A 72,089-nucleotide genomic window follows, 5' to 3' on the forward strand; every position below is an offset into this window, starting at 1 on the left:
TTAAATTATTATACAAGTCCCACACAGGCTTGATTTTGGTTGGAAGTTAAATTAGTGAAAGACAGATGTAAAGCTCCGAACCCCCAGTCAGCAATACTGACGGTTAAATGATTAAAGATACAAAAAAGTTAAATTCAACGAATAAAAATTTAATGACAATTCAATAGTCAAATGATTAAAATTTCCCAAGTACTCTCCTTCTGCTCGACCCTGTGATAGCCTATTGCATCATTTGATTAGTAGTGTGAGATAGCTTTCCACTTGTCCTTGTATTCTACTCATCTGTGTATTGTCCTTGTATTCTACTCATCTGTGTATTCTTCTCTCCTATTCCTCCAATTCTTTCTCCTCTTCCTCCCAACTTTCTCCAAATTCCTTCTCCTCCTCGACTTCTCTATATTCCTCCTCCTTCTCCACTTCGACTCCTTTTCCTCCTCCTCCTTGACTCTCTCCACTGACTAGACTTGTCAACTCCGACTGCTCTGCTAGTCTCACTTCCGTCTCCCCTCTTAGAGACTCAGGACTCAACTGAACCGGAAGTTCTGTCCCCCAAAAGCTTCCTTTACAAAGCTTTGTCTTTCCTTAGAATCTCCTAAGTTTTACCACCAAATTACGAGTGGCTTCCTTGGAGTAACCCTATTTGCTCAGCAATCTTCCTAGGGAAGACTAAATTTTCACTTGCTAGTTAGAAGTTATAATTTGGATCAAAACTGTTATCACACCCTTGATCTCAAATCTGATTGGTTGTCTTTTTGAGCCAATCGAATCAAACTTAGCGGACAATGTCCTCTCACTGTCTGTCCACGTGGGGACAGATTTAGAACATGCCCCGGTCCCTTGCAGGTTCCTCTGATCTTAGCTGTAACACATAGGTGGGAAGTCGCGTGATCCAACGCCTGTGCTGATTCAAGATGTTGGGTCTTCTCTTTAGTCACAGTAACCTTGCATAAGAGATTAACTCTAGCCTGCAGCAATGTTTAGACATCAAACCATGGCTTGTAATAATACCTTAGTTAATACACGACTTACGAACTGAGGCTGAGCAAATGTGACACGAATCTATATGGGATCACGTCTAGGGGAACGGCCATGCCATCGCTGTCCTTGAAGAGCCTTCTCGTGTCCAGGCAATTTATATATATTTCTAAGGTTGCTATGGCGGCATCAATGATTGTTTTTTTCTTTAACTGCATCGGCGCCACTAGCAGGTGGGGCATAGTGGTTTCAGGTTGTGGCAGTGGTGTCGAGGTTATTTTTTTCTCAACGCATATTGGTCACCAGCCAGGCCGTCAGACCCATGACTCTATTTGCTGCCATGTTTATGCAGCTGGCCTTGGCCACCTGGAGAACTAGCTGTTTGTCCATATACTTTGTCGCAGCAATTCAACTGATGTAGAGTTTTTTTATATTATAGCTGGTTGGTGTATATTATTATGGTTGGTGTACATTTCTGAAGCTGTGTACAATCTAACTTTGAAAATAGTTGCTGTTCAAAAGATATTGCAAACTTTTGGAACTTATTTTTATCGATGTAGTAATGCATGCGTTAATTGCATTGGCACATGTAGGAAAGAAAAGCCATGCAAAAAGAAAATCTACATTTGTATAGTAGACAATACAGTGTTTCAATTACACTCGTGAAATATTTCCTTATATCTATATTAATGAAAACGAGTTTTCCCTTTAATGCTCTCCAAGGTTTTACTAAACTAATTAAGTTTCTTATATGTTTTCTTAATTTTTCAAATTTGTGATGATGAAATCCAGTGCAGTAATGATAAATTCCGATGCACCAAGACAATTTTATTCACATTAGGCACTCATCTTGTCAAAAATATCTAAAAAAAGGGATGACATATAGCTTTTTCTGGAAATGGTTTGATTTTAAAGAAACATGTGGACTTTGTAGTGCAAGCGATCTTTCCAGAACCTGCCCAGTTATATCTGATAGCATTGTCTTCCTATGCAAATGTCAGAGAATGATATCAGCAAACATTTTATTTTTTGTTTAGGCTTTAATGCTGCTTAATACTGAAAGCATGTAACATTCATCAAAAAATATTAACGATTTTCTTAGACACTAAAGTAGAATGCAAAAACAGATGACTGATGCAATCAGTGAAGTGATCCATTCAAGGACACCAAAGAAAATGTGTCCAGATGAAAATTATGGATCAAAGTTACAGAAGAAGTTCGTAGATAATTACAGGGATAAAGAACCAACTGTAGCATAACTGTTATGTACATTGAAAAATAAGATAAATGTTAAGGTAAATGTCATTCTCTACAGAAATTAAAGTTTTATGTTGAACTAGGATATACATTTATCTTTATGAAAAACAATATTGGCTGAAATCTTACATTGAACTGAATGACTTCAGACAACAAGCTGCCAATAAATGCTGTGAACATATTCTTGTAGTTTTGTTTTTTTAAACTGATGAATAAAGTGTTTTTGGTAAACAAGGAGTACAAATATCTTTTTTTTTAAACCAGTGACATTTTTCTGCAAAGCATTTATCGTGTGCAACTTGTATTCAGCAAAACTGGATGGAGTGTAACTAACTTTCTGGGCATTAACTTCAAACTTTGCATCATATTTAGCAACTCCTTCTCCAGTTGTTTATTTCTAGCAAGTTTATCTTTTTAACAACTGAAATCTCATCTCATACACCATACTTATTATAGTACCATTCCAGATGCAGACCCAACTGATGCAATGCGAAAGTCATAAATCATTATACATCCAGGTAATGTCTCCTTTTGGTATTTTTATTGATTTTATCTTTCAGTGTTGATATTTGAATGTTTATATTTCCATCTAGTTTTGTTTTAATTGCATTAAATGAACTTGATATAAGCATCATTTAATCTAGTTGTTTCAGATGCATCTTTTTTTCTCTAAATTTTCGTTCCAAAACATTGAAATTCCAATTGGTATCCTTTTATCTAATTCATCAATATGCTTTGTACCATACAGATGCTATTAGCAACTTGTCTATTATCTGTTTTAGAGTGTTCAAACTCCCCATCTTCATCTTTTGTGTTCATGTTCAATATGTTGATTGTACTCTTCCATAATCACTTTAAATGGTCATTAACATCATGTAAATCAACCTCATCCTTCAGAGTGGTAACTGGATTGATTAGATCTGTATATGGTTTAGGTCATACTGTTATAGTTTTCGGATTCTGCTGCAGGTATTCTGCTTTACAGATGACATGTAATTTTTCTTTGGTTTGATTTTAAAAGATAAATTTGACTCTTTTGGCCTGCAAGAACTCACTTTCCTTCAGAGATGATGCACTATTTATCAAGTAACTATTCTGTCAGGTAAAAGTGTATCGGCTATTATGTAGTCAACTGGAACACTGGCCAGAAAAAAAAGTGATATGGTTACAGTTGCTTCAATATCCATGATGATGATGGGCAAACTACAAACATCAGCAATTTTCAGATACCTTAAGCTACAAACATCAGTTTTTCTAATACCTTAAGCTACAAACATCAATGTTTTTCAGATGCATTAACTAGGCCATGGTAAGAGCAGAGATTATTATTGTATGATAAATTGTGTTGATGATGTTGTTTTCTTCAATCATTAAAAATCAACAGGTAAAATCTATGGATGTTCATTAGTCAAAATTATCAAAGCATTCATAGGATTATACAAGTATTCTCCTGGTATTCAAAATATAATTGTGTTGATTTTATTTTTCTCTAACGACATGCTTTCAACAGACAATGTTTCCCCTGTTATTCTATAACTGTTTTGATCTCTAATGACTTGTTGTGTACAGACTTCGTTATCTCACCAACTTTAAAACTAAAGCAATTTAATTGGTCAAACGAACAATATGGCTAAAACAGCTACGCCATTATTTATCAGATAAAATAATTTTTATGTGAGCTTTGTCATCTTGTATCATTTATTTTCTCTTATGTTTTGTCTTGTTTTTTCTCTCTCTCTCTCTCTCTCATTCCCTCTCTTTATTATTGTGAACATTTTCCTTTTTACCAGTAATGTTCAACTCTGCATGGATCCTTTTCCTTTTGTGAAGAAACCATTTCAGGTTTCTTGTTAACTCTAGGTTCTTCCTCATTTTAGCCTTCTCTGTGTCCAAGATTAATAACTTTATTGCTAGAATACTGCATGAGCCCCTGGCATGCTTTGCCCCTGTAATCTGTCCTGTAAACATCATCAGCAACTCCTCTAATGACAACTCTTGTGATAACTATGGTTAGGGGCAGGCACACACACACGAACAACAAAGCAGACAGTACACATTATTTATTCATTATTTTCTACCTTTTTAAAATTAATATGTTTGAATGCGGTGCAAATACATTTAATCCCAGTTTGAGTGCCAAAATCCAATAAAGTATTTAACATTTGATTTCATGCTTATATCTTTAAGCTCATTCTGCAAATGCTGAAAAGATGTCAGTTGGAAGAAATCTGCTAATCAAAGATTTTCAAGTAAAACATCTGGCAATATTTTAAAAAATGTACCAGTTTCATCATCAAAAATATTTCATGTCTTCTCAATTTCCTTGTCATCTTTTCAAACTTCATTTACCATTTATCTGTGTGTGTTTCATTTGTAATTGGTAACATTTCTTGTTTAGTTTCAGTAGGTGGAGTTGTTTCTATTTTTGTCTTTCATAAAATCCTTTTCTATTCCTATTAGACTTTTGTAAATTTTAAGCTATTTAAATAAATCATAAAAGCTGAAGAAGGAGGTGATGATTTTGATAATTGAAAATTCATTGTATTCAGATGATTATGTAATACATGCACAAGTTCAAATACAAGTTGACAATATAGTTGCTCCAAGTGAAGGTCCTAGTATTTCACATCAGGTTCTCAACTTGTACAAGATGTAAATTAAGGCTTGGAATGGATGAATTAAAATATGAACTGGAAAGAAATAAGTGTAAAATAGTCTATTATGAAATCCTGATTTTTAAACAGTTTAAAACGTTGTGAATGGCAACATCAGATCAATTTTAGCTCCAAGCACTATGGCAGGCCAGACTGAAAAGTAGTTATTAGTCAGATTCAAATGGAAACACACAAGGCAATAAATGGATATTACCTTTTTATAAGAAAACAAAAACCTAAAATATCTGTTAGAACTTACTGTAAACAAAGACAACCAACAGAAGTACCAAGAAGTACGGATGGGAACAACAGATCAAGTGCAATGCTTAATTAACAGTTGAGCGAAGCAGAAAATTTATGATTGCAATGAAAGATTCCTGATAGAGAACATGCACCTACAGTGAAAATATTACTAACAACACAAGAGGAAACAAGCTTATGAGATTATGTAAATGTTGCTGAGGTTGTCAATTTAAAAATTTCATTTATGAAGTATGAAGTCAATATGTAATAAAAAGTGATTGAGAAGTTTTAATTATCAGCAAAATAAGAAATTAATTGCACATGTAACTGGGTACATAAAATTGAGTACAAGTTAATGTTCTGAATGTCAAAACACAATTAGTCGGAACAAATGTTAATGAAAACAATAAATTAAATACAAATAAAAGTGAAGAAAAAGGGAAAAAAGTATGCCTAAAGAAAAACATTTTACCAGGGCAGATGGGGTGGGGGTGGAGATGGCGTCAAGCTGGCACCCAACCCAAAATGAGTGTGAAACAAATGGAACACTTCCAAGAGTAAGTTTTGCCTAGAAACACTTAATATGCAGGAGATTCTAGTGACACCCACCAGTTTCCATTCAAGAGACCACTTGCCTACCCCTCCCTCAAAGGAACAAAATAGTTTATCTGATGAATGGTGGAAGATTTTTTTAAATTTTCAAATGTTATTTATAATTTTCCCTTGAGGTAAAACATAACTCACATCAGTTGTGACCACTCCAGTGGCCTAGTGGTAAGAGCATTTACCTCGGATTCAGGAGGTTGTGGGTTCAAACCCCAGGCAAAGACTTTTAAAAATGGTACTAACAGCTGCCTTGCTAGGTGTTCAGCATTAAGAGGTTAGTGTTAGGACTGGTCGGTCATGGAATTGTATAAATCCTTTTATTTATTAAATACATGTACTCGGGTTTCGTTTTCGTGTACAACGATACCCGAGGGTGATTTATGTATATTGTACAATATTTTGAAATAGTGAGTTCAGTTCAACCCATGCCACACGTGCGAAGTGCTTTCAATGGGAAAAACCGAAAGCTTCCAGCGCATGGACAATGTATTACGACTTCGTCAGTGTATAAATGCCTCAACGTAAGATTAAATCTTCACATTACAGAACGTCTTGTAACTGAGCGGTCTACTTTAAGGGCTTTCACATCTTCAGCTGTAAAGGTATGTGAATTATTAATTTCTTGTGTTTAAGTTACAACTATTGTACTACCACGTTTATTTTTATATGTTTGTTTTGTAGCTTCGGTTTACGCAGTGTAATGCAAATATTTTCTATTCTGGTTTGTGACTTAGCTGCATTTTTAAGAAATGTTTAGTACCAAAGGATTCTTGTCAGGCATGGTTAGATTTACTTCTGAACCTGTTTGTTGTTTTGTAATTATTGTGTTAATAATGTAATCTGTATAAATTAGCATATATAATGTCATTAAAGTTTTATTGTATATGCCCGTGTCATGCTTAATACATCGTGTTAGATGTAGTTTCAGCTAACCCGAGTTATTGGAGTCGACGTGGTACCAGCTGCAGCTGCAGTGCTAACCATTGAAGTCAACCATAGCAGCTGTGAAGCTAAACCATAGCAGCCATAGAGCTGAGTAAAAAGTGTTGCTGGTCAAGTAGCAAGTGATCGGGCGATGCTGACCGAGATTGGTGGGTGCTGATTGCTTGATTGACCAACCTGGAACACTGACGGCTTGATTGGCCAGTGTGACTGCTAGCTGAGTGTGCTGGTGATGGAGTGTCTAACTCCATACATGTAATCTTTTAGCTGTGGGCTAATTTTTGGGATTTGTAAATCCGTGTGTTTTTTGGGACTGTAAAGATATTTGCATATCTGACCCTTTTGTTTACATAATTTCACTATTTGAGTGAAAACATTTTACTATATGAGTAAAATACTACATTTGTTTTTACTATTTGAGTAAAACACATCAATCTTTTCGTTGTGAAATCACTGTGAATCATTCACCCCTTCTTCTTGTACTGTGTCAGGTCATTTATTTGTATTTTCATTAATTCATGCGTTTTATGTTAATTGATCCGATATTTGGATCATATAAACACACATATTAATCATAATGCTCATTCAAGTTGTTTGTTATTAAACATTGTGTTTGTATCACCATCAAAAGTGTTCTGTTATGAATCTGAAATCCCACCCGGTTATCTTTTAACAGTCAGCCTGGTGTCAGGATCATATGACTGGGTGGGACATTATGTTACATATCAGCGGCATGATGCCCCAGTGCTAGACATCACTATCAACTGCCTCACTGCAGACATCATAGTGATATGACTGAAAAATTGTTAAAGCTACTTTAAAAATCCAAATCACAGACACACATTTACCTCAATTTATTTAAAGAATCCTTGATCAAAATGTTGCATGCTAAATATATAATTTTTCTTTTACTGCATATGCCTTTCAGCCTAACTCTAATCGGTCAATTGGAACTATACAGTGCTACACAGTGGACCACACTGACCATCATTATGGTATTAACAGATCACATAAAAAGATCACATTTTGCCACCAATGATATCAATTTAATTCAACGTGTCAGAATTAAACGATGGCTACAAATTCTGCCATGGGTAAAGTACTGTGTATAAAATGTTCTGTCATCTCTTTTCTTTGACGAATTACAATATATCACAAGTTGGCCTGATATTACTCACTTGATTAACTGACATGTTAGTTTTTAAATGCAAATTTATGTGTATTTAAACTGGAATGGAAAGGTAACTTTGGGGTACTTATTTACAGCACTGTATATTAGTGATAATGTTCCTCTTCTTATTGTTTTAGACCAAATACAAAGGAGATTCAAACATGGCAGATTCTCTTGCTTCATGTTTGAAATTATATATATTATATATTTAAATATATTATATATTTAAATGCTTACATTTCCTTATGGGTTGTAATAAATTGGTCCAAACAAGTAATGTTGATTTTCATTCATTGTACATGTTAAGTGGTTACTCTGTGGTATGAACCAAGGAATAACTGTATATCCTCTTTGCCAGGGTTTATGCTTTATGTTTCTATGTTTCTATGTTTATGTCAACAACATCAGAAAAATTCACTCCCAAAATGGGCAATGGGAATAAATCTAAAGGACACAATACAACAAGTTCATCACAAGACTGCAATCAGTTACTCCCCAAAAACGATGCCGCATCCTAACAAACTTAGTACTGTTGAAAAGAGGTCCATGTGCAATCTACCTCCTTAAAAATCTATAGGCATTATATGTATCAGATGAGTGCTATCAAGTCCTGCCACCTACCCCCACAAAGCATCATGTAGTGTTGTTCAGTCAAGATGAGAATTAATGGTGTTCATAATTCATAGATCTACAACTGCATGGGTAGTAACAACGAAACTAGGTAAGTATACCCAGATATATGGACTAGCTTAAATCTTCAATCCTAACATCAGATATGATAAGGAAGTAGGAATATGACAGGTTGTAGATGGTGGGGGAGGAAACAAATAAAAACTTATAGAATTGAGGCACAATAACTGAGGCTGTAATTGACTGGTTTTCAAGAAACTATTTCCTACACTGGGAATATATCTCAAGACTTTGATCGCTGTAACTGGCCGAAGTGTGGAAGTCCCCAAAACAACACAGAATCCTATGTAAGGATACTGCAGACTAGCATGTCTAAATCTTTGGTCAATAACTCTTTAGATAAAAAAGAAGGTGGTTCTTCCTGGAGTTTTCCAGGTTCTTCCTCCACCAGTTATACTGGCCACCATGGTGTTAAACACACCACATCACCACTAACAGATTTGAAAGACCTTCATGCAAGGTGTTTTCTTTAAATTTGGTCAGATGCAGTTAAGGTGTTTCACAGATTCTTTCTTTCTTTTCTTTACAACAGCAGCTATATTTTGAGGTTAATCAGCATCACTTCTATAAAGTTCAAGGTCATCTATGTCAGAATGCTTTCTGGCAATTTGGTTCAATTCTTTTAAATGAATTTTGAGAAGCCATTTAAAGGATTTTATATATTTAGTAATAACAACCTAATGAGACAGATGAGAGTCAGCTGAACAAGTTAGAAGATATGTATGTAGGATGCTCTCTTTCAAATTTGGTCAGATTCTGTTCCGTGGTTTGTTTGTTTTTTTGTTGAGAAGTTGTCAAAATCAATAGCGAATGGACAACACATGATGGACAAAAGACTATACCATAAACTCACTTTGCCTTATTTCCTGGCGAGCAAAAAATTAAATATATACTGACCAAGGGGTTCATACAACTGCACCCTTAATATCTGTATCATGGGCCATTGAAATTGCTTTGATGATAAGATGACTCTTGATTTGGAGTCCAAAATCCACACTCTTTCAAAATGTGAAGCTCCACCTCATCTGCCAGTTATTTGATACAATACAAGTGTACTTTTACCTCAGTAAGGTCAGTGTCACTAAAGAGAGACAGATGGAATGAAATAGTCAAGATAAAAGCTAAAGCAGTAATTCTCCCAAAGATAAGCTATAAACCAGTTTCACTGATGTAAAGCAAATATCACCAACTCTATCATTATCCAGGTAATTAATAATAAAGAAGAATCATTTAGACATTGAGAGAGAGAGAGATGCATTAAATAATGAGACAAAAAATGAGAAAATATGATGGGTTCATTATATTTCATTTAAAAACTTCAGCTTCCATCTGAAAATCAGAACTTGTGTGTGAATCCAAAGAACTGTAACATCCTGAGTAATTGTATAACAGGAATGTACAATACTGCATTAACACTGAATCATATGCTTAACAAAATTTATATTACATTGAGCTAAAAATAGCTAAATTATTAAAAGAAACTTCTTTGTACCAGCAAGAATAAAACATCTGTAAAATTTAATAAACAAATAATATTTGATAAAATTAACTTCCAAATATCATAAACACATTTATAAATACTATGGGTTGGTGGTTCTTCTTGGGATTTTTTTTGTGTTCATCCTCAACCAGACATACTGGCCACCATGTACAGCCTATGTATTGAAACCCCAAACAACAAAAAAATCATACAGAGAACATGCACGCACATTATCCTATTTAAACTAATTCATGGGCTATGTACACTCCTAGGGTTATAGTGGATAATGCTGATGTCTCAATCATTATAAATAACATCTGCAATTATTTGTAGGAGTTTTATAGCCAAGAAATTAGCAACAGCACTGCCTGGAATTATTGTCAGTCTAATACACAATACACTATTTTTAGAAAACAGCTGGACAGGCAGGTTGTTCCTCTCCTAGCTGAATACGTTATTTATTTTGGAATTAATATTTGGTATACTGCTTACATTTTTTATAAAAAGTGTCCTTCTGACCACAAAATCAACATTTCTTTCTTACCTCAAATGCAATTAATTAACAAAATTTGGTCAAGGTATCTGGTATTTAAGTAAAATTATTGTGGGAACAGGTATTCTATTTTTCAGTCGCTGTCACCTAGACATTTGACCTTTTGAGCCTGAAATTGGTAGATTTTCTCACTGTCCCAAATACAAGCTACATACAATGTTTTATGATGGTAAATGGTGGTGGTTGTTGTTGTCATTGTAGGGTTTAATGCCATTTTTCAGATCTCATATCATGGTAGTTTTTTATGGTCTTACAGTGGGCATATAAAAACATAGAAAATCCTTTCTTAAGGATCAACTGATTGTCACTGACAACAAAGTATAATTTACTACTCTTATTACCAGACACATATTTGCAACATATATTAGTTCCATCAGTTTGTGCTAAATATAGGTTTAACTGTACAGTTGTTACTTATTGTGTTTATAAGTATCATAATGTACCTTAGTATGTTTACTTAGCCTAGTGTAAGATTACCAAAAGTAGAAAAGATAAGAAATAAATATAAGAAATAAATATGAGCAACCTTTGAGAAATCCATTTCCCTTTATAACAGTGGGTATCTGAATATTCAAATTATCTTTGCTATCAGAGTTTAATTTTTTTCACATAAGTTTTTTGTTTCAGCAGTTTAAAAATGCAGAATAATAAAAAGGTTAATGAATAGATTACAGCCTTCTGAACTTTCCTCAGCAAAAGTGAAAGTAAAGCAGTCTGTACTACCAGTCTTTCTCATTGCCAATGCAGTTCCCAAATCAACACTAAATATTTACTTTGATTTTGGTGTTGTGCTTTATGGCACATCAAAACAAGTCAGTTATTTGAGGCAATTGGAGTAAAGTGCTTGGCCCAAGAGCACACCAAGGTAGCTGAATCAGGCTGGTCCGATGGTAGGATTCAAACCTGCACCCTTCCAGTTTTTAATCCCACATCCTAATCACTGACCCCAACAGCTCCTCTAAATATTTGCTAAAAGTTGGTCCAATACATTAATTTGAATGACAAAACATAAAATGCCATTGAACAATGTTCACATTATGAGTCATCCATTGAGTATTTATGCATAGAGGAAGATTTGAAGTTTGCATATGTGTACATGGGATGGGGGATGGGAAGGGGGAGTAAGACCAAGTAGTATGTATGCGTATAATAACAAAAACTATATTATAGCTACTATGAGAAAAACCTATGTTTCTTAGCCAGCAACAAACAACCTTTAGTCTTCGCACACTTTCCTGTTTGTTTGTAGCTCCAACCGATTTTAATACTGAAAAGCATCAAGGATGCTGATCAATTAAAAAATGCAAAGAACTTCATTTCATTCATCAATTTGTAATTTTTAGCCTGATTGTTGCCAGGAGGTCCCTAACACTGTTAGCTTGTTAGCAGACAGAAGCTCTTGATGTAAGCAAGCATACAGACTGCACACCATTCTTTTCTGGTTCCAAGAACAATCTACTGCAGTCAAGACTGTGTCATCTGCATCCAATATTTGCAATGTCTGATTTTAATATGTCTAGAGAAATTGTGTGTGTGTGTGTGTGTGTGTGTGTGTGTGTGTGTATGTGGAAGGTTACTAAGCAAAAATGTGTGATGGGGGAGGAAGGTAGAAAAAGTACACCATGCAATGATGTGGAGGGGGAAGGGGGTTGAAAATGGCTGATTTTATGCATATGTACTAAATGGATGGGCCCTTAGCAATATGTTTTAAAATTATTTTCTTTTGTTACAATCCTACAATATTCCGCAGATCTGTCAGGATAAAAATACAATTTATTCTGTAGATGCTAAAATATCCAAGAAGGAGACGTATGCTACAAAATCAGCTTCATAGAAGTTGTAAAATCTGATTATAGATATCAACATTTCCTTGGTAGTTGTTATGTTCTATAGCTTTCAGTTCTGCAATGTAGTCTGCTGGAAGTCCATTTTGCTCAGCTCCACGTATGATTATGTCCAAATACTGTGGAGAAGGGCGTGCATCAAATTCATCACTTGACCGACTGAGCATGTATGTTCTGCAATGTAGGGTTTGGCCCTGTTGGGAAAAGACATCCACTTCTAATGGTTCATAGACGTCTGCATGAACTCCTTCCTGCCTAAAATATAAATAATGACTCTCTTATTACCTGAATATACAAAGAATGAGGAGAAAAATACGAATTTAAGCAAACCAGACAAAAGACTGTTGATATAAAACATGAGACCAGGGGTCAAGCTAAGACTTGAAATTTAGGGAGAAGTGACTTCTATTGGACAAAACAGGGAGAAGTGAGAGCTCATCAGGGAGAAGTGAATGCGAAGCAAGAAACGCAATATATGTGTGCGTGTGTGTTCTCTTATTTTAATTATACCCTTTATTTCTCACTGTTCATATTTGCATTTAATATATGATTTAAGCAATACTTTATTTTCAAGTAAAAAAAATTAAAGTTATTTTCACTATATGACTCTAAACGAGAATAATAGAAACTACATCTTGTAACAAATTTTAACTGAGTAACCAGATTACATTATTGTAATTGCAAGTAAATAAAAATGCTTAATCAACTACTCTTAATCAATTTTTGTTTTTGTTTTTTTTTGTGTTATTTTGCTATACTTTCTAAAAAGTTCACAATAATGGCACTTTCAAAGATTTCTAAACACATTTGAAACAACCCCTTTACCATGTACATGAGGGAAAATGCACACGTGTCTTAAGATTGTACTGTTTGTAATAATTTTGATGTTGCGGATAAAACATTACCGTAACTATTCATACATAACACACTAAACTGCATAAAATTACAAACATGGCTCCTTTATAGTAAAACTAAATCCTTCTTTCCAACCAAATCAACACATAAATGGGTCCATCTATTTTTAGAAGGAGTGGTTTTCATAATGTAATCATTCACTTTATATAGCTTCATTACAACAGTCCATTGATAGGATTGCACACTTGTGGTTTATTAATTTGTCTACATACTTTTTGGCAATGGTTAAATAGTATATGCTTTGCTGCTTTTTTTCCATATTTTCACAAATACGAGTCAAGTCAGAAAACAAGTCTGACCTTGCAACACTTTTCATGCATTCCATAACATAACATTGTCCCATATGTTTCTGACCTACATAATTGCATTTTAAAATTAAATCTTAAATATCATAATACCTAGACTTTGCTTTCTATGAATTGTACATTTTTCTTAATATATTTGCCAGATTATTTACAAAAACAGACAATCTAATAAGCATTGTCTGCAATTATTTCCTGGTTAGGCCTGGTTCACTTACAGCAGTTTCAAGCTAATTTTATGATGAAATAGTGTACAAGAGGCAGTTAAAATATCCAGATCACCGATTCAGTTCTTAAAACACAAATTTATATTTACATACTATTGTTAAAGTTCCTAAACACAAGTTTGTATGTGTTTACCATCAAAAGATAACATGCGGAAATCGGGCAGTGATAGTTGCTATATAGCTTACTCTGCAAATTTGGCAAACTTTCCATCTTTCATCCTTATACAAGTTGATGCTGAGTATAAGACAAGGCCAGATCAACACCTCTGATTGTGTTTTTCACTTTGTTCCACACAGCATCGTGATTTTTATCCTACCTGTGTATTATGTACTTTTACCTACATATAATGATGCTGGCCCGAAAATTTACTGAGTTACAGGTAGGATAAAACTTGTGATGCTGTGTGGAATTTAATTATAATAACTTTGGGTTTCCTAAATATTAAAAGTATCACTGTATGTTATTTCAGATTACCTACAATAGGGAAATTGTATCAATAATACTAAAATGCATTTTCCGAGGGTGGGGGTGGATGGGGGTGGGGGGAAGAGAGATACAGAGAGAAGGATGCATATGTATTCCATCACATTTTTCTTTTTTTGCACCTTGAGTTCAGCTCTTTGTGGATTTTTTTGTTGTTTTTTTAAACTTATTGCCCCCGTGTTGCTGAAGCTTTTGTCAAAGAGAGAAAGCATTAATAAATGAAAAATAAATGTAAACTATGAAAATAACTACGTAACCATACTCCTTCAATGTTTAAATATTCACAATAGTTATTTCCATACAGTCTCCATTAGGTTAAATTCCAAGAATGACCTGTTTGCATGAGGTCTAATTTTCTTTGCAAGTATAATGACCTCTCCATTTCCAACAATTAAGATTTTCTTTAAAGTGCATGTACTCTTCCTGTACTTAGACAGCAGTTGTTTTTTATCTTTGCTCATGCTAGATGTAATTTAAACTGGTGTCGTTCTGTCCGCAAGTTCCAAAATGTCACTGGCTGTGAAATTTACAATAGTAGCCACCTGGCATTTCCTTTAACTATATGGTACAGTATTCATAATACCCATGGGTAGCTTCATTTCATTACTGGCAGCCTTGCTAATCTGATCTGGTCTGCATAATCTTGACCTCAAATAGGTGTACGCTTGGAATGACTTAATACAGCTGTAGCATATTAACATGTAAATACCACTACATGTACAAAGCCCTGTGATTCTTTTAATAATGGAAGTGGAAACAAAAATTAGAAGGAATTGCTTAACTAGTGGTATTAATTGATAATGGAATATGGTACTGCACTTGTACACAAGTAAAATCAGTCATCATGTAAGTGAATAATACAGATTTACAATCGTGAAGACATCTCTGTCTGTCTGTCTCTCTCAATGGGGCATACAGATTATTTGATCATCAGGTGAAAGAAGAAAATTGTAATGGAATATGTCTTTGTGTCATAATTATTCATCTTCTAACAAGTAAATTCTAATGCACATATATGTAATTAAATTTAAACAATGTATATTACAAACAATGTACATTACAAGTGCATGTTCCTTTAGCACAATTACACCTGATCTATGTTAATTTTTAATACTGAATATCACATAATTGTTTAAAAAACTCCTATATTTGTTCATACACTATCTCTTCCCCAAAATGAAATATTTTTACACATTTTTCGTACTCTTGGAGAATTATTTTCTATACGAAAAATATGATAAAGCAATTTGGAAGACATAATCCATATATACGTCGATTCGGAGTATAAGACGAAGCTAAGATTTTCTGGTCAATAAGCATCATCTTGTAGGCCGGCAAATACGGTACTATCTGAATCAAATGTCACCTTTTTTTTTACATCTATGTGAGACTGAAATTTAAATTCTTATAGACAATATATTGGCCATAATTTTTCATCATTAATATCCATTGATATCCATAGTTATATTTGCACTACAGCACAGTTAACAACTTCCTAAGATGCATGAAATAGGCCATAAGGGCAGAGTTTGGTTTTTGGTCACCGCATTAACTGCTTTGTTATTCTGAGTCACACAGTCTACATTAATGTAACAGCACTGAGTTGTAGGGTTGAATATTGTTTTCCCAACACCTAAATTCATTGTGCTATTGGATATATCACATTCAATACACTCTGTGCCAAGGTATTAATTAGAGGGCATTGGTAACTTCCCCTACACATCTGTCAGAACTCAGAAATGGTACATGCATTTTGCAACTTTTAAATTACAATTAGGAACTGCGTGGTAAGCCCTTTCCATTGGAATAAATTATCTTTTGTGCAATATCTTGATGAATTTTTGCTTATTATTCAGTTTTTTGTTATCTTTTTTTCTTCAATTATGATTTACATTACTTCATGAATGCTGGTGCTTTCTTGTAAGATTGAATAATGATAAATGTTTATTCACATCCTTTGTTGGGAATCCCAGGTATGCAGATCAACTTATAAATCTTTGGGTGTGAGTCAGCTTTAGGAACTTGTATAGCACCAAAACTCTACGGCAGTAGCAGGATCTGAACATGTTTTGTTTTTTTCTCCAACAAGATTGTACTTTTCCTCCAGAAGTCTTTTATAGTGTTTTTGTGAAGCCTCCTCTACTGTTTTCTCACTTGTTACAAACTAGTTATGACAATTATTCTGTTTTGAAATAACATATCTCTTTTGAAAATTGCCTATGGTTTTCAAAGAGTGACTGCAGTGTCCAATTTGTACTCTTAGAATTATAGTCTGCACCATTTATATTATTTCTTTGCATCAAGGGGAGTTAGTATCAGCTGACAATCTGATCATAGCAAAATTTTGGCCTGTGGCTGCAAATCCCGAAGTTCATAAATTTCTCATGTGAAAAGTGATGCAATGCAAACTGAACCTTTTGGCTGCCATAATCACTTTTTAATGGGTGATTAAAAAAAAACTAATTAAGAATGTTTTAGGCATCCAAAATATCTTCTTTACACCAGAGATCAATGAAAACAAAGGGTTGTCTAACTAGATACCATGCATATCAGTATGTTAGACACTGGGAATTAAGAAAGACATTAGACAAACTATTACAATCCAGTTATCTACATCTATAATGTATGAACATGGTTAACATTTTTTGTAACTCAACATTCGTTCTTATCATCTGTCAGTATTACATTACATAAGGGTTGATTACTATCACTGTGCATAATTAGAAATACCACCCAACTGTAGTAAAGTGTCTTATCCATGGACACACCATGGAGATGGAGATGATCCAGGAAAATTTGTTGATAAGATTCTAACCCACACACTTTCAGTCATGAGTCCAGCACACTGTGGCTCCACGGTAATGGTATATGGTCTAGAACTAAACTTACTATGCAGAAAAACAGTTTTCTTCTTTCAGTCAAAGTGACCTTGACTTCTGACCTTCTCACCCCAAAATCAGTAGATTTATTTCATACCCAATCTCACGTCATCCAAAAACTTTCATGAAGATACATGGTTGAAAAATGAAAGTATTGTGCAAAATTATCATAGTGACCCCCAACATGATTGGGTTCTTCTTCACACCAAGCACACTCTATCCACAAATTTGGTACAGGTCTGAGATGCAGAAGAAATTTTAATGTGTGAAAACCATTTGTACCCAAAATCAAAATCAAAACAAATATATAAAACACACACACACACACACACACACACACATATATATATATATATATATATATATCTTCTTTCAGTCATCTAAACATTCGACATTTTAACCCCAAAATCACATACAATAAGACTATATGAAATGTTCATAAATATTTATGCAAAATTAGTTTTAATGCTATTATTTAACAATTGTATCATCATACAAATTTTACAACTTTTAGAAAATTTTAAAAATACCGATCCAATGTCTCCTTGTGTTCATTCCCCAGCTCCCAGACACAGCCCCAGACACAGGTCCCATAACTTTGGTAGATACTGGCAGGCGCCCCTTTCCATCTGCATTCCATTGGATCCTTGCCATATGAGCGGAATTGTAATGAATAGTCCTCCAAAACAATTATAATATCATTAAACTATGTTGTCATATTTTGGGTAAAGTTCAAATTTCCCAGGGAAAGTACAATTTTCTAGTAAACTTGCCTTTTGTGCAAACTGACTGTAATAAAATTTGCAAAGACCAGTCCAGGAATAAAACAAAAGAAAACCAACAAAATCATACAAGGGTGTTATTAAGAAAGATTCCAAGGTGTAAAACAAATAAAAACTGGAATAAGTAGAGAGACAATGTCACAAAATTAAAAGGCAGTCTATAAAACTATGTGTGTGTGTGGTGTGTCTGTGTGTTTAATTAGGATTTTTAACATAGCTTTAATAATATATCAGTCATATCTCTATAATGTCTGCAGTGTGAAAGTTTATAGTAATATCTAGCATTGGGGCATCATGCCACAAACATGTAGCATCATGTCCCACCCGTCACATTATCCTGGCACCACGCAGACCAGTCCTAACACTAACCTCTTTATGCTGACTGCCAAGTTAGGCAGCTGTTAGTACAATTTTTTTGGCATGACTTGGCAGGGGTGCGAACCCACAACCTCCTGCATTCGAGGCAGATGCTCTAACCTATACCAGTACTAATGATGATAATACTGTCCCGCTAACAGAAAAATAAAATGATATTAAATCAGAAAGAAGTCTGAAATTGCTCTGATGAATATTTTTGCCACTGTTGCAATAGATAGTGGAAGGAGATGAGTTTCCTTGATCAACAGATGTACTGAGACAATTCATGACAATTATCGGTGAAGAAAAGTTTAAATCGAGAAAGTTTCAGATGAAAAGATTTCATCATGCTCAAGATCCAGTGCACTGGTACAAAGAACGCAATTGTTAATAATATATAGCCCAAAATTCTTAAACTCAGTACCAAAACAAATTAAACGAGCAAGTATATAAAAAAAGATTCTTTACTTCAGCATACCTGCCAATCTCAAGGCACCAGTGAAATCTCAGCGGGGAAAAACAATCTGAATGTAACAAGTGTAATCTACTAGTTTTCTGTCTTAATTACAACAAAAATGTATTCAGGATATTTACATTTCTTTTCGATGTCAAAGTTTTTATGTCAATATGGTTGATCACAAAGTCAATTTAACAAAGCTCAAAACAAGCTTGGTAAAATTCTATAAAGCTGAATTGCACACAATAGATAATCCTCTTTCAATTTTAGCAGCACTATTAATTTTTTATTTGCCCCATTTAGCATGTTTCCAGTTAAAAATACTCTTCTAACACTTTCCACAGCCACTGAACATTCCTGAGCAACAACAACAGAGCCCGAATTCTCTGATAATTATGTCAATATGTCAACTTCTTGACTGGTTCAAAAATGCTTCTTTGTATAATAAATTCAAGCACTAGGAATTCAACTTCATGAAACCAGTCTGTTCTCTACAAATCTCTTATGCTAAGAGCATGGTTATTAACAGAACACTATGTAAACATTTTGGGAAAATAGATGACTGTATACATTAGCCATGTGGCTAAAAGCTTGTTTTCCTGAATTTTCTCACAAATATCGATTAAAAATGACACTGTAAATTGTGATTGCTGTATGTTTGTGTGTTTTAAGGTGTATGTACCTGAAAATGTAATCCATACACAAAAGCATAATCCATACACAGGCCATCATAAAAATGTAATTATATCTATTAAACTGTATTGATTACACCAAAATCATAGTGGCTGGCAGGCATGTTTTGGACAAAACAAATTATCAGCCAGTAAGCATTTTGCCAACTGTGTAACAGGTAAATATTTCAGCAACTTCCTTCAGCCATTTCTATTAGATTTTGGGAGTGGATACAACTGTTACTTGGTTTTAATTGCTATCACCAAAGAATGGCAGTGGGTAGTGCACAAAGGCCATTACTTGGCAGTCACCAAGAAAACTTAATGGAGAAATGTCTTGGCACACAAAGTATATTCTGGTTTAATCTATATTTTCTTCACAGCATTTAAAATTGTTGTTACTTTTAAAAATTTGATGGAAAAAAGTTGTCCCTTAAGTATAAAATTTAAATGACTATGGACAGAAAAATTACGAAGAAGGTAAACCTATAGTACCATAAGTTTAGCAGTTGTAACAAATTCAGCACTCGGATTATCCATTTTTAGCCTTTCCTTCAGCAGATTACTTCCGTATGCAAAGTACAAAAATTTCCCTGGTCTGGCCATGATGCCAATACCTTCAAAACTCTGAAATGATGAAAGATAAAATTTATAATTATTTGCATCCATACAACAGGATTTATTTTTTTTCACTTTTACATGTGCCTTTTCTTTACTTTGTTTTAATTACTTGCATCTTTTATTTTACAGATCTACCTCAATTTCTTTTTGCTTAATTGTGATAGCAATGCTTGTGTCAGAAAAAAGTACATGACCAAAAGGTAAGAGTTGTTGTTGTTGTTGTTGTGGGGTTTAACGCCATTTTTCAGCACACAATAGGCTATACATGGCGGCCAGTATTAATGATGGAGGAAGAACCCGGGAAAACACCGGAAAGAACCACCGACCCACGAGAAGCTACTGGCAAGCTTTCTCACATACCCACATTGGCTGAATCCTAGACTCGAACCGCCGCAGACAGAGGTGAGATGGCAGTGATCTGTAACGAAGAGCGCTTTAGACCACTCGGCCACTCGGGGCCCCCCAAAAGGTAAGAGATATGTGCAATTGAAAATAAAAAATTGTTGTTACAGCCTGAAAATGTAATCAAGTCATCTACTGTATGCATAACAAAATGCCCAACCAATTTTGACTGGCCACACTGAAGAATCTTGACCACCACTAACAAAAGATGCATTTACAAATATTCTTTAAATAAACTGACAAAATGACCAGTTCTGAGGTTCCTCAAGCCACCACCAATACTATATAACATAGGGACTGGAAACTTCATTGGAGCTGTCCAATATCACCATTTCCAGTTTGATATGCAAACCATGTTCCCCAGTCATGCTCTTTGCTACATGTATGAGGATCTGATTGATGATATGTCCAAGAATAAAAAAGATGAACTAAGCTGGATGTAAGTCTATGATGCAGGCATCAGACTGGGACCAGGTTCTTTTCTCAGTTCTAGAACCTTCCATCTTAATACAAGGAAGGTATCATGAATGATCATATATAATCAATAGCTTGAACATCGGACTTAGTAACGCGGAATGTATTAAAACACCTGGCAGGCACACTTTTCTACCACTGAATAATGCCACCCCTTTTTCCTAGGTTTAACTGACACATGGCCATGCTGGCTAGCCATGATGATGAAATATACCAACTGCATACCTGTCAACATTTCAAAAGCCAATTATGGAGAATGAATTAAAAAGAAAAGGATATTGGGACCTAAAATTGGGAGGTTGTTCAGGGCATTTTTTAAGCCTCATTTTTACCAAATATTGGTTGATCTTCCAGTTCCAATATGTGTGCAATTCTCCAAGGATGCACACTTTCTTTATGTGAAATGTCTTATTTTCTTCCAGGATGTGACCTCTTTTCATATTCTAGTCAGCTGCGTTATACAATATCTGCACAATAGCTTAAGGTTAGTCTTAAGTAAACAAGCAAGAAAGACAGCATAACTAATTAACAGTTAATCCATATCATTGCAAATATTTTGTAAAATGGACTGGCCCTCCAATATAATTCAAAGAAATCTTGTTCTACAGTGTATATTATGTAAGTATCAGTAACTGATTGGCAAATAAACTATGCCCAATGCGCTATTTTGTGGTAAATATTAATATGTAGTCTCAAGCTACCATACATGTGGCAACTATTTTCCCCATGTTTTATATCCCATATTTCCTTATTCTCAACTCGAAAGGTATTTAAAATTATTACTAAATAACATTTATTCTGAATTAAGTGTTTTTGAGCACACATAAGCTGCGTGGTACATTTTTGCATTCCTTCTTTTAATTTAATGATGTTAATTAACATGCATATATATATATGGTAGTGCCAGGTGTTCACTCATGTAAGTTTCTTAAGTGGGAATTGAGATGCTACTTCATTCACAGTGATCATTCTTCGGATTGAAACTAATTGCTGATAAAATTTTTTTGTGGTTTATTATCTGCTGTTAGTATTGTTGAAGTGTTTTTAAAAATGCACAAAATGACAGAAATAATGCTTAAACTTAACATTTTATTTACTGAAGATAAAAGTTCTTTGTTGTTGTTGTTGTTGTTGTTGTTGTTCTAGGGTTTAACGCCATTTTTCAGCACAAGATAGGCTATACATGGCGGCCAGTATTAATGGTGGAGGAAGAACCCTGGAAAACCCAGGTAAGAACCACCGACCCACGAGAAGCTACTGGCAGGATTTCCCACGTACCCACGCTAGCCGAGCTTTGGACTCGAACCCACGCAGACAGAGGTAAGATGGCAGTGATCCGGAACGGTGAGCGCTTTAGACCTCTCGTAAAAGTTCTTTGAAGTGTGATAATAATTATTTCATCACAACAATATTCAAAGAAGATAAAAGAGAACATGGCATCTATCGACTACATAAGATATATCTATTTATGCAGAATTCTTTTAGGAGAAATTAAAATTGAGAGACATAATGTAACAAGCATTAGTTCTATGCAAAAATCTGGAGATATTATGAAATCGGAAGGTAGGCATGGAATGACCCCAAAAATCAGGAGTTTGTTTTTTTTTCTCCCAGAGAGTGACAGGTATGCAACTGGAAATCCTGTGTTCTGCTGACTGGTGTGCAGCTACAGTCATTTATACAGTTTTTCTAATTGATGTGCACCTTCTACTGTGCATACTTAATCTATAAGCAATATTTTGCATTTATTACCAACAGAAAAGGTTCAAATATTTTGTATTTGAATGTCGTAAATGCCAAGGAAATCTGAGTGATTCTGTTAGGTCAGTCCTCTGACATGAGAGTTTGTAAATGATCATCATTATGAGCATTCAAAGCTGCATCAAATCTGCCACTTTTAAGTCCTGCAGTCCTAAAAAAAAATTGGTCATTGTGACCTGTTATTAACATATATATTATATGATTAAGTATTGTTGTTTTTGTAAAATTTCTATAACTGTTACTCATAATCATGAAAAGAGATATATGCAAGCACCCTGAAGAGTATTACACTACCATACCACAAGTAGGTCACTGTTACATATTTTATCTCATGTAGACTTTTTACATTGCTTGTGCATTATAATAATATAAAACCCAGGTCACTGTGACAGTTTACATTTTCCTGTTTCTGCGCACCTTTCTGATGTTCAGGTGAGTTTGTGACCCTTTTGCTATTGTGCAAACTTGATATAGCCTCATCTATAGAAATACTACATCATCATAGCAAAGAAAATTCTGGTGTTTCAATAAATGCAAACATGATTTACTGTCTTCTTTTCTTCTTCTTATTATTATTATGCAACTACTTCCTTAATAAAAATTGTGCACTCAAGAATGAGACTAAAAATTCTTTGATTTTTATCTGTAATTATTATATAAAAAATAAAACGAAATGAATGGTACAAAAATTACAAAGGTAATGAACTTATTATTGTTGTTACTCTTAAATACGTTCCCACCACTATTGAAATAATAAACTATTGGTATTTCAGCAATTTTAGCAGGTGATTCTTTTATAAAATGTCTGGAAAAGTCTAAAATCTTGAGGATTGCAAATTCAATATTGAGATCATTCATCATCTTGCCAACTTAATTATAGCTATTCTAATAAATCTGTGTATTAATTCAATAACTATAAATTGTTTCATTAAAAACAAGAAGCATTTATTGTTCTACATTAATATCAAGCTTCAACAGCAAGCTTCAGTTACCACTGTCATCAGTGACAGAGCATATAAGGTGGGAAAAAACATAAATGTAAATAAAAAGATGTTAATATTACCTTCAAAATGCAAAATACCTTGAGAACAGCTATAGTAAGTCATAAATGGGTCATGTATGGGCATTTACTCATCTTAAATTAAGTAGAAGTTATTTTAAGATTTGATACTTAATTTGTTTAACCAAAGTCTAACCCATCCAGATAAATACTCTGCACCTTAACTGTCACCAAGAAACTTTCAGATGGAAATTATCAATCATCATGGATTTTTACAATAGTGGCCATATACTAAACTGGGTCAAGAAAAGAGCATGTTGTGTCTAATCATCACAATATTGGGTAGAATGAATTTGTTTATTATGTGTAGCTTTCATGTGACAACACAACATGATATGGATTATAATGGATCACACCTTTAGGCTGATCTTGTCCAAAAATGTCCGGCTACTTTAACATTGATGACTTATGGGTCATTAAATTAATGAGCCTCCAAATGTGTAAGGAACCAAATAAAGAGAAAAATGTTGAATCAAATTCTAAAAAATGACACCTGTTGGTATTACTGACATAGTGTTGAAAACCTGCATGACCTGATTGACTGTCTGTCTCTCTATATTTATGTAGGTGCACTTAAGCTTTAATTTTCAGAAATATACTCCTTTCATACTGATACTTCTCATTACTTAAGAAACATCAGTTGTTACAGCAAACTATGGATAACAAATGACGATAATAAATGATATATTCCCTCCACACGCATTTCATTCAGGGAGAAACTAGTGTGTACAATCACCAGTTAACACTCAATAATAAATTGGTGAGTGTACACACTAGTTTCCCCCTAAATCAAGTGCCTGTGGTTCCCTCATACTTCTCTGACCCAGTGTCAGAAGGTTCGTGTATTGCGTCAACCATTTTGACCAATATCACCTTTATACCTAGTCCTACAACGTAAGACACATCACTCGATATTTTTGTTCTGAGGGATGATATAGCACTAAAACAAAAACATGTGCTTTGTCTTACATTGCTTTATATCGAGAACAGGGAGTTATGGCACTGCGTCAAAACTGGATTTTGAAACTCTCGCACATACTAAAGTAAAATTGCTTTAATCGTTCTGTCCTTACTGTCGTGCCCAATTTGTTACTGAGGTATATCCAAGTAGAATCAAGTAGTCGAGTCTTTCAAACTGTTAGGCACCGTTTCAGGGACTGGGATGATGGAACAAATGATTCGGAACCACCTATCGGCAAAAGTATCCGGTTGCCGCCTCTGGCTGGCCAGAAGAACACAATTAATTTTACTATATGTTCTCTACATTTGTTTCTCAGTACTGACCTTTCCACAATAAAAATCATATGCTAATCTAAAATACCTTCAAAGATGACTTTACGGTGAAGTTCTTGTCAAAGGCTGACCTGCTCTTTTTTTATATGCTAGGCTGTCATAGCAACATTTAAACAGAACACAGATTTCACTTCCTGATCATCACCAAGGCCTTATTACTCACTGTGCACTGTCGCCGAAATACACACGGACAACCACACCCTGAGCTCATATTCTCAAGAATAAACAATTACCTTTAAATCCCCACCAAACATGCATAAATAAAACTCTTCTATCACCATCAAAATGAGAGGAAAATATGTTCTAAAAATAGACTAGAACTACGGGTACTGAACTGGAAGTACTAATACATAGTTATCATATGACGTCATAACATACGGGCACCGTAAGGTCATCCGCCATTTTGTGGGTCAATGAGTTTCATGCGCGTGACTGTTTATCACCTGAATAAAATTTGCAATCGCACAATGGTTAATACATGCTGGGTTAAAGGTTGTTCAAACCGTGCAGACGATTCCGTGAAACGTGGCTTTTACACAATACCTGTTGTCAGGAAATTTGAAGGAGAGCAAACGAAAACATTAAGCGAAGAGCGACGACGGACATGGTTGGCCAACATCAACAGAAAGGACCTGCCGTCGAAGCATTCAAAAATCTGCTCAGACCACTTTATTCAAGGTACTTTCATTGAATGTTGCATAGATTACTATCATTATTATTAGTAGTAGTATACAGTATATTTCTTACAGTGAATAACACAGAAACGTAGAAATTTGTGGCTGGTTTCGCTTTGTTTTAAATCTTAAAGTGCATGTGAACTACAGTTCTTACCATTGTTTTTCTAAGAAAATTTATGTTGATATTTCAAATATGCATTCACGATTCTAACTAGATCTTATCAATGCCATATATTATGTATCTAGTCACTTTGAATTATTTACTTTGTTTTGTTTTATTTTCTTTTTCAGGAAAACCTGCAGACTTGTATAGTCGAGCACATCCAGATTGGGCTCCCACCCTTAAACTTGGTGACTTATCTGGACCTTTGAAATCCAGGAAGAAAATGAAAACAGTGGAAAGGTACAAACTGATCAGTCATTAGCATGTCAAAGTAGTTTCCCTTATATATTGTATCATTTCCTCAGTTTGACAAATGTTACTCAGTTTAATACAGATAATTATATTCAAAACCAAATAAGAAAATTATCATGATAGAGTCTATCCTGTAATTTCATATTTATTTAATAAGGTTTTACTTTTCTAATAGTAATTACGTTGTTAATATTAAAGATACCATATTATTCCATTTATAAAACAAACTAACATGTGCTTTTCCTACGAAATGTGTTAAAAAAAGTTGATAATGTTGTATAATCAGTGGTGTGGTGCTAGATAGAGAAGGGAACGCCATTCCCCCAGCACTACACACCTGGTTTTACTCTCATATATTCTATTTGATAGAGCTTCCTGCTAAAATATTTTTGAATTATAGGTACATCCGAATGCAACACAGACAGAAGACCAGAGAAGACCATGATATAGCTAAAGTGTTGCTAGATTTGCAGCATTTTCCTGAAACATCTTTTGCCAAGGAAGGTGATGAATCTGCTGGTCACAGGGGCAGCTCTGTTTGTTCTTTTACAATCAATGGAAAGATGGAACCCGATCAAGAACTAACACCAGAGACTAACTCCATTAGCCAGAGTGTAGTTGACAGTGAAATTCAACACCTGATTACTGAAAATACACTGCTTAAAGATAAATTAAGCAGCTACAAAATGAATCAGGAATCATTTTGTGATAATGACGAGAAAGTTAAGTATTACACTGGAATGTCGAGCTACATGACCCTAATGACCCTGATTGAATTTGTTGCTCCATACATTCAAACCAGTAGAGGACTAGAAGTTTGGAAGTTTGAAAAAATCATAATGACACTAATGAGACTTAAGATCAACCTCCCCTTGCAAGATATTGCATACAGATTTCAGATATCAACATCAACCGTGTCAAGGACATTTTTAAATGTTATTCATGTTTTGTATATTAGATTAAAGCCTCTTTTGTTTTGGCCCGAGAGGGAGGAGCTTCAGCTTACCATGCCCATGGAATTTAGGCAAGATTTTGGTGGAAAAGTGGCCGTCATTATAGACTGTTTTGAAATATTTATACAGAGACCTAAAAGCCTAATGGCACGAGCTCAGACTTGGTCATCATACAAGCACAACAACACCATAAAATTTCTTATTGGCATTACACCTCAGGGATCTATTTCTTTTCTTTCCAGAGCATGGGGAGGTAGGGCAAGTGACAAATACATAACTGAAAACTGTGGATTTTTATCAAATTTATTGCCTGGAGATATTGTGTTAGCAGACAGGGGATTTAATATTTCAGACAGTATTGGAATGTACTGTGCTAAAGTAATTACCCCTAGTTTTACTAAGGGGAAATCACAATTGTCTCCTATTGATGTAGAAAATAGTAGAAAAATTGCACACTTGCGAATTCATGTGGAACGTGTAATCGGTCTAATGCGAAATAAGTATACCATGCTTCATGGAAAGCTCCCAATTGATTTCCTCATGAATGAGAAAGGAGAAATTCCAGTTGTTGACAAAATTGTTAGTGTTGCATGTTGTCTTATAAATATGTGCGAGTCTGTTGTTCCATTTGACTAGTAAGGATTTGTGAAATAATCATAGATTTATTACATATATATGAGATTTACTCTTTATTTTTGTACATCTCATAACTTTGCATACACGATATTCTTACATAATTGTGTCACCATTAAATATTTGTCAATTACATAGAATTATCTTGTGTTCTTAATTCTAAACTTTTTTACTTGTGTTCCTTACTTTAGTTCTACTGGTTATTGATGAGAAGATGCTATGAATAGTCTGTCCATCTGTTACCATTAGTCGGTGAACGCCACTCATTCTAATCAAGCTGGGGGATAGTCAATATGGTTGCCACTGTAGCCGTCATGAAAATCTTGTTATTACTACTCTGCATAGATGGTCATAACAAGGTGTGCTATAGAATAAGCAAGATATATAGAATACAGACAGAACAAAAAAAAAACACATTTGTACAGGGGAATGATTTATTCACTTTTAATTAATAGATAAGTATGCATGAAGATAAAAAGTACAACAACCACAATACGCTTGTATCCTGTTTTTTTTTTACATGCAAATGTCCTGAGAATAGCCTTCTAACACCTTTTAGGCCTTTTTGCTTTACTGCCATATACTGGACAACATTCTGGACAATAGTATGACCCTTTTGGTGCTTTAGTCATATTAATGCACTTAAAGTGAAGCCATATCAGTCTGCAGTTTTCATTGTCACAACCAACAACATTATCAAATGTTTCATCATGGGGTACTTGACATAAACAAATGAGGTCAGTGTTATTTCCTGGCACAGTCTGTCTATCATTGTTGGTGAGAGAGGGTTGCAACACAGATGCATGTAGCTTCCTTTCCATTTGTGCAACAGGTTCAGTGTTTGCGGACTGTGGTCTGGTGAATAATTTCCCTGTCAGTTCAGGCAGAATAACATGAACGAAGAATGATGCTGACTTTGCTTCTATATCTTGCCATAGCTTGGGGTTTGGCAGAATCCTTTCCACAGATATGTCCTTCTCTGTCCAGATAACAAAGTCACAAAACTTCTTTTTGCTTAGAAAGATTTGTGTTTGCACCTGATAATAATACTGATGGCATGTTTTTAATAGTTTGTCTTTGTCCAGGTATGAAATACTTTCATTTTTAATCTGTGTATCTCTCACACAATATGGACACTTCACTTCCACTGTTCCCTCTCCACAACAGTTACATAAAACAAGAGCATCGGGAGATGCTCCAATATGGGGAAATTCAGGGTTGATTATGAGACCACATTCATCAACTATGAGATTGTCATGGAGAGGCCCTATTTTTCTCCTGTATGCATTCACTGCATCTTTTTCATGCTGGCATCCCCACCTTGTTGCCTTATTAGAAAACTTCACTGGGTAGCATATGTCTCGTATGGTGGAAATCGATGGCTTATCAATGGAAGATGTGCACACGGCTTTCATTCTTGATGCTGTTATTCTTCCCGTTCTTAACCGGTGCCAATCTTTACACTCAGCTTGTCCACGAGTCAGCCTCTCTGCATGTTTTGCCTGTTCTGCAGTAACATTAATGGCACTGAACAGATTTTCACAATAGTTTACAAGCTCATGTTTAGACATTAGAGTACATTTGTCATCTCTGAGTTCACAGAGAGGCTTGGGAAGATCATTTGATATTATTCTTGGAATAAAGTGTTTCGCATACTTAGGCATGATTGAAAGCACCACAGGTTTGGTTTTTGTTAAAAATAACTTTGATGTGAAGTCATCGAATTCAGCATCTGTTGGTGCAGGAACATGTGGGAGAGTTGGCTTCGGTTTCTTTTCCTTGTTTTGGGTGGTTCCACAGATGGCATTTTCCAGGTTCCTTTTCTTAATTTCAGCTGACGTGAAATCAATTTGGGAAATTTCCGCATAGTCGACCTCGTCAATGCTTGATGGTTGTAACCAGTAGGCCTTTTCTTGAGTAACTGTCTTTGCATTTTCTATGCGCACAGCTGTCTCAATGTAAAAAAGAAGTGCACCAATATGACTGCATGCCTCCCCAAGGCCAGCCATACAATTACAATGGGCTGCCTCAACAATTCCTGTTTTTACTGCAATTATCCATGGCTTTAATGCTGTGTAATTCATGCGCTGTGAGTGTCATACCTAAAAATGCAAAGAGACTTCCAGTTAGTTCTTCACTTATTTTGAGCATTTTTAAATGGAATATGTGCATATGTAAACTTTTGCAACATATGCATACGAAAGCGAATATACGTTTGTTTACGATCTCCCCTCCATCCCTGTTTTTCCTTGCCAACCCTAGCACCACCACTCTACCATGGTTTATAAAAATACCATTAAATTTATCAGATATACAAGGATGACAATAATATTGTGTCAGTGGTATAATGTAATTTAATACTTCACAAACTAACCCCATAAAATATATACCGGTATAACTCTTAACTACTTTTGTAATGCTCTATACGAAATGGTATGAAGTAACAAATGTAATGAACTCACCCTGGCAGTAACCAACACCTTGTTGCTCACTTCAACGGCAAGGACGTCTTTGACCCAACCATTGACAAACTGGTTGTAAGCTTCAAGTGATTTGTAAGCTTTCAAATCATCTAACGTGTAAGTACTTTTCGTGTTTACCAAATAATTTAAAATGTCAATATAAGTTATCTCCGGTAGGCACTGGACGTTAGTCGTCATTTTTCTTTTGTCCATTTCATACGGATCAATTCCACCGATTAAGCTTAACTTTAACTCGTATCTTTCCAGCACTAGTTTTTCCAGTCCATCTTTGTACTTCATCTTGACTGACTTTGAAGCCATTTGTACTTCTGAATTGATTCCTTGAAAATTAAATCAGGTTTCATCGTCACGCTTGGCAGCAAGTACTCAACACAATGAGCTTGACCCACATGATGGCGACCGGAAACTGCTTCCGGTCACAGGCGAACGTAGTGGGAACTATGTATTGTGACCCCATTCCGGCTGTTAATTTTTTTGTTGTTGTTGTTTAGGCCGGTGCATAGAATCAACGGAACGCAACGAAACGCCGGAACGCAACACAAACACCGAAACGCAATATCGTATGGAGTATATACCATAGCTGGAAATAGTGAAATTTGCGACATTTTTTAAAAAAGAAAATTTACTATTAATAGTGTATAATACAATTTTTATATGAGTTTAATGCTTAAGCTGTTACTAATAAATTCATATTAGTATTGATCTATTAATAATGCCAGGATGAATAAACTTCGTGAAAATCAGCAATTTAAATAGCCGTACAGTGTAACTGTTACTATCAAGAATTATGCGTGGACAATTATTTTAATGATTTAAATACAAAGATACATGCAAAAATGGCACGTCAAATAATTTCTGTATTTATTTTGGATATATATCCCAACAAAATTTTGGGCCCGTGATTCAGAGTAGTTAAAATTTCCATATCGATTGTTCAATGATAATAATATTAATAATAAGAAAAAAAAAAGTACACGCAGTTTTCCTTTTATGACAGCTTTTCTTCAATACCCATATGTATTCACTTCTTTGTAAATGGCATTATTTGCCTATATTGCTAAAACATTAAGCTGCAAAAAAATTAAGCACTGGTCATTGAAGATTAACACCAAGATTCCAGTGAACCACTGACAGCAAATGTCAGACCTTTGCAGATTATACAGATTGCAGTGCCGGTATCAGGAAAGACTCAGCGATCACATTGTGCATTTCAAACTTTCTTTACATGTTTTCTGTATAATTAGTATTTAATACGTCACAACACTTTGATAATCCCAATTAAGACGCGAATACAAGTCTCTGCAATCACATCACTTTCCTATGCATCCAGTCTCAACAATTACTGAGACACTCCTGACTTAACTACCCAAAGCGATTATTGGTAAACTTTAGATATATGATACTTGTGCTGCTTTCTTCCCTTCACTCATAACGTTTTATCCATCATCATTTATACTTTTATTTCAAATTCATATATCTTTTAATGAACTATTCTTATTTTCTGTTTTCTGATATTTTGAGTAACTTCTATATGGATAATTTATTTATCTTTCAAATTACTGTTCATACTGAAACATTTTCACATGTCATCTAAAGATGGAGATATTGACAATAAATACCTTTAATTATGTACTTATATAATGAACACTTTGCCATATTGTTTCAGCATAAATAATTGGTGTTTAAGCCATTACACCTGTATTAAAATGATTTTTGTTTTGCACAGAGAAAATGTATGCTGTTTAATGAATGCGCTTTATTCAGATCTCACATAATGGTTTTTGGACCAACAGTAGAAAGAAGTTTGATTGCTTTCATGTCATTGTCTTAGAGACATTGTTATATTTCTGTAACAAATTTCGATTCCATAATTGGACTTGTCTATATTCATGTAATTTAAGATTTGTATGTGATTGTTTTATTTTTTGAATATCCAATAAAATTTTCTGATTGTATGAGACTTTCTCACAGCCACATATTTAATCTCAAGTTGTAACACTGTTTTCTTGACTACCCAGCTTTTTTGTATATCTTTTGATCTACACTAGAGAAACACGGGTTTGGAAAATTATGAATAAAGGTGTGCAGATTAGTATCAATGTTTGTGTATATAATGCAGTAAAAATGAACATCATTGAATTATTTACATTATTCATTAAGTTTTGATTATGAAATTCATAGTTACCATATCAATCAACACATTCTCCTAATAAATGCATTTAATGACCATTTGGTATTCGTAATCACAAAAGACCAAAATGATTAAGGCCTAGCAGCAGAGGAGGGGAACAGACCACTTAAGGGAAGGGTCACCCTTGTTATACAAAAAAAATAGTGACCCTTCATAGAGGTCAAATACCATGTCTACGATTATTGTTTGTCCCCGACATAATTGTAGACGAGCCTCCTCTGCTGCTCAATCTTCATCTGAATCCTGGGAATCTTCATCTGAATCCTGGGATTTTGTTTTATGTTTCAAGTAATATTCAAGTTCTGATGGTGGTTTTTCTATTTTTGGATTTATGTTTTTTCTTTTTCTGTAATATATCATTAAACTTCTGTATCGATCTCCACCGCAATTTTTGCAAATCTGATATAATCCTCTAACGCCGTTGTTACATCCAACACATCTTCGTGGACCAGCATGAGGGTTTTTCTTTATAAGATAATTATGTTTTTTGCAATATTCTCCACGACATTTTTTATCACATTTGTTAGTGGTTCCTTGACGCAGCCACGCACAATTGTTCATTATATTAATGATATCAGTTTAATTTTATCATCACCCCCCGTTATCCAAATATTTTATCAAGTCCAATACGATATCTTGTTCTAGGATAGTGCAAATTTATTGTTATAAACCCGTGCGGAGTAGTTTGCGCTCGTGAAAAGAAGTTTCTGAATTTAATTATATCCATGTCACCGCTGCACCAGGTTTGATGAATATTTCGCAACGTGTGTGCGTCTACGCCATTAAATACAACTAAAATATTACAGTTATCTCTGATCACTTTTGGTATTTGTGTGTATCGTTGAGTAACATAAATAACATCGGTATTTTTATGTCTACCACGGGAAAATATTCTGGCTGGATTTGATTGTTTATCTAGCATCACATCGTCGTATACAACTAAATTATTAATAAATCCGTTTAAAACATCAACGGACGGTGCTTCATCAATATCTGTTATAAACTCTATAACATCATTATTTTCGTCCAGTAATCGCGCGTTTTCGTTAAAATCTTTAAGTACTTCATAACATCGTTGATCATCAGCGGATGGTGCTACCAAATACAACTTATCCCATTTCAACCATCTCATTATCAGATTAAGTAATAATTGCGTCTTACCCGATCCAGATGGTCCCATGATAATCATTCTGATGGAATTCGGTAGTGCAGGATGGTGCTTAACTGGCTCTCGCTGCCGAGTTGCTGAGAAATCAATTATATCCATATATATCATGACATGAATTTATATTGTTTACGCTGTAAAGTTAAAACTCCAACCACTGATTTAGCTACGGTTATAACAAAAAATAAAAAATAGCGTATGGTGGAAAATGTTCTGTATGCGGTAGAAAGAAATTTTCGTTTTTACCTAATAGGCGCGGTGGTGATATTGCTAATTTGATGTCAAAGTTTCCAGGTTCTCCATGGGCTAAATACAGCGGAGAAAAACATCTACCAGGATATAATTATTGCGGTCCTGGTACTCGACTCGATATCAGGCTTGATAATCAGGATCAACCAAAACCAGGCGAGGAACCAGTAAACGCCATTGATCGAGCTTGTCATGTTCATGATGTAGCTTATAAGAGTAAAAATCTACAAGATAGGCATATTGCAGATGTGAAATTAGTTCATTCATTAAATTCCATAAAAAATAAAAATATCAGAGAATCATTAGCTAATTGGTTAGTAAGATCCGCGATGAAAAGTAAATTAGCGCTAGGGGCTGGTAATATATAATGGAATCGATTTATTATTCACCAATTGGATACTGGAAGGGTAAATCAGCAATTAGTAAACTCGCTGATGCAGCAGCGGTTAAACATTCTGCCGCTAGCGCGTGGTTGTCCAGGCAAGCAATATGGCAAATTTATCTACCACGTCCTAAACAAATTCAGTACGCGTATTTCAGTGTCAGTGTTCCTAATGAAGTTCATCAAGCTGATATTTTATTTTTACCATATGATACTGTACGTAGAAAAACGTACAAATACGCGTTAACTGTCATTGACGTTGCAAGTAGATATAAAGAAGCAGAACCGTTAACGACTAAAACATCTGCTGAAGTAGCCGACGCATTTAAACGAATTTATCAACGAGGTGGTCTGCGATGGCCACAGCTACAGGTTGATCCTGGTAAGGAATTTCTTGGTCCAGCATCATCGTTGATGAAACAACATAATACCAAAATACGACGAGGGCATACTGCAATTCATCGTGATCAGGCGATTGTTGAGCGATTTAATCGAACACTCGCTGAGCGGTTATTTGGATATCAATACGCGAAGGAATTGATTCAGGATAAAAGATCTCGTGAATGGGTGGCAAGATTACCAAGCGTGATAGCTGCATTAAATAATGAAATTACACGAACAACCAACATGAAACCCATTAATGCAATTACCAAAAAAAATATACCAACACAACGAAAAGATATTGAAAAACAAAAAATATTGGGTGATGTTACAGTTAGATATTTATATGAGCCCGGCGAACTTGAAGGCGGTAAAGCGAGAGCGACTGATCCTATTTGGAGTGTTACCACGCATAAGATATCCACCGTGACAAGATCGCCAGGTAGACCCGCAATCTACGGACTAGATTCGGCTGCTCCTCAACGCGGATTTGTGCGTGAACAATTACAAGTAATCCCTACGGATACACAATTACCACCAAAATCACTTAGCTAGCACCCAAGGCGCTGGCGCCTCTGCGTCGATTACATTCAAGACAGGTCAACATGATATTTTCTCGTGTATGACCAAGATTGTTATTTTTTCTATCTACGGTAAATTGTCTTGGATCATTTTTCAGATACCGCCATAACATTATACAATTACAACTTGCACAATGATTATTCTGTTGTTGTTTTAGCGCATTAATAAAATCAACATCAAGATCAAAATTGCGTTTATTTTTTTTATCACACTGTTTATAACCGGATAATTTTTTTCTTATTACATCACCGTCAACATCATCATTGATCACTGACGAGTCCATGACGATTCGTCTCAATTGAGATATTTTTCTAACTCGAGACACTGCGAGATAAACCAAGTTCGACCATTCGATGTGATCATCAACGATCCAAACAACTGTATCAGTAATAGTTAATCCCTGAGATGAATGAATCGTCATCGCGTATCCGAGCGTCCACGGGGATTTATCAGCACGTAGAGCATCTTCAACAACATCAACGTCGACGGCAACAATATCATTCAATACAAGATTCTGTTTCCTCTTTGACTCTCCTGGTATATCAACATCGATATTTTGCCGTCGCGTATCTGCTGGTCGATAACATAGTGGAACTGACAACGTTGGAAACTTTTCTCGTTGTAACTGAAACAACTCCCGCTGAAGTGTATCACGAACTATCTTTCTACTTGCAACTATCAAATCGTTTGGTCGCCACTTTTGCATAAAGTCTTTCATGGGTGTTTCTGAAATTATCTCGCGCATTATTTCACACTGTATTTTATTCGGTTGTAGTCTGATTAATTTTTTACATTCCTTTAATGCTGCATCAAGTGCTCTATGATCATCAGCCACTACTTCGTAGTGATCAACGAAACTTTTCAGCCAATCATGTGGAGATGGTCCAGCTACAGGTGGTGGTTGACCGTGATCGCCGCACATTATCACAGCAGTATTTCTTGTTAACAACCAATCAAGAAATGTTTTTAATGTTTCTTGCGGTACAGTGCATATTTCATCCCATATTATAATCCTTGGAATGTATTTCTCTCCCATCTTTAAAGATGTCCATGTGTCACCCTTCCATCGAAAAAAGCTGTGATAAGTACAGGAATTAACACCGCGTTGTTTCATCTCTCGCGCGAGTCTATGTGTGGGTGTTAGCACGATCATATCCGAGTTCTGAAATAGTTCGATAGCTCGAGTGGTTTTACCACTGCCGCCAGGTCCGTTTAGATAAACCGTTTTGTGTCTAGTTATTGGATCGTATACCGATGGTAACAACGAAGTTGTCAACGTTTGATATTTTTTACAGTAAATATCTTTAACCGCAACATCAGCGGATTCGGAATAATCGAGCATATATTCATTTTTTATTCTCCACGAACCCCACGATGCATAAGTGCCTATGTTTAATCCTTCTAACAGCATTGAATGTTTTTTGCTTATATAAAACGAATCGGTAGCAACTCTGACGGCATGCGTAGAAACCTTATTTATCATCGATAATAGATTTATTGAAACATACGCGAGCATCGATGATCTTAAATGAGTATACTGAGGTGACTCACCGTCCATGTAGTTCACAATGGTACCTAGTTTATTTCCATTTGACAAGAAAGCTGTTTCTCGACTTACAAACGTGTTCTTGTTCGTTGTATCAGCGATTATAAAATCTAACTCAGCGTCGTCCATGATCAATCTTGTACAATGTTGTCTGTGATCATATGCTGCTCCTTGGGTAAATTTGCCAATTATTTTTCTACCAAGATCCTTCGAATTGGTTTCATCCGAATGTGGTAACCAAACTTCGGTTTGTTTTCGATATGATATAATTGCTTCGCTGATCGTCAGCGATATTAACATCGTGCAATCAAGCATATACCATAATAGTACTATTGGTGTCCACATTTTTTCTGAAAAATGTTTTCCAAACCAAACATAATAAATTGCATGGAGTCCTTTAGACATTTCGAATGACTCGATACGAGCAAATCCAGTCAGATCAAAATCCGGTAATGGTCCATTTATCGATACTCGCGTCATTTCGTGCGTGGGATGACCGAATCGCTCAAAATACACAGAACAATCTCCGTATCCAAGAAAACTTCCCGGATAACACGCAACCATATCAACTGAAATAACATCTCTATGATCGTATTTAGTATTCCATAGTCCGCCGTGTCCATATTCGACACAACTGGATACTATGTCATTGAGAAAATCAAACCGAGTTGGTTTCCACGAATTTTTCTTTCTAGCAAAATGAGCCGCAACGGACGGAACAGTAAAGCAGTTGGTCAATAATTCGTCAGTGTCATCAGTGTATTGCAGTGCAAGATTTTTCATTTTCTCGTGAAGATGATTTGTTCGATAAATAACACCATTTGGCCTCACAAACTGATCAAATTGATTATTTTCTTCCACGCAAGAATGAAATAACCATACTGACACAGGATCGTTTTTACTTATTTCGTTAATAAAATCAAACATGTCTCCGGGATAACATTTAACAGTTCGATCTCGTGGAAATATTGTTACTGCGTTAGTCCACGCGTGTGAGTTATGATCAATAATTTCGATCGAAGCTCCTTTTGATCTATATTTTGATTCATACAAAATTTCTCCAGTTATCGTCGCTACGGTTATTGGAAATTTTAATCTTTTTCCTAACTCAGCGACATCTTTCATAGACGCACCAGTATCTTTAACCATTTCTCCCCACGTGTTTATTATTTTACGTCTCTTATCCGTTAGACCGTTTCCACGAGTCAAAACGGTAAAATGTTCTGTTACTCGTTCAGCTACACAATTTATTTTTGAAAATTTCATCGGCGCTAGTTTATCAACGCTAGGTTTTTCATTTATCACATAGATTCCATAAATAACCGCGGTCACAGGATATGCTCGTTCATAATACGGTTTGTCAATACCTGTCAATAGACCTGGTTTGGAATCTTTACTTAGTACGACAGTTTTTTTATTACCATGGACAGGATCATATTTGTCACGGATAATCCAATCATTTGTTTCTGTCAACACGACGAATTTTATTTTGAAAAGATACTTGCGATTACTTTGATGAATATCAAAGAGGTAGTTAATGATAATTGCTGCTCGTTTGTCGTTCATCATAGCGTTAATGGCGCCGTTGCGTATAATCTTGAACGTTGACCAGACATGAGATGCACCATCTGTGTGAAATTCTTTCTTGGCGTCGTGAATTTTCGAGATCAAACTTTTATTTTTCGGATCAACCAGATCTCGTACTGGTAAGTCTGGAGATATTCTGTCGAGGTTGAATTTATCCACGCTCCAGGGCTTTATTCGGGATAATCTATCGAATTCGTTCATACTATATTTCAGACAAGTATTTAAATTAAAATATTATGTATACAATGTCTCAATGCAGATGGCTTATGGTGGGTTCATTGACTCGTTGTAATAAATCCTGTAAAAGGGAGTTCTGCGGACAACACATGCAGTGCGTTAACCGTGGAAGCTTAGGACCAATACCATGTCTGCGATGTGGTACTGGAGTGCGAGGAAAAACAAAATTATGTGGAAAGTGCGGGGGGAAACGGTTCAGAGAACTTAAAAGATATTATGACAAAAAAAATAATAATAGTGAAAATGCTATAAAATCCGTGGAGGATTATTTAACTAAGTTTTCGGACAAACAATAATTTAAACAAATAATATTATCATATGGAGCAAAATATATTTATCCCACATCCTGTCGTGACAAACTACGAATCAAATATTAATGGTATCATCAGACACTGCAGGTTAAAAAAAACAGTTGGTCATGTCATTAATTCTGGTTATCTAGCGTTCACATACGAGGGAGGAAAGAAACATTATCTGTGTCATAGATTTACCTATGAGTGTCATAACGGATTGATCAATGACGGTCTTGTTATTGATCATCTTGACGGGGTTCCTCAAAACAATAATTTATCCAACCTTTGTGTTGTCACGCAGAGCGTGAACTCTGCGCGTGGTAATACAGGAAGATGTAAGACAGTTTCTAGAAGGGTGATCAAGGCTACAAACAGAGAAACTGGCGAAGAAATTATATTTCGTTCGATGCATTCAGCTGCGAAATATTTTGATATTACCCCGCATTCAGTACAAAAAGTAGCAGAAAATATATATAAAACCGCTTTCTCGAAAAAATATAAGCAAAAAATTATCTTCCGATATCAATAATTATCATTACCACATTGAATTAATTTATGTCACAGATTTTCCCCCATACACTACTTATTTTTGACTCATGAAAGGGAGGTAATTTTATGGTCATAATTATTTCGGTTTCTAACTTACAAAAATATGCAGTTCGTGTATTTTTCTGTTCTATTCGTGAAACATTTAGAACAACACAGCATATACATTACATCCAAACTACAGAAAACCGACATTTATATGCCAGCTTACTGAATGTAGAATCCAGCGTCTAGTATGTATCGATCGTGGCGGGTTAACAGTACAGGGATCCTGCATGTATTTACTCAATTACAGAAATACATGTATATAGTGTTTGGAATTAAAAATCAATTGCATTTTCCTTGTTCAGAGCAAAATATATTTGAATACGTATGTGTGTGCGTATGTATTTGTGTGGTTACTTTTTTTTTATCGAGTAATATTAACAACTAAATACTCCCTTGACCACGATACAGATTTACGAGTGGGAAATCTCGTAATATATATTTCTCCATAGAACAGACATAGAGAGGATTGAAAATCTCGTATAGTCATAGGAAGGATGAAAACATCTAACAGTTATATTATAGGAAGAATGAAAACATCTAACAGTTATATTATAGGAAGAATGAAAACATCTAACAGTTATATGGCGTGGTCCAGCTTTATAAATCTAACTTGTTTGGTGAAAACGTATTTCTTGAATTTAGAAATGCTGTAGCTATATATTAACTTCCGAAACATATGTTTGTAATAAGATTTGATAGCTCAATCCGTATCGAATTGGACTGTGACGCTCGCGGTCCAGGATCGAATCCCATGACTGACAATTGGTCGGTGGTTACGCATATTAGCGATTTTTATAATTAATTGGGGCACCGCCAGCCTCTCTCCGCTCTCAAAACCATCCAAACCACATATCACCGGTGGTTGATACATGTTTTGTACCACCCACGGGTTGATTATTGGGGTAGGTGGTTCTGTTGAGCGGAGAAAATGGCCATTCATTCATTACATCTCATTACATTCATTCATTCATTACATCTCATTACATTCATTCATTCATTACATCTCATTACATATTTACTGAACCTGCTAAAAGACTCGAATAGAGGTTCATTCATAATATATGTTTGTGCCGTCCCCCTTCTTGGGCCTCTAGACCGTTGTTTGACGGGTTAGAAGCTCTCGTAGAAGGAATATTTCATGTGCCTGGTGAACTTGATAGAATGCGATGGCAAGCTATGAGTTCTTGGCTGTACTGTCTTTCATTATATGTTTGTACTGTCCTTGAAACATCCCGACGAACTCGCTAAAGACTCGATAGGGGTTCTAGGGATATTTTTTTTTATTTTAAAGATTTATATATTATATAATGAACCATGAAAATATCGAAGACATTATTTCTGCCATCAAAAAACTAGAAGAAAACAGAATTAATATATCTGATGAACTAAATCCTGAAAAAATAATATCTGATTTTGAAACGTTAGAAGAGCTTAAGAATGAAAATAAGTACGTTCTATCATCTCAATATAAGTTCATAAAGCGGATTCAGGCAGCTATGTTTCAGTCGCTAGCTACCGTAGAAGATAATCAGGTGAAGGAATTCGTTCCTCTCTCCGCCGCAGTTGAAAAAATTAGATCGCTGTTATCCCACGAGTACGAGGAAAAGAAAACAATTAGTACTCGCATAAGACTATTAAGAAAAATTATGTTAGCGAGTAACCCCGTCCAAAGTAGTAATTTTGAAGATGACTGAGATCTTTGATGGGTTAGTTGGGACTTAGATTTATTATTTTATTTCTGAATTATTATTTTATTTCTGAATTATTATTTTATTTATTCTGAATTATTATTTTATTTCTGAATTATTATTTTATTTATTCTGAATTATTATTATTTATTTCTGAATTATTTTATTTATTTCTGAAATTGATGGGTTAGTTAATACTCTGAATCATGCAAACCAATCAATTTTGTAATTTTGATGGGTTAGTTAATACTCTGAATCATGCAAACCAATCAATTTTGTAATTTTGATGGGTTAGTTGGTAGTCAGATTTATTATTTATTTTTTTCTGAATTATTTTATTTATTTCTGAATTATTTTATTTATTTCTGAATTATTTTATTTATTCTGAATTATTATTTATTTCTGAAATTGATGGGTTGGTTGGTCCTCAGATTTATGTAAAATGATCAAATTTTCAGAAAAAAAATAAAATATTTCAACATTTGTCAGTGAAAATTGATGAATTTTCCATTATCATTCGGGTCAAACCTCAAGCGGTTCTCTAATTGATTTATCGATAAATCGTCAAAAATCAGTAAAATTAGCTCAAAAAATGAGATTTTTCATGCGATTTTTGTTAATTTTTCTGGTAGTTTTCGAAAAAAATGAGGGTTTTTGACGATTTATCGATAAATCAATTAGAGAACCGCTTGAGGTTTGACCTGACGAAAAACTGTAATTTGACAAATTTTCCCTGACAAATCGACTAAAATACCCATCAAAAACACGAAATTTGTTGATTTTTCACTGAAATTCAGAAAATAAAATATTTCTGATGAAATAAAATAAAATATTTCTTAATCCACTCCTTATTTTATTCATTCTGGAATAGTTGATCGACTTTAATGCAGGAATGTGCTCTCTCGACGGAGTTCATTGTGTTAATAAGAAATCCTCGTTTCCGTGGCTAAATTGTTCTATGTTTTGTGAAAACGCGCGTTTTCAAGTGTATAAAAACCCTCACGTGCTGGGTCTTTCTACGACTTTACATACAGATTTATTACAAGCTCTTCTCCACGTAGGTCAATTAAGCGATTAAGGTGGTCCGTGAGTTTGAAATTTATTCGTGACAAATACTGATTATGTGTGCGCAGATAGACAGGATTGGTTGGTACTTGCACGATCAAATCGCCAGGGGGAACTTGTGGTGTGAACGTGTATAGGATGTATCCTTGTTGAGCCTGATTTGATTTTCCAAGATCTATTTGATAACTGCCTTCGATTACGTCACAAACTAGGTTAACCGCGATCGTCGATGTTATATTAACGATTCCCGGAGATATGTGCCTACCGCCGCCGAGTGGATCATTATTATGTCTGAGAACAGTTGCTGGTGGGGTTATTTTTGTCCACACAGCTAGTATTTCAGAAAAGTTTCTCGCGACAAGATCATTGAGTGATCTTATCAATTCGCCAGTTTCAAATCCTGGTAGTGTAAAATTTAATAAATCTGCTTCAGTTATTTTATAATGATCAATGTATGCTTGTTTGATACTTTTTCTTCCTGAATCTGTATAATTATTAGCATTTATTACCTCAATAATGGTCTGATTAAAATATTTAAGATCTAATACAATTTGATTTAAATGTTGCATCGTTGCAATGATCTGATGTCTTAGATCGTCATTAGGATATTCCAGGATATAGTTTTTAAACAACTGTGCTAGTGTCGTTAATGTAGTTGTGTATTCAGTTCTAATTTCGCTAGCCCTTGATCTGAAATTTCTTTCATAAACAATATTAGTTGATGTTTTTGCATCAAAATCAATGATAGAAAACGGTGTCATAGGATAATATTTTCCATCATTAATAATACGAAAATCCCTACCAGTCCATGGATACAAATTTCGGTATTCTGGAGTTGTTATAAACCCGGCACTGCCAGGAGATAAAATCAATTAATTTTGGTTCTGGTGGTCCTTCATGCACTGGCACAATATCAGGCCATCCTAGTACGGATCTTATCGTGGACTGATAAATATCAACGACGTAATCAGGAGAGTCTATTTCAATCGTCGAGGACAGCGTCGGCTCATGAACATTAATTGATATTTTTGCTTCTTTTCCTGTTATTGATTTTATTCTACGAGCAAATTCATCATTGATTTGTTCGACCTCATAACTACCAGTTGGTATTCCAACAACAACCCAGTCAGGTGTTCCATCGGGTTTGTTTTTATCAGTAAATACAAGCGAATTATTTGCTGGTGTACCATTAAATGATCTCGATCTGATGTTTGGCCAGCTGTAATATACTCGTAATTGTGCTAGTGCAATTTCATTCGCACGAATTGCTGTTGGAAAATTGATGTTAAATTCAGGATTAATCGAACTTAGCGAGATCATCGTGGTCTTGTGCGGGGTTGTGTTTGTCACGATCTGCTGTAGTAATTCCGTCATTATTGATACTCGTACCTTTAATACCAGCGCAATTGTATACGCTGATCATCATTGAAAACTCAAAATCGGATATAATTCCATCATTGAGACTCGCTGATAACAACGAGGATAACCTCGTGTATGCGACAGTTGCTATGTGTAATTTTATCTTGTAATCGGATAATTTTTCGTTCGTGCAAGTACATATTTTTTTTGCAACGATATTAAGCACACCTGCAATTGTCGTAGTTGCACAAACACAAATAGTCACAGCTACTGGTGCCATCATTGTTACCGCGGATAATATTATTCCGCTTCCGGCAACAACAGCGGATACCGAATAAACAACAACGTCGATGATAACTAATCGTCGTTGATACTTTTTTATTTTTACTGTATATTGTTCGACTCGATCTTTCAACGCTGCCTGCCATTCACGCGCTTGATTGTACCTAAATCCTTGAACGTCGATAGCACTCATTATATTTTATGCCGTAACCAATTGAGGTGTTCCAGCTACAAATTCCAAACACCACCAGAAGGATGTTGCGGTTAATTTCTTATCAGCTGCTTCCAGAATAAATATTTCTTCGGTTCCGCTATTTAATATAACAGATACAACCCCGGAAAACCTGTCGGTGGAATGACGCCATGGAAACGTTGTAAATATTTCAAATTTTGCAGCACTAAACACAGACAGCCTGTACACGCCAGTGACTGTTGCAGTATATTTGATAGTATTATTTTGCTGCGACCATGTTGCAAATCCCGATGATACCGTGCATACGATGTTGGTAATATGCCCGGAAGTTATTCCGGCTGAGATTTTAATCAGACTGGTTTTATTAACGATTTCAGGAATTCCCGCTACGATGTCTTGCTGTGTTCGTTTGATCGTGTCTAGGTTAGTTTTGATATCAACGAGATTTATGTCAACGGCGCGCGGAGTACCGAAGAATTTATCTATGGATTCGTCGGTTTTTTGAAAATTTCTTCGAAATCTTCCAAAAGCGCCTACGTGAACATCATACTCAGCCCGTAACGTGGATAATTTACCATCTACGGTGTCAACATACCTTTTCGTTGCAGCATCTTCCTCGGATGTTGGATCTCTTAAAACTACTATTTTGTTTCCGTTCATGCTAAGTTCACCCGTCATTGTGTCACCGGTATTTTTTACGCGATTAGCAACGCTTCTTCCAATTTCATCTCTAATGGTTGTAAACGATATACTTGAATCCCTGATTTTGCCGCTGTCAGTAAACACGGGTATATTATCCGTAACTGCACCAAATACTCGTCGAATTATATCATTCCATTTGATATTGCTGCTTTTTAGTTTACCATGTCGATCCTGAAAAATAACAACCTCATCTGGGTCAACTCCAGCCAGGTTCATAATATCAGCGAGGTCATCCTTAGTCGCGTACTTCGATAGATCAACGTCACCGGGCTTTTTCTTAACGCGTGAGGAAGATCTTCCGTAAATATCAACCATTATAATAAGACCTGTTGTTTAAAACGAATCGGTTGCTTGTATAATCATGCACGACTTTATGTGGCGGCCTGGATGATTTTGATATAGCATCGAGTACATTAATTACTTCACGGCCGCATATTGGCGGATCTGTCATTGTTTGTGTGGGTAGTGTTGAATACCAAACTTTGGTTGTTGCGTGAAGTGGTGCAACATACTTGATAAATTCAACAGGCGGAGCTAACCCGTATGAATCAAAATAAACGATTCCACGTGGATCAACCGCGTATGATACCCAATGAGTACCAGGTCCGGAACGTTCGTCGAGATTAATAATACCTGTTTCGAGTTTGTTTGGTTGTTTTGGTAATTGATCTCGCATGAAAACACCTCTAAAGGCAGATATTTTTAATCGTTTAGCGGCATCAAGTAAATCAAAATTTGATGCTGGAACGTCTAACGTGGAAGCCTTAGGCCTCTTCCCCAACGAGATCCTGGCAATCTTAAGCCGCGTCCCTTTTTTTTGTATCCTTGCCCTGTTGCTTTCTTTAGAGCCATTCCAGCAGCCGTTCCAACAGCACCTAACGCGGCTGCCTTTGCTACGGCTGGCGCGGCAGCAGCTATTAACGCTGGAATAGCCGCAAGAAGTGGAAGTATACCGCCTGTTTTAATTGAGTCTTTAACCGCACCCGCAGAGAGATTGAGTTTGACGCCTGTTTTTGATTGTTTAGCGTCGTTGAAATGTTTAAGCTGGCGTTCTGATAATGATAGCTTATTTTGACCACCCGTGATCTGATCACGCTTTAGTGATATTTTCATTCCGCAGTTTTTTGCTGAATTTGATTGAAGGTTTTTAATCTGACCGTGAGTCAGACTGACACTAACGTGTTGATATGGCATTTTATGACAATACTCGTGTTTTTAAATAACACGATTAAAGATTTTCCACTGGTGCATCAACGACTCTCATTCGACCACTACCACCTTCAAGTAACATGGCTTTATCGCTAAGAATAACCGCGATTGCTTTGTATGCGCCGCGAACAAGTGGTGGACCAGCTATATCAGGAGGAGGGTTAGTAACACGAGCTCGAAAGTGTATATCAACGACAGATTGTTTGGATAAATCAAGATGTTCCAACGAAAAGTAATAAATCTGATATAGTTTTGTAAAATCTAACTGTGATATTTGCAGCCCAGTATCTACGTTTTGATCACGTCCCATGAATGACATCAAACGATGATATGCACGCGCTACGTGATTTTGATCAAAATTTAACAATATATCCTCAGCCGGTTCTTGATGTCCATTTATCCGCAAGGAAACTTCATTAACTCCAAGGTTGTCAAATATCATATGTGAACGTTCTTGATTACTCGTCCGAGCATTATCTTGCAGCGCAATAAAAATATGTCTCGGTGCAGAAACACCCTGTTGTGATGCTATATTCCATGTAAATAAACCATTAACAGAACTTTGAATAGCATCTGTGGTTGCTGTTAACCACGATATCAATGATTTACCGCCTTGATCCATAAAAGATAGTAATTTTTGTTCTTCAATAATAGATGGAATCATTACTGGCATCCACAATGAAAGCTTTGATATATTTACTTTACCCTCAGCGACATCAGCACCTCGCCAGATTGCATCATTATCATTATTTTTTCTTACGAGCACAATTGTGTGTTTAGCTCCAAAGATGACCTTTCTAACATTTCTGCAAAATCCAAAGATGTGAGATAATGGAATTGCACATGAAAAATTTCTATCATTTCCTGACAATGCTGCTCGGCGTGTTGCAAATCCCAGGTTGTAAGTCGCATTAACGCTTCCTACAATATCAAAAGCAGCACCTGGTCTGTCTGCGTGTTCAAAATCAACTGGTTGTGGATCAGATGCAGTATCTCGAGGTGTTCGTATTTTAGTATACTGAACATGATCAGCGCTGTCAGTGATATCCTTAGCAAACATTATTGTTGGACCGGCTGATCTTGTGTAATCATCAGAATATCTGGCTAGACCAATTATTGTTGTAGCAACATCGACATCCTTCTGAATTGATTCAATATTTTTTCCATCAATCATGTATGTGGCGCTATCAAACAGTGCCATAATCCCGTTGTTGACAAAACCAACACGCAAATTAGCAGCATATGGCGTATTAGCTGCAACATTTGTTACAATTCTACCCTCTATTTCAATAAACGCCTCAGCGGGCAAGAAATATCTACTTGTATCATGAACCTGTAATTCGATTCTCCCCCACTGATTTGGTTGTCTTGCGTCATAGGAATAAAATTGATAATCACGCACTGATTCATCTTTGAGGACCGGTGCATCCATGTCAAATGCTGGGTCGGACATGCGTTTAAACATTTTATTGTAATTACCATTTTTCCAAATGATAATCATCGTCGACGAAGACCGCCTCCCGCTATTAAATTCGCTGTTATATTTTTTTCTGCTTCCTCAGATAATTCCGCTAGTTTTTGATTTGCAGCCTGATTTATTATTTTACTGACATTTGCTGGCATAACCTCAGTACTTGTCAGTTTCACTGGTGGTTGTTTTCGTCTTATTAATCGTGCTAGTCTATCTTTGATCGCCGAGAACGCCTTACCAGCAACATTGACAATTGCACCAGGAGCTTTTTCACGAATAGCCTCAATAGCCTTCATACCTAATTGTTTTACAATCGGTATTGCTTTTGGAGCCATCCTTCTAAATAAACCCTGAATAACATCACCAAGTCCATCTCCGTAAATTACTTTGTAATTTGGCAGTCGTGAGTTTACTACCCTGACCATGATCGGTCCACGTTGAGCAGTATGTATAATCATTTTTATATACTGATTGATTAATTGTTTAGTCACTGTGATAATCATCAGCAATTTCATCAATAAGTGAACGATAAATGCTGCGATCCATAATACCACCTTGAAATAATCTTCGACAAATATCAGATATTTCATTGGTTATTTCTGTTGAGTTATTTCCTGCACGTTTTCCCCCTATGAGAACTTCTAACCGTGACACGTCATTGAGGATATTATTAGGACAAACAAAATTATTTTCTCCTGATGCAGTCAAAAAACCACTTCCTACAGCGCCAGGAGGATCATCGTCAGGATCTCTTTCTTCACCCAGTGAACGTAATTCCTCCCTCTGTTTAGTTTTTTTTCTCAATCCTTTCTTCATTCTTTGCTTTACTTCTCTCGCCATCTTTTTTATTCTCTCGATAGGTGATTTCAACATCATCTCTTCCTGCGGTGAAGAAGACTGTTGTTGTTCTATCTGTTGCAGAGGTGGAGGAAGTTGATACTGAGAGAGTTGTTCTTGTTCTAGTTGTTTCATTCTCTCTTTATAAAGTCTTTTTACTTCTTCATGAAGACTTTCGTATTCTGGACCTCTAGCTTGTTTTTTGTTGTAATATACGCGATATATCCATTTAATAACATTATCATCATTTACTTTTTCATGACTGGTTTTTAAAATACCAGATTTATTAAATATACCAAATAATATCATTTCAGGTAATTTTTCTTTTTCAGTATTTCTAATATCTTCAACAACCCCTTCGTTAAATCTTGCAATCAATTCTAAATTTTCTCCTACTGGTTTGGATTCAGATGCATGTTTTTTTCTCACGTCGGCGAATTCAGTACGAAGTTTTCCAATACCTTCAAGTATTTCTTCACCGACAGGTGGAGGTTGAGCTGCAGCTATATCAGTTGGAAGATCTCGTAAAATCTTTTTTGTCTGTTTAGTTCTTCTTGCTATTTTTTCAGTCTGCGCCGCAGTTTGTTTTGATACCGGAAGAAGATCTTCTTTGATGACTGTTACAACTTGTTCAGTAGCTGCAGTGACGGGCTTAAACAGTTTTTTAGTGTCCTCTTCGTACTCAACTTGTGCTTCTTGCTGCGCTTGTAGATTTTTTCTAAATGAATCTCTAACAGGAAGAAATTTTTTAATTGCTTCTAATCGTTCTCGAGCTATCCTTGCAGTATGAGATTCCGGATGTACCATTTTATTATAACATAATGATTTAATTATTATAACAGCAGAAGGGGTCATGATAAAATTAAACTGATATCATTAATATAATGAACAATTGTGCGTGGCTACGTCAAGGAACCACTAACAAATGTGATAAAAAATGTCGTGGAGAATATTGCAAAAAACATAATTATCTTATAAAGAAAAACCCTCATGCTGGTCCACGAAGATGTGTTGGATGTAACAACGGCGTTAGAGGATTATATCAGATTTGCAAAAATTGCGGTGGAGATCGATACAGAAGTTTAATGATATATTACAGAAAAAGAAAAAACATAAATCCAAAAATAGAAAAACCACCATCAGAACTTGAATATTACTTGAAACATAAAACAAAATCCCAGGATTCAGATGAAGATTCCCAGGATTCAGATGAAGATTGAGCAGCAGAGGAGGCTCGTCTACAATTATGTCGGGGACAAACAATAATCGTAGACATGGTATTTGACCTCTATGAAGGGTCACTATTTTTTTTGTATAACAAGGGTGACCCTTCCCTTAAGTGGTCTGTTCCCCTCCTCTGCTGCTGGCCTGCTCAACCATAGTCTTTGTAAATTTATAACAGAGATATTGATTCACTTTACTTCAAATGTTCTCTTTCACAGTTAGTATTTGCCTTCTTTTAACTTTCTCACATTCAGTAACTTATTTCCTTTTTGGTACCGGTCGATTTTTACCCTAATCACCTCTCCCATACACATTTTTAGTGTACAGATATGAAGGCATCTCCAGATGCAATTGCGGCGGATAATATGGTCGTATTGGCATGTTTACTTTGCCAATGGGGCATATGTATGTGCTATTTCAGAATATGAATTGATGACAATGGCATGTTTCTTCGTATAATTGTTTAAACTCTGCAAATCTTTGGTCAGTTGGCTATGTTCATTAGTGAATCAAGATAGATGGCTGAATTTCCCTGTGGCAAGTGTAAACTGGAATATGACCATAATACCATTCAGTACTCAGATTGTTGTAAATGGTACCATAGGAGATGTATTGATATGTCTCTGCAAGAACTAAAATCTTGGTCTTTAAAATCACTACTAATCATCTGAGGCTCTCTGGGCCGTGAGGCAACAGGAATCTCTAGATGTGTTTTAAGATTAAAATAAATGTAACAATTCTAAAGATAAATAAAAAAATTAATTTAAACATAGACACTGTGTGTACCTTAAAACTATCTTTTTAGATTAGGGAAAGTTTTAAATTAAAATAACTCTAATTCCTCTGCAAATCCCGTGCATTTGAAGGTGATGAGTATGATGCAGGAGCGGCTTTATCAAGGTAAGAGGATTTAAATAGTTGTATTTAGTATGTTATTAGTCTTCATTTTAGTAAATGTTTTCAATGAAGTTAAGTTCAAACTATTTTGAATGTAGTTTGCATCAAAAAATATTGTCTTCATGTATACAAGATAATATTTTCCTCCAACTAAGTCAGTAACAACTGCTTCTTTATTCCAAGTAATAAACGAAATTGAACTATATACTTAGTTTCTTACAAAAAATCAATCAACATAAATAATAACACTATCTTTTGATGCGTTTTCATTACCTTTTTTTAATACTGTATAGGAGGCAGTGTGCGTATTTTTATCAAATACACTCAAATATATTGACAGTGGAACCCCGCTATAACGCGATAATTGGGGTCCAAACAATTGGATTGTGTTAATATCGGGGTCGCATTAATGCGGGGTTTTATAGTATTTTACTTTTTTCAGAGAACAACTCATTGGCACATATATGTGTATTCATGTCTAATGTGTATGATGAATAGGGTATCAACACCGTTTACTATCATGCCGTCGTGGCATGCAGATCTATAATGCATGTAATTCCATTGAAAAATTGCACACATATTTACAATATTTAAAAAAAAATTTCCAGATCATTGTGTCTAAATTCAATGTCTAATATACATCATGAACAGAGTGTCAACACCATTTTCTTGCCGTCTGATATCATACCGTCGGGGCTTGCAAATAATCCATAATATATGTAATTCCATTGCCAAAATTGCATACATATTTAAACTATTCAATAATTTTATCACACATCATTATGTGTCTGAATTCAATGGGAAAAATTAACAGCAAAATTAGGTTGAGAAAGACAAAGCATGTGTACGGTTCATTACATTCCAGTGTCTATGAACAAATTTCATACTGCTAAACTTTTCTCATATGCGTTTCCATGTGCATTTATCCATTGCAAATTTCCAATAATTAACGCTTGTATGCCTATTTGTTTGAGTGTGTGTGTGTGATTTGGATTTTTAACTTAGCTTTAACAATTTTTCAGTCATATGGCTACGATGTCTGCAGTGTGACAGTTTATAGTGATATCTTGCACTGAGGCATCATGCTGCAGACATGTAGCATGATGTCCCACCCAGTCATATTATCCTGGCACCAGGCCCACCATTCCTAACACTAACCTCTTAATGCTGAGTGCCAAGCGGGGCAGCTGTTAATACCATTTTTATTAGTCTTTGGTATGACTTGGCCAGGGATCGAACACACGACTTCCCGCATCCAAGGCGGATGCTCTAACCACTAGGCCACCGGAGTAGTGCCTATTCATTTGAACGACTACAGCAAGAATAACTAACAATCAACACATGCTTTCAGCGTGCATATAACTTTTACTTCAGATTTTGTGAATATCGAGAAAAAACATGTGAAAACTACTGTACTAATCACTGCGCAAATTGCAGAGAACGACTTGTATTTGTGAACTTGCTTTTCCATAATGGTAAAATATTTTTTATAAAAAAATAGGAAATTAATAATGAGTTCATAAGGAAACCACATACACATGTAAAACCTGAGAACTAAGTGCAGTAGGCCTGCAATGGTCACAAGTCATTTTTATTAAACAATTTACAGTTGAATGTACAATTTCATACCCTTTCAATTTCCAGCTAATAAAGTGGACATTATTTACTGGTCAACTGATTGCGTCTAATAGCACCACCACGCCCAGCAAACATCTTGGCGGCTTTTTTTTTAATGTTTATTAAACTGCAAGAATCTTTTATCAACCACTGCATTGTCTGCTGCTTGGTTGTGTCTGCAGTTAAAGAAGAAACACATGTTAGCTATTGTTTGAGCAACGATTGTATATACAATTAATTGAAGACAATCACAAAGACGACTTACTGACTTTACTCATGGACCAGTAATAAGTAACATTTCCAATAATGTTTATTTTGGTGTAACACTTCAAGAGCCTGGTGATATTGTTAAATTTCAGAAGCTACGCCACGATCAAATTATATTAAAATTCATACGCGAACTCTTCCCCAAAATGATAATAAACGTTTTACACACTATTTCTCATTACTTTCCTGGTATGAGAAAAATACACATAGATGTATTTAAAATTTCAGGAACCACGCCACGATCATATTTAATTTTGAATTCATACACGATCTCTTCCCCATAATGTTAATACATTTTTATACGCTATTTCATGTACTTTGAACAAAATATATTTTTTCATGTACAAATGAATGTACAAAAGTTCTGGAGCCATGCCATGACCGCGTTATATCTGAATTTGCGTTATAGCAGGGTTGCACTGTACACTCAAAGACGTAATTTTTAATATCAAAAGTCTCAGGATTTTAGTGATTGCATTGAAGAAAAATGAACATTACATCAACCTTACTATCATATAGATTGTAGACCGAAAGAAAAGACCGATCATATAATGGTCCTAGTACATAATGTAACATACTGTCCAGTAGACTCAACAATGGCAACATCTCTGTTGATTAAACCGTTCACACATGTGACCCGCTTTCTATAAGATGGTTGACATCTTAATGCTGTGTAGTTCCTGTCAAATTTTTTTAACAGTTAATTAACAAAAAATGTTGCAGATGGAATAGTTATTATTTCCAAATTAATTTTTTTGACTAGAAAGTCAATTTCCAACACTATACATGCAAAAACAGACTTTATTTGTGTATAAATGTTAAGGCTTTCAGTAGTTCACTCTTATGCAAGTAAATTTTAATATGTGTATCCCAATTTGTTTCCCCCTCTAAAATTCTTTTTTCCGGTTTTATTTTTTTAAATTTGATGCATGAATCCAGCCGAATGTGATGAAATTCAGCACTAAAGGATATATATATATATATATATATATATATATATATATATATATATATATATATATATATATATATATATATATATATATATATATATATATATATATATATATAGTATTGTCTCCTTTTCCTACTCGTATATCACAACAAAGCAGCATACCTGGTCATCTTTAATATTACAAAAAAGATTATATATTTTTTGTCAAAGATCACATATAACTTTAAATCATTTCCCAGATAAGCCTGAGGAAAATAAGTTAAACCAAAGTACATTATGTATTTTTGTCTTCTTTTTGTTTGCTTGTTCATCTATTGTCAGTGTATAACAAAGTGTATAATGTAAGTACATTGTCCTCGGAAGAGAAACTGTTTCTGAAACCCACTTATGCACCAGACAGGAAATCATTCCTTGCTAAAAAGGTTCATATTATCCTTATAAAATATTTTTTTGCCCAATGGAATTTTCCCTTTGTTGTGGAGCAATAATAAGATTTTCACGATCGCAGCATTAATTTCATTGAGGAAGAGCTATACCATTGAGGAAGAACTAGACCATTGAGGAAGAACTAGACCATTGAGGAAGAACTAGACCATTGAGGAAGAACTAGACCACTGAGGAAGAACTAGACCATTGAGGAAGAATTAGACCATTGAGGAAGAACTAGACTATTGAGGAAGAAGTAGACCATTGGTTGAATGTTAGTGTAGATTTTCATGGCAATGAAGTTTAGGAGGAGTAGCAATAATAAACTTGTGCTAACAAACAGATGAAGAACAATAGACTATCTCATAAGCTTCTAGTCTAACACCAGTAGAGTTACCTAGTCATTTCACTCCTTTCAGTTATTAAAGTCAGGGTTCAGGAAGCCCACCTGTCCTCATATTCTGACCAGAAAAAAATTGTCTGTGCTGAGAAAAACTTTTGTATTTACTAGACCACAAGTACATTTGATGCAGATTAACACCTCATGCATTTATACCCTTAACAAGTGGTTAAGTTCAACATTACTTAGCATCTAGCGTATATCAATTATAGATTAGTTTTTTGTATACTGGATACTTGTTTTCAGTCCTGAACATGTCACAAAGGAAGCCGACTTTGATCTGTGCATAGGTACTTGATGCAAACTTGACATTAAAATAGGTCCATACAGTGAAAATATTTATGTTCAGCTGGAAGACAAGTAGAAGTAAATTAAGATGGTGATTATTGATCTAGGTCATTACTTTTTTTACCATTTTTTGCACACAAGAATGCATGCCCCATGCATACAAATATGACTCTGTGCGTATAAACATTGTCAAGATGAACTAGCATGTGACGAAACCCCAGCTGACTAAAACTCCAATAGGGTGCAGTTATATCAATCAGCTCAATCTGTAAATAGCTGACAGCATTGTGCTTGCTCTTAAGATCGCAGCATTTGGTTGGTTCTCAAAGAAACACTAATCTGGTGGGGAGATCCTTTTGTGTGAGAATACAATACTAAATATTCACTGCAAGTATATATAATGTTACTGAAATCACTAACGTTTGATGTATACAGTATTGTGAAAGAATTTAAGTCTGTGGCTGACTTAGAAATTAAACTGCATGCGCTCAAAATGCACAGCATGATTTTTCTAACATTTATTCGGAGCACATTAAAAATATTAACAGAGTTAGGGATTATGTTAGAGCAAGCACAGTGAAAACTTGGCAAGGAAGAGTGAAAAGTTAATGTATTGCACAAGAAAATATTTCAGTCATTTATGAGACACACAGTCTACCCAAGAAAGACAGCACATATAGTGAAATACATACATATTGGCACTGGCACTCGACCATGCCTGTGATGCAGCTTTGGGGTCAAATCATGTAATCAGCTATGCAGACTACATGAATCTGTACATGAGTACAAGCAAAGACTTGTCAATGTGAATGTGAAAAATGTTGAGGAAATTTTTTTTAATTCAATGTAAAATGATGAAGTGATTGGCAAAGTAAAAATTACAAAACCATAGAATAAGATTACCCAGAGGTACAAGAAAAGCTGGTTTACTAGGACACAAGTCTGACTGGGGGATGGGGGGGGGGCAGTTTCATGCAATGGCAGAGCAGTTACGTATCAAAATTCTTTCGTGGGTCAGGTGGGCTGCAATTGCATGTGCAGTCACTGATAAAGAAAACTGCCCCAATATCACAGCTACTATCACTGCTGAGGCTGTCACGTATTCTCGCTAATGAGTTCAAGTCCTAGTCAAGGTGCATTGGTGATTTCAAAAGACACCATGCAATAACGCTGTTAAGCTTCCGGGATCACATCAATGTTGCAGCACATGGGTGTAAACACTGCTCATGTCTTGGTTCAAGGTGAACATTTTTCTTGGTGCAGACTTTATTATGATTTGCTTCCCAACCCAAAGATTCCATTGACAGAGTCAAAATCTCACATGGGTTGTGTTAGGGCTTCCCCCATACAACTGAAAGACCAATGTTGCAGCGACAGACCAGTGAAGTGGTAGATCTATGTTGCAATGACAGTGACAGAAAGTGAACAGGAAGACCCATGATGCAGTGACAGAACAGTGATCTGGATGACCAAAGATGCAGTGACATAATAAATTGGAAGTTTAATGTTGCAATGACAGACCAGTGAATTGGTAGACCTTTGATGCAGTTACAGAACACTGAAGTGGAAGACCAATGTTGCAGTGACAGAACAGTAATCTGGAAGACCAATGCTGCAATGGTAGAACAGTGAACTGGTAGAGATGTTATGAGATTTGCCAATGACTTCAATCATTTTACATTGAATTAAAAAAAATTTCTTCAACGGGATACATGTCATTCCTTGTGATCAGTTCCGTAGTGGTGGAGCAGTATCGACGAGAGATTTTAAAGTTCTCCGCCGTCAGATTGCTCACTGACTTCTCCAGGGACGAGTTCATAAACTGGATCGAATCTACGAACTGCAGTTGTCACAGTCACAATGTCATATACTTTTTCCATGTTGCTGGAGATCATGCTTTTCGGCGAGTCTAATACTGTGGTTACTGCTAGCACCACATGGAATTTTGTTTTGTTGGGGAAAATTCTCAGTTGCAGGTTACACGCGTTGTGTGCGGCAGCTCTGTACGCGCCAGTGATGTGGAAGTGATCATGAACTTTAGAACTACGAATTATACTTTCATCGCCTGACGGGCTTTGCTCTTTGTCAGTGAAGCTTTTTTCCCTAAATCCAGCAGCGTGTGGCTGCGAAGAACACACGAATGTTATCCCCCGTCACAATAGTGTGTGATGGTGAATCGAGCTGCTGTCGAATCGGTTTCGCTGTGACTTAGATCGATCGGAGGAGTACCTCCACTGTGTCTGGAATACCATGAGCATGATAAAGGACTGGCAGCTCTGTTTTCTCATCACATCGAACCACAGCATAACAAAACCCACATGGAATTTGCTATGCGACTTCAACTGTCTGGTCGATATCAGGCACGTTCAAGTCTTTGTCGGCAGAACCGATTTCTGAAGCCACATTCAGGCATTCAGATCTGCGTAGATGATATACTTTCATCTTTCTCTACATTGCAGTACATTTTACAGTGTTTTAACAGGCTCCGTCCTGATTATGCACTATGATATTTCACTGATGCCGCCATAGTCAAAGTCGTGACTGGTGAGTAGTTCTTGAGTGCTAAATACATGCATGCAACATCTGCACGAATATTTCAGCCCTTGTATTTACCGTGCCGGTTTAGAAGCCGACCAATTTTTTTTTTATATCCATACGAAGTGCGAGAACAATTCTGAGTTTTTCATTCCACTCAGCAACAGTAAAACACACGACACAGTTTACGTTGCTATTGTACTCGATGAAGACTCCTTTGCGCTTGTTGAGGCGGACTTCTTTCGAGAAAGAAAAAAATATTTTACTTAACACCGCAGAAGGTTTATTCTATAGCTACTCTGGGATAGGCGTGTTCAAATATTTGACAAGGATTGATTTACAGCTTCGTGTTCGCCAAAGAGGACGAGTGGGAGTGCTCCTAACTGAAAAAAGGTGGCACTGTTTTTATTAACTAACGTATGTACATAGGAAGCTCCATGGCGTTGGAACGCAGAAGCCCCATGGCACTGTGACGCAACAAATGCAAAAGGACCTGCCTTGGGAAATACGAACCCTTGAGCAGACCATGCCACTGCGAGTACTGCCAGAACACACACGCAGATATTACGTGAAGTCCTCGGGGCACGGCCTTTCCTGAAATGCGGCATCAGAGTCAAATCACGTAACCAGCTCTGTCAGTCTTGTGTATCTCTTCGTGAGTACTATAAATTGCGGAGACAACACAGACGCATGTGGCTGCCAAACACACGCAGACCACAACAAAAGAAATAGATGAAATAATCACCAGAATTGAAGCGATCGCAGTTTCTGATCCTGGCAAAATAAAACAAATCATTGACAAAATTCGCCTTCCCCTAATATACCAATGCCTACAGTGCCTCAGCTAAGACAGCTCGTACAGCAACATGGCATACGCATACCAAGCCGTATGAGAAAATCCGAAATGCTTGAATTTCTGACTGATCATTGCCCTGAATCCGCAACCGCGACCACCACCGGTTGTCACTGTCACTGTGGCAGCAGCAACAACAGCACAAACCAACACAACTACGCTAAAACAACTAAGACAATTTGCGCGAGAGCATCATATCCGAAGACACAGAAGCACAAGAAAATCCGACATCCTTGCGACTGTAGACTCGTATAAACAAATTCGTCTTCGTGCTGAGGAAGAAGAAAAACGTCGTCTAACTTCTGCTATCGTTACTGAAGAAGCCGAGTACGTTCGTGCAAAAACACAACAACCACAAGCGCACGAAGTAAAATTTCAGAAACGTAGTGGCGATTTGGAAAAGCATGTGGCCATTATTCTACCCACCTGCATACCAGGCAAAGATGCTCGACAACTGCCGCTGAATCTGATTCCTCTGAGCTCATCTGGTTATGCCACTCAGACGTGACAAAGACAGATTCAAAACTACAATTCCTTGGATTAATAGTTGCGTGATCCTGAACCGCAAAGACAGCAGCGCCATCGGCGATGAAATTGGCAGAGCCGTCGAAAAGACTTTAGAAACGCTAGAGAAATACACCAATACAAGATCGTAATGAATTCAGCACTTCCTAACCCATCAGCAAAAGTTGAAGCAGAACTAAATCGCACGTTATTTAAATTTTTATGGGGTGGAAAATTAGAGAGAATAAAACGTGTTATACTAATTCCCCCCAGAAACGAGGGAGGACTAAATATGATACACATATTTTCATTCATTAGGTATATTAAGATAAGATGGGTTAAAAGATTGCTGGAAAAGGAGGATGGAACGTGGCAGAACTTAGTCAATACAACTATACTCATAAATGAAAAGGATATTTGGAATTTAGGGAGTAGGAAATTAGAAGAATTTAGTAAGTTCATTAAAAACGGTTTTTGGAAAGATGTAATTTTGGCAGTATCTAAATGGAAAGAAGAACCGCAAAGTCCTAACGAGTATCTATCCATGAGTAGTTTAAATTTTGTCCCCCCTAAAATGATTTATCAATACAAATCCTGGACAGAAGCTGGTTTTGAAATTCTGAACGATCTAGTAGATGATCACGGTAATTTAATACCTTTTGAGATAATAAAACAAAAAGCTGGAAGCGATGATTTCTTGAAATACTTCTCCTTAATATCCAGAATTCCTAAAGCATGGAAAGATGCCATTAAAAAAAAAGAACACCTAGTACATAATAATTTTGATAAGCAGGAGGATAAAATAACGAACTTGCGAAAACAAGATTCACTCAAGTTTGTTTACAAAGATCTTTTACAGGAAACCAAAAGACAACACACTGCGAAGCAAGAAACTTGGATGCAAGTATTTAATAAAAATATAAGTAGTGAGGAGTGGTCTGATATATATAGCCGGGCAAAATGCTGTACCAAGGATACCAAGTTGATCTCTTTTAACTTTAAATTAATCCATAGAATAATCGCTACTAATGATTTTCTTAAAAGAATTAACATATTTGATGACAACAAATGTACTTTCTGCAAGAGTGAAACTGAGAGTATTGAGCATCTCTTTTATGACTGCAGTATTACTTCACAGTTTTGGTACCGTTTTATTGAAGTTTTTGCACCTTTTTGCCCAAATATTGTACATCTGTCCAAAAAAGAAACATTTTTAGGAAGTGAACAACTGGACAGTTTGGGTAATTTTCTGCTTATTTTGGCAAAATATTATATTTATACTTGCAAATTCAATATGAAAAATCCTTCTATTTTTGCTTTTAAGCAAATAGTTGCAATGCGTAAGAACATTGAAAAATACACTGCTAAGGTAAATAAAAAAGAGGACCATTTTCTTCAAAAATGGACCTCAACAATGAACATTTAACTTGTCTCTGACTTGATGGTAAACAGGAACAAAATATTGTAATATCACAAAGGCCATGTCACCTAGATTGTGTGCCAACAACCCCAACGTATCCGTGTCTAACCCTACTGATCTCAACAGTTACATAATGTATCTCGATCCCAATAATTTGTAGGAATGGGCCATGATTCAACAGCTGCCAAAGGGTTGATTTCAGTGGATCGATCATGCGCACATTGATATGCATGATCACAAGATCCAGGGCAACCACGGATGCTTCTTTGAAACGACCTGGATTATCCCCATCACTTACACGAGGCCAACAACGATTATCCTCTTGTCCCGGAAGTATTGTCGGTGCCCGAGTCGTGATTGTCCCGTATCAGTGATCGATTATGGGTGAGTACATCAGCAAGTACACAGAATGCGCCAAACTCATCCCAAGTCTCAGGACCAAGCACAACTATGTACTGCACATGGGAAATCCGAAGCTGTACTTGCCACTGGGCATGCGTCTCGCCAAGATCCACCGAGTTCTCAAATTTCCCAATCAAGCTTGTATAGCCCCGTACATTCAGATGAATACGGACCTAAGCACCAAATCCATCATTGACTTTGAGAAGGACTTGTTCAAACTCATGAACCATGTCGTGTTTGGGAAGACCATGGAAAATCTGAGCAAACTAATCTGAGTCTATCTTGTCCATGAAAAAAGCTAGCAGGACAGGCTTCAAAGGCTTATTGCGTACCGGGCCTTCGAGATCAGAACTATCTCTGAAGGAAGACTTGTTTCCCTCCACAGTAAAAAAAATCAAAACTCAAGCTATAAAAACCAATATATGGGGTCATCCGTGCTGGACTTGTCAAAGCTGCTCATGTACAAGTTTTACTAAGACAAGATCAAACCGTTTTACCAGGATCGGGTCAAGATGCTGTACACAGGTACTGACTCGTTGTGGCTGCACATCACCACCGGTAATGTACACGCGGACATGGTACAGCCAAGTTTGGCCAACGAGTTTGATAGCAGCGAATATCCGAAAGAACATCCGCTGTACTCCACCAAGAACAAAAAGGTGATGGCCAAGTTATAAGACGAATATTTGGACAACCCGATCGAAGATTATGTGGGACTACGGTTCAACATGTACTCAATTGTTCTCGGGCCCAAAAAGATTTTAAAAAAAGGTCAAAGGTATTTCACGAGTGATTATGCAGAAAGGTCTCAAACACGGGGTCAGGATAATGTGACTGGGTGGGACATGATGCTACATGTATTTAGCATTATGCCCGAGTGCTAGACACCACTATCAACTGCCACACTGCAGACATCATAGCGATATGACTGCAAAATTGTTAAAACTTTATTAAAAATCCAAACACACACACACATACACACACACACAGAGTTAATAGCAAAATTGCTAATGCAAGACACCTCTAATTTTTTCCTTCCTGTGAGGCATTTTTGGAAGTGGAGGGAAAACTGGTGAGTGCGAACAATGCCAATTACGATGCCAATAGCACAGTGGGATTTCTTAACAATGGCGTCGGACTCGCACGATACAGCGATGATTATACGAGAACCGCTTGTCCAACCATGATGTGTGTCAAGGATGTAACTAATCACGCAGATCATAAACCGCTTAAATTTCATCAAATTGTACGGGATTCTTTTCTGACCCACAATCTATCTGCTGATATGGATCCCAGACCTGGTGCCGCCGCCCCCGTGGTGAGTGTTTCCAACCCAAATTTCAACCTTGACTGTGCACAGAGCCGATCACAACTAAGTTTTGTACGCCATTCCCCTCAGTCACATGTTCTCAATGTAATATTTGGAGCCAAAGAGACGGTTACCTTGTTTAGTAAATACAACTCCAACAATGTTATTTGGTGCAATGCAGGTGCTCCGGTAAAATTGTGCTAGATATGTTAACATTGTGATTGTCCATGTTATCCCTTCAATGAGCACAGGGTCACGCTTGTAATCGTTTATGCAGTCGGAAACATCGTCAACGTTGTCGTTTCTCGCACATAACACAAACGCACACCCGCACACTGGTATTGTGGGGCTGTTTACCTGGCAAATAAGTACTCGACACGGCCTTACTATATCAAAACGTAAGTTTTTGGGCGTTTCAACTTACACTGCGAGACAATGACTAGGCATAGAGTAAAATGATATTTGACAACTTAGAAGTGACTGAGGTCTCTTTGCGGTTAAACGACCATCAAGAACCCTCTGAAGAAATTCAGCTTAGCTATGCAGACGCCACCACTCGTATTGCACGGACACATCACAATCTGTGGTCGTACATGGACTGGCATCAGAAAGTCGACATGGGTCTGCAGATTTCCAACAAGACTTTCGCACACTGTACCCGATTTATTACTTCTCACTGGAACATCTGGAGTTGTTCAGGAAGTCCGTCGTCAGCTTATATTTTCATGCACGTGTCGATAACACCAGTAGTGGCTATCGATGCTATGATGTGATACTTTCCATGCTATGATGTGATACTTTCCAACAAGACGCTGTTCTTAGAGGGTCCTGGTGGCCGAATAAGAGTGATTCATGTACCTGTGGAAAATTCGTAATTAAACTTGTTTCTCATTTGAATAATAATGTCCGGCCACGAAGTGAATATCGGGCTTATTCAAAGTCAGCTGGGAAAAATCGAACACGCAATCAAAAACAATTGTGGGGTCACACTGAAACTGTCTGCAGCCAATTTAACTGGAAATGTCCCGTGTGGCTGACCCAAACGAAGCTCACTCAGCTTAATGCGGCCAAACACAAACATGCTTCAGTAACATTAAAAATATTCAAGTCAGAGGTGGCACAAATGCTAAAGACTGGTGGAATATTTCCTTTCCTTTAAGCGACTCCAGCATTGTTGGTATCAGCGGCTGTAAAAGCTACATCGTTATGGGCTGTTGAAACTGCGCAAGGAATGGCTTTGGAAAAGGCTGTTGGCAGTCGCATACAAAATTAAGAAGCCTTCGATTCCCAGGCACGAGTCGTCTAATACCCTTGGGCAGATGTCTTCGGTTGTCTGTCCCAGAAGATCACACCGTTGATGATAGAAGCAAAGCTTATCAAACGTACATTGACCAATCTTGATTTACTTGTAATGGCGGATTTGTCTGAGTTTACCAGTAAGGTTGTTGTTGGCATTGATCAATTTGAGCTTGTTATTTTTTAGGATAAATCTGGCAAACAGACATTCAGGATATTATTATCAAGTTGACTTTATTATCAAGGCCACTTTGTGGTAAAGAATCTGGGTTGAGATCACTGACAATCAGAGACAACGGTGTGCCGGTTGCTCATATCAAAGACTATGTTGATACTAAAGCTGCAACAAGTTAATTCATGGATGAGCAGATCGCTAAAGTTCCCGTACCACCACGCATAGTAACTTCACAGTACCAAATTACGGGAATATTAGTCAGAAAAGGAGAAAAAACAATCGAAATGGCAAATTTAGCAAATGACCGACTTATTTTTCGTTCTGTTGTAATTAGTTTTAATACACTTAAACCTCACGTTTTAAAAATGGACGATTCCGGAACAGATCTGTTTATCACAAATGGAAGTAAAGGCGCGTGGGATCGAAAGGGAATGTTAATAAATGACAAGCAGCATCTTGATCATATACCACTAACATTGTATAAAAGCAGACCGCCCAGTGATACTTAAAATTTTTACACAGTTGCATCAATCAGCATCATTCATCACCAGAAATTAAATTCAGTTTGAACCACTCAACATTTACCCGGACGGATGGTTAAGCGTCGTTGGCGTTTGTGTTTACGATAAGATTTTTACCCTTATGTATAAGAAATGGATTCAGACCACGGTGTTGTGGTTGCGGAATTTACCGACGGGGTGCTGGACCAGGTGTCAGCGGATGCTAACATCGATAACTATTTTGCTCCACATTTCAAGGAATATCTTCTTCACAATGGCGTTATGACCTGTCATGTAATTTTATTAAGGGTCAAGTGGAAATTGCCATTTAGAATTACCCTGATGTGCCAAAACCAACTCGAGGCCAGCTTGGAGGGAGTCATCTAACGTGCGAGTGAAAACGCCGAAGCGTTGACTGTAGCACCAGGTGCAAAAGCACTCCGGGATTTTTTCTAATGTAGCGAAGTGGCATTCACCGATGTATCCACGCCGGTTAAGTTCACCAACGAATATATTCAACCAACATTGACCGAATTGAGAAGAGAAAGGTCTCGACTGTTATTCAACAAGGACACTCTTGTTCGAGTGACAGTTATTGGGCAGGGACGATCGTTCGATGTATTATGTTCTGGCGTAATCGGTGTTTTATTTTTGTATGAGAGGAGTGCCAAATCGCCGTAAGGCACCATCGCCGGAGATCTGAGTATTCCCGAGGCAGATTTTTTTTTTGGGCAACTGTAAGACAATTTTTTGCCATTACATAAGAATAACTGACTAGAAATGCGCGTGCATATTGCGCCTGCAAGTGATGTTGAGACCGGGCAAAGTCTGCATGTCGTGCAATTAAAATACACGATTATATTATTGAGAAAATTATGAGGGACCCTCCGTCTTACCGTCGTGAAAAAAAAAATTAGTCGAAAACGGAAAAACAGCTGCGAGATGAAATTACCAAGACAAACGCACTGTTTGTGAAATACAACGCACGTGTCTAGTCGGGCTCGCTGCGGCAGCAACTTAAGTTTTGGTGTTATTGGAATCACGACAACATCAACCATTGTATTTGCATCAGTAGGTATTCTTGTATCATAGAAAGCTGAGAAAACTATATTAAATCCGTTGGAGTAGCCGAAAGAGACAAAAAAAGACCTACTAACATGTTATTTATGTTTGAAGCGTTGGTCATGATAAATGTCAATACCGAAGATGCCGTTACGTTTGAATAAAGATTTTTGTGTTAAATTTGTGTCTTCACATGTAAAAAGGCATCACAGATAGAAACACATACTTAAAAATGCTTCAATATTATTTTTTATTACATCAGAAAGGTTATTAAAACAAATTCTTCTACAGTGTAGCTAATTTTGTAAATTAAATCAGCAGCATCAATTAAAAGTTTTTAGTGTTCATTCATTCATTCAGTCATTCATTCATTCATTCCGCGATTAATAACATTGAGAATTGGTAAAGATAAGAGCCTGAGAAGGACAAAACGTCCAATTACATATATAAATCATAAACTCATACATATACTCGTACGATTACGCATGGAAATTACAAACTTTCATAAACAGGAATGCATTTTGAATGTGGAACCCTGATAGCAGGGCCGGCATTAGGCCGATTGGACCGATTGGACAGGGACCCCAAGCGTTAGTAATTCGTAAAACAAAATATATCTATTGAGAGAAAGTCATTTTAATGAGATGGAAGAAATGCCGGGCTGTCTCCATCGCTGTAGGTAACAACTGTACCCAACCTTGTTCCATTGGACAAGAAAGCTGTTTTACAGTTCACGTATTTATTTTTCGCCACTGCGTCCTTGATTACGAAATCATATTCTGCGTCATCTATAATCAGCCGTGAGCAATATCGTTTGTAGTCGCAGTTTTTTCCACCTTGTGTGAACTTGCCGATTATTCTTCTACCGAGATATTTTGCCTCGCGGTTTCGTTGGTTGAATATCCTCCTGGACCATTCGATGATATATTCCTCGTCGGCATCAATGTTTTTTCTGGACTCGTCAATTATACTATCTAGACGCTCCGGTTCTGGTAACCAGACTTCAGTCTGCGCCCGATATGATATAATCGCGTCACTGACAATCAACGAAACTAGCATGCTACAATCAATCATATACCGTAGCAGCGCTATTGGCAGCCACTTCTTTTCAGTCATGTGTCTACCGATCCAAATATAGCAACAGCGATGGAGTCCTGCCGCGAATTCAAATGATACTATGCGAGCGAATCCGGTTAAATCAAAATCAGGCAGTGGTCCATTAATAGCAACACGAGTCATTTCATGTCTGGGGTGTCCAAATCGTTTGAAATACTCAGCGGCGGATCCATACCCGAGAAAACTCGCTGGATAACAGGCAACCATATCAACGGAAATCATAGCGTCGCGGTTGTATTCAGTGTTCCATAATCCACCGTGATAATACTCCAAACAACTGGATTGTACATCCGGTAGAAATTCCCTGCGCGTTGGTCTCCACGCATTTTTCCTTGCTGCAACATGAGCCGCAACCGATGGAATCGTAAAACAATTTGTTAGCAGTTGTTCATCATGCTCTTCAAATTCTATGGCGGTTTTTTTCATCTTGTTGTGAAATGCTTCAGTGCGATATAATTCACCGTTTGGTCTTACAAACTGATCAAAGGTATCCGCATCGTTTTCAGCGCTGCGAAGTAACCAAACTGATACAGGGTCGTTTTTACACAAGTAGGCAATAGCATCAAATAGTTTCCTCTCCGCGAGAAAACTATCCTGTATAAATTCTTCTGGTATATACTTTACTGTTCTATCCCGTGGAAATATTGTGATCGCGGGCGTCCATGCGTGTTCGTTATGATCAATAATTTTGATTGGGGCCCCATTTGATTTGTACTTTGATTCGTATAATACTTCACTGGTTATCGTTGTAACGGTTATTGGAAATCTCAACGACGTTTCTAATCTCGCTATGTCGCTGATGGTTGCTCCACGCTCTTTTACGGTTAGTTCCCACTGGTTGATTTTGCTACGTCGTAAATCAGTCAATTTGTTTCCTCGACATGCATTTGTAAAATGCTCTATTATTCGTTCTGCTACACAATTTATCCCCGTTGACTGTTTCATTGGTTTCAGTTTTCGGATATCAGGTTTCTTATTTAACGGGTATATTCCATAAACAACTGCTGTTTCAGGATACGCTCGTTCATAGTATGGTTTGTCAATTCCGGTTAACAACCCCGGCTTGGAGTCGCGGCTAACAATGACTGTTTTCTTGTCGCTGAGAACTGGTTCAAATTTATCACGTATGATCCAATCGCCTGATTCCACCCGGACAATGAATTTTACTCTAAAGAAATACTTGCTGGAGCCAAGTTGTGATATTATCGTTGCTGCGCGGTTGTCGTTCATGGTAGCATCAACAACGCCATCAATTGGAAATGTTGACCAACTATGAGATGCACCATCACGCTTGAATTCATTGATACAATCACGTATTTTACTCAACAGGGTTTTATCGTTTATTAACGCTTTTGGTGTGTCCTTGAGGACTCTATCGAGATTGAATTTAATATTTTTCCAGGGCTTAATTGCTGCTAATCTCTCGAACTCATCCATATAATTAAAACAAGTATTTAAATAAAAGAATATAGTATAATGAATAAATGCAAATGGTTGATGATTGGGTCGACAACCCCGTGCAATAAATCATGTAGAGGTGAATTCTGCGGGTATCATTTACAAAGCGTTCGTAATGGTTCTCTTGGCCCCCTCCCGTGCTTGGTTTGCCACGTTGGTGTAAGAGGAAAATCGCAGTTGTGTATCAATTGTGGCGGAAAGCGATACAGGGAGTTAAAACGTTATTACGACAAGCGAATTAAAAACGCCGTCATTGACCCCACCGCCGACTTCGTTATCAAAACTCCTCAAGACTACGTTGAAAGATTTATAATTAAACCAAATAATGAATTAGACAAGTAGTATTATTATATAAATGGACCAAGAATTTCAGCCGCACCCCCTGCTCGTCAATTACGAGGCATCTCGCGACGGCATTGTTAGAAACCGCAGACTGAAGAAGCCGGTTGGTACCGTAAATAATCAGGGGTATCTGATGTTTGGTGCCGGAAAGAAGAAGTACTATGTTCATAGGGCGGTATTTGAGGTATTCAACGGATTAATCGAGAATGGACTTGTGATTGATCATATTAATAATAATAAGACTGATAATTCTCTTATAAACTTGCAAGCTATCTCGCAAAGTCAAAATACCAAAAAAGGCCAAACCGGTAAATACTCAAAGAAAGCAAAACCCGTAAAGTCATTTGATACAACAACTCACGAGGAAAAAATATTTCAGTCGATGAATGAAGCCAGTAAATACTTTGACATTTGTGGAGCCTCGATACGATTTGTTGCAGAAGGAATACAGAATTCAGCGATCTCAAAAAAGACCGGACGCAAAATTCGATTTTCATATATAACAAAAATCAGCGAGTGACGAAGTCACCGGCGCCTATGGCGCTGACGAAGTCGCCATGACAGTGCGAACGGTATCCTACGGTTAACACACCTCGGGATTGATACACGGGGGGTTTCATTTTTTTTTTATTTAAAAACAAGATGTTTTATAAGAATAATGAATATCGAAGACATCAATAATATATTAGCCGAGATTTCAAAATTAAAAAATCAAGGAATTGAATTATCTGATGGTCTCGACAGCGAAAAAATATTATCCGATTATGAGATTATTAACGAACAATCGAAACGGGGGCGTTTTACCCTGGCCCGCGAGTACTTTTTTATAAAACGATTACAACATACGATTAATGAGAACCTGTACCACAATGACGCAAATGCATTCATTGGACTATTTACCGCCGTTGAAATAATACGAAAAAAACTTGGACGTGTTTATGAACGACGCCGGGAGATTTCTAGTAAGATCAAAAACATTAGAAGGATTATAGACGGAGCCCCCGATGGCACACTCGGCGGGAAATTAGAAATTGCGGAGCAATTGCAATAATGGTAGGCGAATCACTTACTACTCGGCTAGCCAGAGAGCGGCTAGCGGCGCTTAAAAAGTTCATACCGTTACGAGACAGGGTCCGAGAACAACTTCAAACGCGGCAACAAATGCAAACTGATTTTGCTGTTTGAAGCGAACAACTCTTTGCCCCGGTAACTAAAGCGACCAAAGATGTTACGGCGGCAACTGTACCCGTTCTCGATGCGCTTGAAAAGATAGCGGCAGAGACAAAACAAACAAAAAGGTCTTTAGAAACACTCCCTGCAAAAATAGCGGCTGCTACAACACGGAGGCCACCACCACTCGCTATAACCGAACCACAAGAACCTTATGTTACAATGGCCCCCGAAGAAGAACTAGGCGCCACCGCAAGAGAACCAGAAGAAGAAATACCGGAAGAAATACTGGAAGAAATACCGGAAGAAAAAGAGAAAGGGGAGAATATACCCCGTAATGTACTTAAAAAAAGCACAATATATCAAATTAGAGCCTTCAACAGCAATAAAGAATTAGTTGATTTTACTGTCAAAAATTTTACTAAGGGCATACGAGATGAGTATATTAATAGCGGTTACGAGAAAAATATAAAGACGTTAAAGGATTGGGCAAGAATAGTGTATTTAGCGAGTAAACATAAAGATGCGGTACCACGTGGTGATCCCGATTACGACGCATTCCACAAGGAAGTTAAGAGTAAAACACCAAAAAAAGGAAAAGGATACTCTGTTGGTAAAGAATCCTACGGCGTTACCTGTCCTGGTAGTGTTCTCAGTGATATATCACGGCTAGAAATACTAATCGGAGGAAAACGAGCCGGAAATAACTCTCCGGAAATAATCAATGAGGCCGCTGATATTTGCAAGCGTTTATTTGCAGGCGGTATCATGGACATTAGTGCATATCGAACACTCATTGACGAGTTAGTGGATGATTAAAAAAATTATAAAATTATAAAATTATAAAATTATAAAATTGTCAGTTTTTTGTCGTTTTTTGGTCGTTTTTGGTCGTTTTTGGTCGTTTTTTGGTCGATTTTTTGTCGTTTTTGGTCGGTTTTTACGGGTGAAAACCCCAGGAAATCATTTAGAGAAAATCGATGTTTTTGCTGAAAAATCGAAAAAAAACGACTATAGGCAACAAAAAACGACCAAAAATGACTAAAAATCAAGAAAAAACCAGAAAAAAACCGGATTTTTATCGAGGGCAAAAACCCAAGGAAATTTTGACAAAATTTATTCCGGTTTTCCACACGGCGGTGGTGGGGAGGGAGTGATCAATCACTAATTGGAAAACTGGTGTTTTTATAATAAAGATGATCATACACTACAACCATGATAAACCAGTACTCGTCTACGTGGTAAACTCGCGATTGCCTGTTTACCGCGCGTACTATGGAGATGGTCTCGGTAGCACCATTGCGGGGTTATTTACAAGAATGGCTCCAAAAGTAGCGCCGTTAGCCAAACAATTAGGAATGAAGGCTATTGATGTTATTCGTGATAAGGGAATCAGCGCTATTGGAGATGTTGCCGGAAAGGCGCTTTCAGCCGCGCGGGACAAACTAATGTCGTTGGTGAAATCCAAGAGATTTTCAAAAAGAAAACAGATGCCATCAACGACACTGATGCCTGCGAATGTCAGTAAAGTAATAAATAACGCCGTGGAAGAAAAACTAGAGTCGTTGGCGGCGACGACTCCCTCGTTGGCGGCTCAGTCATCCGCCGATGCGGCAACCAACGCGCTCATGAACGCGATAGCGGGGAGTGGTCTACGACGAAAACGACGTTGATGGATTTCAATTGAAAACACCGACATGAATAATAATAAAATGTTTGCGCGAACCGCTGATCCCGCGTTTGATATGGATGCCCCAGTGCACAGGGATGATTCTGTCCGTGATTATCAATTTTATTCTTATTATGCAGCGCAACCTGACCTACGATCGCGAATTGAACTTCAAGTCCAAGATACCAGTAAATATTTTTTGCCGTGTGAAGCGTTTATCGAAATCGAGGGAGAACTCGTGACAAATGCTGCCGATAATGCACCATACGCAGATGACGATCGTGTTCGAGTTGGCTTCGTTAACAACGGTATCATGGCGTTATTTGAGAGCGCCAGATATCTTATTGACGGGCGAGAAATTGAATCAATAGAACGCGAGGTTGATGTTGCAACGACGATAATTGGGTTAGCGAGATACTCGGATGATTATACAAGATCGGCGGGCCCATCTATGATGTTTGCGAAGGATACCACTAATAACGCTGATCATCTTCAGTACGTTAACGTGCTGGCGGAAAGAGATACCGCAGTTGACCCACAGGCTGAAGCAAATAACCCAGACCGCAGAGCAAGACCAGGCGCTAATTTCAATATTATAAAGAGTATCAACAATGATTACAATCTAGGATTCGCAGTACGAGTAGGGATGTTACAAAGACCACGCCGACAGTTTTCATGCGCGATTCCACTCGATCACATATTTGGATTCTGCAGAAATGTCAGAAAAGTTATCTATGGGGCTAAGCATACAATCGCGCTAACGCGAAGGGGCGATGATAACAATGCAATATGGCGTGCTGCTGGCGTCGCTGCCGGTAAGGTTGTTTTAACTAAAATGGCATTGTGGATGCCGGTGCTGACTCCATCAGTTACCACGGAAGCACGATTGTTATCATTTATGGAACAGGGAGGGAAATCGTTGTTGAGTTGGCTAGCGGTAACAACTGATGCTAAAGAGGATAACGTCGCCGATACGTTTACATGGCACCTGGCATCAAAACAGGGTGTTTCAGCCCCGCGTCATATATTCATAGCGCTACAGAATAGGGAACGATTGGGCAGTCAAGAACGCAGCCATATGATATTTGATCAATTAGGAGTCAGGGATGTTTCGCTGAGAATAAACGGACAACAGGAACCATCCGAGGATATACAGCTTAATTACGGCGACAACCATATCGCACGTGTGTACCATCGATTGCTGTCATATATGGGTCGTGATCAAAACGTCGACACTGGTTTGCAAATATCACAATTTGATTTTAAAAACCTGTATCCGATTTATTATTTTTCGCTGCAACATCTTGATTTAACGAGACAATCCGTCGTTGATATACACTTCCGAGCTCGTATAGCCCCGGCTGGTGCCAATTACAGAGCGGTTGCTGTCATTCTCAGCGATAAATCAATGCTGCTAGAAGGCGTTGGTGGACGAATGAGAATCGTTGATGCGCCAGTGGAAAACATGTAATTGAAAGCACAAACGCGTTTACAATAAAATGTCGTATAGTGTTGTCAGTGTAGAGTTGACTGATGGTCAAGTCAAGAAATTACGATCAAAGTCGGCTAAACAATGCGGAACCACAATAACGCTGAAGCCGTCACAGATGGCAGGTGGTAATCATAAGATATCGTTGACGGCGCGTCAAATAAAACATTTCAATAATGCGATGAAGAATAAAAAGGGTGTTCAAATAGATTTCTCGGCCGCAGCGATTAAAAACATGGAAAAGACCGGTGGGATATTTCCGCTGTTAGCTGCGATTCCGGCATTGATTGCCGCGGCCGCACCAGCAGTGGCTAAGGCGGCGGCGTTGGGGGCCGTTGGTACCGCGGCGGGGATGGCATTAAAGAAGGCAACCGGGAAAGGCTATAAAAAAAAACGACCCGTAGCCGGAAAGGGTCTAAGACTACCGGGAACCCCGTATTC

The 72,089-nt window shown here is 36.8% G+C and overlaps 3 protein-coding genes across 7 annotated transcripts; 1 reads left to right on the plus strand and 2 right to left on the minus strand.

The window, feature by feature from the left end:
- Nucleotides 1-9,823: 9,823 nt before the first annotated feature.
- On the minus strand, nucleotides 9,824-25,454 carry LOC149770001 (gamma-glutamylcyclotransferase-like). Of its 5 annotated transcripts, none has more exons than XM_089949532.1 (4): nucleotides 25,334-25,454; nucleotides 19,985-20,116; nucleotides 17,753-17,868; nucleotides 9,824-12,670 (listed from the first exon to the last, which is right to left on the minus strand). In XM_089949532.1, the coding sequence occupies exons 1-4, from the start codon at nucleotides 25,379-25,381 to the stop codon at nucleotides 12,400-12,402; spliced, it is 567 nt and encodes a 188-aa protein (XP_089805658.1). In that variant the 5' UTR covers nucleotides 25,382-25,454; the 3' UTR covers nucleotides 9,824-12,399. The 5 variants fall into 5 exon arrangements, with proteins under 5 accessions (XP_089805658.1, XP_089805657.1, XP_089805659.1 ...); XM_089949531.1 differs by having other exon boundaries at nucleotides 17,753-17,901; nucleotides 25,334-25,448; XM_089949533.1 differs by lacking the exon at nucleotides 25,334-25,454 and adding an exon at nucleotides 25,129-25,305 and having other exon boundaries at nucleotides 17,753-17,901.
- Nucleotides 25,455-25,513: 59 nt separating this feature from the next.
- Nucleotides 25,514-27,918, plus strand: LOC149770002 (uncharacterized). The gene is made up of 3 exons (XM_089949530.1): nucleotides 25,514-25,778; nucleotides 26,069-26,180; nucleotides 26,593-27,918. The coding sequence occupies exons 1-3, from the start codon at nucleotides 25,514-25,516 to the stop codon at nucleotides 27,779-27,781; spliced, it is 1,566 nt and encodes a 521-aa protein (XP_089805656.1). The 3' UTR covers nucleotides 27,782-27,918.
- Nucleotides 27,919-28,209: 291 nt separating this feature from the next.
- Nucleotides 28,210-30,377, minus strand: LOC149770003 (uncharacterized). Its single transcript, XM_089949543.1, has 2 exons — nucleotides 30,241-30,377; nucleotides 28,210-29,880 (listed from the first exon to the last, which is right to left on the minus strand). The coding sequence occupies exon 2, from the start codon at nucleotides 29,860-29,862 to the stop codon at nucleotides 28,324-28,326; it is 1,539 nt and encodes a 512-aa protein (XP_089805669.1). The 5' UTR covers nucleotides 29,863-29,880; nucleotides 30,241-30,377; the 3' UTR covers nucleotides 28,210-28,323.
- Nucleotides 30,378-72,089: the final 41,712 nt, after the last annotated feature.

The sequence above is a fragment of the Sinohyriopsis cumingii genome, unplaced genomic scaffold (genome assembly GCF_028554795.1).
Source record: "Sinohyriopsis cumingii isolate HCF-2022 unplaced genomic scaffold, ASM2855479v2 utg002881l, whole genome shotgun sequence".
Lineage (NCBI taxonomy): Eukaryota > Metazoa > Mollusca > Bivalvia > Unionida > Unionidae > Sinohyriopsis > Sinohyriopsis cumingii.

What these genes read in the sequence shown, in the direction of transcription:
- LOC149770001 (XM_089949531.1), bottom strand. Translation starts at nt 25,381, where the DNA reads ATGGTGATAGAAGAGTTTTATTTATGCATGTTTGGTGGGGATTTAAAG. An exon ending in TGTTTGGTGGGGATTTAAAG is followed by an intron (nt 20,117 to 25,333) that starts GTAATTGTTTAT and finishes TCATCATTTCAG; the next exon opens with AGTTTTGAAGGTATTGGCAT. An exon ending in TTACAACTGCTAAACTTATG is followed by an intron (nt 17,902 to 19,984) that starts GTACTATAGGTT and finishes ATTGTTTTGGAG; the next exon opens with GACTATTCATTACAATTCCG.
- LOC149770002 (XM_089949530.1), top strand. Translation starts at nt 25,514, where the DNA reads ATGAGTTTCATGCGCGTGACTGTTTATCACCTGAATAAAATTTGCAAT. An exon ending in CTCAGACCACTTTATTCAAG is followed by an intron (nt 25,779 to 26,068) that starts GTACTTTCATTG and finishes TTTCTTTTTCAG; the next exon opens with GAAAACCTGCAGACTTGTAT. An exon ending in AAAATGAAAACAGTGGAAAG is followed by an intron (nt 26,181 to 26,592) that starts GTACAAACTGAT and finishes TTTGAATTATAG; the next exon opens with GTACATCCGAATGCAACACA.
- LOC149770003 (XM_089949543.1), bottom strand. Translation starts at nt 29,862, where the DNA reads ATGAATTACACAGCATTAAAGCCATGGATAATTGCAGTAAAAACAGGA.